At 34.9% G+C, this 72089-nt stretch overlaps 2 protein-coding genes across 20 annotated transcripts; one reads left to right on the forward strand and one right to left on the reverse strand.

Annotated features, from left to right (window-relative positions):
• Positions 1-32434: 32434 nt before the first annotated feature.
• On the reverse strand, positions 32435-46709 carry LOC110878666. Of its 17 annotated transcripts, none has more exons than XR_004867239.1 (10): positions 37241-38003; positions 36513-36644; positions 36302-36353; positions 35917-36171; positions 35685-35797; positions 35181-35593; positions 34592-35064; positions 34316-34416; positions 33585-33837; positions 32435-33380 (listed from the first exon to the last, which is right to left on the reverse strand). XR_004867239.1 is itself a non-coding variant. In XM_035977590.1 (3 exons), the coding sequence occupies exons 1-3, from the start codon at positions 33588-33590 to the stop codon at positions 32937-32939; spliced, it is 345 nt and encodes a 114-aa protein (XP_035833483.1). In that variant the 5' UTR covers positions 33591-34212; the 3' UTR covers positions 32435-32936. The 17 variants fall into 17 exon arrangements, 1 of the variants encoding a protein (XP_035833483.1); XR_004867238.1 differs by adding an exon at positions 34163-34212 and having other exon boundaries at positions 34316-35064; XR_004867236.1 differs by adding an exon at positions 34163-34212 and having other exon boundaries at positions 34296-35064.
• Positions 46710-67560: 20851 nt separating this feature from the next.
• LOC110878667 (N-acylphosphatidylethanolamine synthase) lies at positions 67561-72059 on the forward strand. 3 transcript variants are annotated; one of them, XM_022127012.2, is made up of 5 exons: positions 67561-67882; positions 67950-68077; positions 69181-69266; positions 69556-69693; positions 69899-70226. In XM_022127012.2, the coding sequence occupies exons 1-5, from the start codon at positions 67674-67676 to the stop codon at positions 69929-69931; spliced, it is 594 nt and encodes a 197-aa protein (XP_021982704.1). In that variant the 5' UTR covers positions 67561-67673; the 3' UTR covers positions 69932-70226. The 3 variants fall into 3 exon arrangements, with proteins under 3 accessions (XP_021982704.1, XP_021982705.1, XP_021982702.1); XM_022127013.2 differs by lacking the exon at positions 69899-70226 and adding an exon at positions 71589-72059 and having other exon boundaries at positions 67563-67882; XM_022127010.2 differs by lacking the exon at positions 69899-70226 and adding an exon at positions 71560-72059 and having other exon boundaries at positions 67564-67882.
• The last annotated feature ends 30 nt before the right edge of the window (positions 72060-72089 follow it).

A 72089-nucleotide genomic window follows, 5' to 3' on the forward strand; every position in this document is an offset into this window, starting at 1 on the left:
GTTTTCTTAGATTTATTAGGTTTACTCCTGAATTTGTGTATAGACATTATTGTCTAGTGGAGATGGATATGATCGGGTGGTTTCTCTAATGACACGATGATACCCAAACAGTCCGTTAGTGATACAAATTTGTCGTTGAAAATATTGTATTGCATTTATGGTTTGTAGATTGGATATTCTTTTTCAATTATCAATTCACTAGCTTACAACCCCGTGTATTACACCGGTTAAATGACGAAAAAATGTAAATTATAAACTTGTATATAATCCTTATTAATGAAATGACTTATTTAGATAAAATAGTAAAACAAAAGAATAGTTATATTTTTGTTATTCAAAATAATTTTCTAACTTTTCACTTTTTTTTTGAGATACTACAATCTATTGGCAAAGGCAAAGCCTTTAAAAACACATAGGTGGGAAGGGGGAGGTCTTGGGTTCAAGTCCCACAGATGACAGGGGATTAAAGAAATTAGCCGTTAAAAAAAATCCATTTTATTATATGTCTTAAAAAGGAGTAACACTAAAAAAATAAAAGAAAAAATAATGATCATAAAATTGTAAGTATTTTTAAAAATAAGAGTAAATTACAAATTTTGTCCTTTATGTTTGTCCCAAATTTCAGGCGCTGTTCTTTACCTTTAAAATTGATGACGTTTGTACTTAATGTTTGAAAGTGTTGCACGTTATGTCCTTTAGGGCAAACCCAGTTATAATTTTCAGTTAAGTTATGTCATGTGCACTGCACATGAGGGTAGAATGGTCATTCACCTGCCCACTTGTCTTTCCCCCTTTTATACCCTATTTTACTTCACCCTCAACCTTCATACCCATCTTGGTAAACAAATTTCAGAATTAACTCATTTGAAAACAATAGATCTTTCAAACAATCATCTTGTTGGTAAAATTCCACTTTTGCCGTTCAAAACCCTCCAAAATCTTGATATTTCAAACAATAATTTAACTGGAGACATACCCTTTTCACTCCTGCAAAAACTCCAATGGATGGAAAGATTCAATTTTTCTTACAACAATTTGAGTTTTTGAGATTCGGAGCTTTCGCTCGAAACGGTTCCGATCTGCATTCATCGGGTCGACAAACAGTTGCCCGATCGCTGCAAACCTGACGTTTTTGAAGAAAAAGATGCATAAACACAGGGGACTCAAGCTTGCTTTGGGTTTAGCTACAACTTTGATCATTTTGCTTGTCGGTTTGCCGTGTTCGGTTCATGGCTCCACCATGACTGATGACGAGGCTCCAACCGAGTTCATGCATCTTGGCCGGATTAAAAATTACTTCTCCAGTTAAATTACTTCATCCCAGATTCAGATCTGAAAACTTGAAGAACAAATACACAAAGTATGACCTGTTTGAAACTTCGATACAAATCTGTTCAAAACCTGATGTTTTTTTTTATTTTTCTTAATGCGCTTGAACCTGATTTCTGTAGATTTTAAACTTAAAACCAATCTGTAATCAATGTAAACAATCTGAAATGTTCAAAATTCGATTCGAAACAAACCGAAAATCAATCGAATCAGTCCACTCTCATCTTCTCTAATTGATCAAACTGAAGATGAAGGGGATGATGGTGAGGATGAAGGGGATGATGGGTATGAAGGTTGAAGATGAAGTAAATTAGGGTATTAAAAGGGGGAAAGACAAGTGGGGAGGTGAAATGACCATTCTATCCTCATGTGCAGTGCACATGACATAATTTAACTGAAAATTATAACTGGGTTTGCCCTAAAGGACATAACGTGCAACATTTTCAAACATTAAGTACAAAAGTCATCAATTTTAAAGGTAAAGGACAGGGCCTGAAATTTAGGACAAACATAAAGGACAAAACTTGTAATTTACTCTAAAAATAATTATAAGTTATGAGGTTATGGTGAATGAATTGTAATTAAATTCTACTATGTATATTAATCTATATATATATATATATATAAATGAGATGGATTTGGGCTAGGTGGCATTTGTATTTGGCCATCTTGGCTGATGTGGCATTTTAGTTTAGGAGGGAAATCACATTTTGGTTTCTACATTCACGATTTCTATAGAAAAGAGGCGGGATCCGTTTTATTTTTGGGTCGGGTCTTTTGTTTCTGCATATATTCGGATCATATAAAACCTATGTGAATTGTCATAACAATCATAGATACCTACCACAACTTTACTTTTTTCTCTCTTCTAGAATCGTCATCTTCTCACCGGATTTTCAACATTGAATCAAGATCAAAGGTAAATACACCAAATCGAACTTAAATCTTTGTTAATATATGTTCTGAATGAAGATCGGATGTTGATTCTAGGTTATTCCGTACACCAAATCGAACTTAAATCTTTGTTATTATATGTTCCGAATGAAGATCTGATGTTGAATTTATGTTATTCCTTTGTATTTAAAGGTCTGTTGAATCTTTGTTCTTTCTACTTCTATTAACTTTTTTTTCTGATTTTTGTAGATCTGCCAATATATCTTGAAGGTATATTGTTTTACTTTGTTGTTTATGTAGTATTCATCTTTAATCTAAGCGATTGAACATGTTTAATTTTTTTTAACTCTATTAACTTCTTTTTTTTCTGATTTTGTAGATCCGACCATAAATTTTGAAGGTATGTTGTTTTACTCTGTTGTTTATGTAGTATACATCTTTAATCTAACAGATTGAACATGTTTATTTTTTTCTTAAACCAAAATCTACATCAGATGTTTTTTGTTGATTTTTGTTATGTATAAAATCAAGTTTCTGGGTTTTTCTTAATCATCTATTCCACATTTATGGCAGTTAATGATTTTGGTTGTTGTATTTTTCATGTGGTTCCTTACATCCGTTATAACAATCTGAATCTCATCATTCGTCAAGCAACAGAGGTTAGTTTATCATATATTTTTTTTTTATATATAGTGTGTTTTATTCTTATTAAATTATCAATGTTTTGAAGTTCATATTCTTTGATTTTTCAGTTATCATTTGTTCAATTTTGCTTTAAAGAAACATTTAATTTCTTTTTAAAATTTATTTTTTTCCTATAAAGAGACTACTATTTTTAAGGTTAATTTTTGAAATTTGAATTATAAGTCTGTTTCTTTAATTAGACATTGTTTCTATAAATAGGTTACGGTTATATTTTTTTTAAAAATTGCTTACTTCCTTTGCAGTTATAGAGATTTATTTCTGAACCGAGTCTGTCCTCCATTGTTTTTTCTGATGTGAGTATTTCTGATTCGATATTTTGTTCGAATTATGACAGTTACTTATGTATTTTTTTCAATACGAATGTTAGTTTTATATATTTTTATTAAAAAAATACAACAATTGAATATATCTTACACACGATAAAACATAACCGTCAAATTACCAAATAAGTTGATGTTTGAATTTGTATGTTGACTTATTTCTAGATGTATATCTTATATTTTTATTAACTTATTATTAATTTTAGGAAACTTATAAATATTTATAATAATTAACAAAACATTGATAATTTATTTATGTTAAATTATTTGGTCGATTTTGTCTATTCGTAATTTCCAAAGTTTTGTAAAGTAATATTTCCATTTATAATGCAATAACATATCAAAGTTATTTTAGATAAATTTGTTTCTTTATTAATTGACAATCATATTTAAGTAAAATGGAAACTACAATAGAATGACAAATAATTTTGATGTAGTTAATTTATTTTTTTATCAAAATATATGTAATATTTGTTTTGTTATATGGTATTACACTTTTAATTAATTATTTAATGACCCTTTGTTGTTTATGTAGTATTTATCTTTAATCTAAGCGATCGAACATGTTTAATTTTTTTTAACTCTATTAACTTCTTTTTTTTTCTGATTTTGTAGATCCGACCATAAATCTTGAAGGTATGTTGTTTTACTCTGTTGTTTATGTAGTATACATCTTTAATCTAACAGATTGAACATGTTTATTTTTTCTTAAACCAAAATCTACATCAGATGTTTTTTGTTGATTTTGTTATGTATAAAATCAAGTTTCCGGGTTTTTCTTAATCATCTATTCCACATTTATCGCAGTTAATGATTTTGGTTGTTGTATTTTTCATGTGGTTCCTTACATCCGTTATAACAATCTGAATCTCACCATTTGTCAAGCAACAGAGGTTAGTTTATCATATATATTTTTTTTTGATATATATATAGTGTGTTTTATTCTTATTAAATTATCAATGTTTTAAAGTTCATATTATTTGATTTTTCAGGTATCATTTGTTCAATTTTGCTTTAAAGAAACATTTAATTTCTTTTTAAAATTTATTTCTTTCCTATAAATAGACTACTATTTTTAAGGTTAATTTTTGAAATTTGAATTATAAGTCTGTTTCTTTAATTAGACATTGTTTCTATAAATAGGTTACGGTTATATTTTTTTTAAAAATTGCTTACTTCCTTTGCAGTTATAGAGATTTATTTCTGAACCGAGTCTGTCCTCCATAGTTTTTTCTGATGTGAGTATTTCTGATTCGATATTTTGTTCGAATTATGATAGTTACTTATGTATTTTTTTCAATACGAATGTTAGTTTTATATATTTTTATTAAAAAATACAACAATTGAATATATCTTACACACGATAAAACATAACTGTCAAATTACCAAATAAGTTGATGTTTGAATTTGTATGTTGACTTATTTCTAGATGTATATCTTATATTTTTATTAACTTATTATTAATTTTAGGAAACTTATAAATATTTATAATAATTAACAAAACATTGCTAATTTATTTATGTTAAATTATTTGGTCGATTTTGTCTATTCGTAATTTCCAAAGATTTGTAAAGTAATATTTACATTTATAATGCAATAACATATCAAAGTTATTTTAGATAAATTTGTTTCTTTATTAATTGACAATCATATTTAAGTAAAATGGAAACTACAATAGAATGACAAATAATTTTATGTAGTTAATTTATTTTTTTATCAAAATATATATAATATTTGTTTTGTTATATGGTATTACACTTTTAATTAATTATTTAATGACCCTTTGTTGTTTATGTAGTATTTATCTTTAATCTAAGCGATTGAACATGTTTAATTTTTTTAACTCTATTAACTTCTTTTTTTTTTCTGATTTTGTAGATCCGACCATAAATCTTGAAGGTATGTTGTTTTACTCTGTTGCTTATGTAGTATACATCTTTAATCTAACAGATTGAACATGTTTATTTTTTTCTTAAACCAAAATCTACATCAGATGTTTTTTGTTGATTTTTGTTATGTATAAAATCAAGTTTCCAGGTTTTTCTTAATCATCTATTCCACATTTATCGCAGTTAATGATTTTGGTTGTTGTATTTTTCATGTGGTTCCTTACATCCGTTATAACAATCTGAATCTCACCATTCGTCAAGCAACAGAGATTAGTTTATCATATATATTTTTTTTGATATATATATAGTGTGTTTTATTCTTATTAAATTATCAATGTTTTAAAGTTCATATTCTTTGATTTTTCAGTTATCATTTGTTCAAATTTGCTTTAAAGAAACATTTAATTTCTTTTTAAAATTTATTTTTTTCCTATAAATAGACTACAGTTTTTAAGGTTAATTTTTGAAATTTGAATTATAAGTCCGTTTCTTTAATTAGACATTGTTTCTATAAATAGGTTACGGATATATTTTTTAAAAATTGCTTACTTCCTTTGCAGTTATAGAGATTTATTTCTGAACCGAGTCTGTCCTCCATAGTTTTTTCTGATGTGAGTATTTCTGCTTCGATATTTTGTTCGAATTATGATAGTTACTTATGTGACAACCCGAAACCTCAAGGGTCCTTTCTACGCATCAGTGTCTGGCATTTGTCTAGCGGTCCTGTACCAGCATATTGTTTTACATTGTTTTATGTGCACCATTACTTTGTGAGTTGTTTAATGAACTTGGTCCGCTAAGAGGGTTCTCGGCCCAAACCTCACTCGAATCCAAACCAAGCCCAACCCACCTCATGTATTGATTAACTCCTTTGGCCCAGAACACTTGAAGTCTAACCGAGCCCATCACATACCTCGGCTCCAATACATATCCATGGTTATGTGCGTGACTCCCTTACACTCCCAACATGCACGCACACCCCAAGTCATCTGAACCCTAATTCTCATCCCTTCACGGCGATTCCTCTGATCTCTCGAAGAACTACACCACTCTCGTTCCAGCGTTTCCTATCGCACACGATCTCCCGGTTAGTATGCTTTATGATTTCTTTGATCTTGCTGATTAATACTTGATTTTGTGTGAACTTACAAACTGGTGGTGATAACATGATTTCATTAGGTAATATATGACTTTTTTTGGTGTGGTAACAAGAATAGTTATGAAACGGATATGAGGTTAAGGGGGTACCACGAATTCAGAAATCATTCAATCGATGATTAATATCCATGTAGGGTTGATCGAACTTGATGAAATCAATACGTGGTTCATAATCAATGTTGATATAACAGTAGTTGTTTTGGTCCGATAAGATGGAAGGCATATGGCCTAATAAAGCCGATGATCTTGCATAAAACTAGTGGCGGCAATGTGTTGATTTAATCAAACAGTATATATATTTTAATAATGATTGTCAGTAAGAATATGATGTGTATTAGATGATATGATGATGACTTATTTGATTTGAATATAATGGTGTTGTTTTAGGGGTCATGTTGGTCAACGTAGTAATGTGATCATGTGGTTGATTTAATTATTGAATGATGTATTGAATTTAATTAAATATGATTTGATAGGAACTGAAATCAAGGTCGAGTTATGAATCTGTGTTGCATGACTATAGTACTCGATAATGGCTCTGATGATTGTTAGTTGATTAAATGGTTAAATTAGAAGGTTGCGATCTTGATCAGAATTATTAAACTGGTAAATCAAGTCACAAGTTGGCTATTTAATTCTAGGAATATATATACATCCATATATCACTGTTTTGATTTGAATTAAACATAGGATGCATATGATGGTTATTTTGATACTATCCATAACTAATTGAATTAAATTAGACACTGATCAAATGAGGAATGTGGATTCCAAAACACATGAAATTAATTGGGGCCTGATCATTCGCAAAACATAAAGGAAGGCAAGGGATTAGGGCTTTGCTTTGGGCCATGTGACTACACAGGTAACCGAGTGGGCTGGAGTGGATTATAACCGGGTAATGGGGGATAGAAAATAGGGGCTGCTGATCCATAAGTATGTGGACGGTTGCGTGACCTTGGGTCATCAGCCAAGTCCATTTCGTTGTTTGTTATTGGGCTGATACATTGTGGGCCGAACATTAGTGGAGTAGATTATAAACTGGGTAGAGGGTTTGGGCTTAACACATGTTAGGTTAGACTAGCAAATCTTTGGGCCGCGCTTATATAATAGTTGGGCTGGAAAGGCTTGCGGGTAAACTATCTGTGTATGCATGAAGTGAAATTAAGCTACCATATGTTGTGCTATTATCCGACGACACTTGATGAATGGACCAACGGTCACGACTTGAGCTATATGTGTGCATGCATGAACAATGTGTTTTATGTGTACGATGAATACGTGAATTAATTGTATAGGTGATATGCAAACCTTGTATGCATAACACTGACTATTACTGGAACTGATATTAGGGTTTGATTGATCCGTTGTGAATACATAACTAATCTTACCGAGCAAACCAAAGGTGAGTTCACTGCACTTTTCTAAGCATGCGTCCCGGTGGCTTGGGACATCTGGTAAACATTTCTAAAGGGAATACTGGGTAAACTGTTTATTTGGGATGTTGGTTATTGAACACAGTATAAATCATGTAAGACCCCATACATTTACCGTGTTGCTGAAGAAGCAACGAGGTATTTAGTTGATAGCGCTATTAGGTTTGGCACCCTCACACCGGGCCGAAAGGACGGGCGTGAACTAATTACCTGGACTTCATGACCAATGCCTAGTTAGAGGCATTGGGGTTGGGCATTCACATCGTGTACATATAAGACCCCTTACATCTATTCAAGGTTGTTTGATACCTTGACATCATGACCAATGCCTAAATGGAGGCATTGGGGTTGGGCATTCATATCTAGTCGCCACATACGGTAATCGAGTAATAACAACATCAAAACAAACGTTGAACTGTTTTAAACACACATCTGGTAACTAATCCCGTTAACAAAACTTTGAGCTCACCAGCGTTGTCTGACACACTTGTTTGCATGCTTGTAGGTCGTTAGATGTTTTGCATTGGAACTTGCTGTCTGGAGTAGCTGGAGTGGTCATGGGTCGACTGGATGGATTATGTTATTGATTTCTTGATACAATACTTTGGTTTTGAAACTGTTTAATTTTGCTTCCGCTGAATAACTTGGTTTTCACTTAAACTTGTTGATGGTATTTTATTAATAATTAAGGATTTTACTTTGAAACTTGTACGCATTCAATGTAATTAGTGGCTCGTTATTGGTATGTCGCACGCCTGACAGGGACATTTCCTAGGTGGTATTTGGGGGTGTGACAGTTTGGTATCAGAGCCACCGGTTATAGTGAACTTGGTTTTAAAAACGTTTTTATAAAACCAGACTATAACCGAACAGTTCTGAAAATGTGAATACGACCATGACACTCGGCTCCAGATTGCAAGGTTTGTCTTTTTCACCTGTTGCATACATTACATGGCTAGTACACATTTGTTCATGATGTAGCATACGGACACACACTTGTCACTATAGCATGATTACATGAATTGCTTGCTTGCATTATGATGCGTTGGTAGTATGTCATAGTCCTTGTGAATTCTGTGATCTTATCATTTTGACAACCCCCCCCCCCCCGTTTGACATCTGAGTCTGAGGAACCATTTAACATGAGTTAGGAGGAACTGAGATGAGCATGCAAATCGCAATATTATTGTGGGTGCACACATAATAATAATGTGGGGTGCATGCGAGTCCCAGTGAGACTTAACAAGTGAAAAAGGGGTTCCGTTCCATTATTTGATCGGTGTGAAACACAACAGTCTATGGAGTCATAGCAGTAGTTGTCTCTCACTCGGCCGTGATCTTTTCACTCCTCACTGAATCCTTACGAATCTCGATGATATCGAATATTACCTGAACCCCCATCTGAACGCCTAGCGAACTGTGTAGAATGTTAGGTGCCTGTATGAACGTCCCTGTGTTGGATGTTGCAACATCAACGATTGGTCTATACCTCCCACACTCTTCATTGTTTGCCGGAACCCAACGAATTGACGACTTGGAATCCGAAGTGCGACCACTCCTGCAACACTCTCGCAACATACCGTGTAATACTCAATCAACTTGCCAGACCGATGGACAAGAGGATGAGCATAATACTTTACCGACTTCAGTATTTGGACGACCTTGATTACCGGCAACGAACATCAGCAAATCGACTACAATCGAATTCTTAACCCTAGTCAGTGACTCATGGGAGTCAACTCTTGCAATGACAACCGATTATAGTGTGGAATGTGTAACTACCCACGCAGTGAGTAGTGCCTCAGTACGTGACACGGAATGTGAAAGATGTACCTTGTCGGTGAAAGAATCGTAGGGTTCCGTTTCAAGCAACGACATTAGAAGTAGCAGTCATGGAAACATCAAGGTACTCGTAATCGTAGCATGGAAACGAAGGTGACATTGGCAAGGAATGACTGCTATTAAGTCAAAACGTCAACAACCCAGGGAACAATGACGCGTTTTGAAAACCGTGAGGGGCGGACGCCGGGGGCGTGCTGGCCGCCAAAGCGGACAATATCATGGTGCAGTTACGCTGGGATGTGGTATTCGTGAAGGGCATTTAGGATTGGCGTGGGCGACGCCAGGATTATAACAACATGGTGGCCTACACGGTCTTAGTAACAAATCGCTTCGTCACTGTTTTGCTCAACCCTGATACTTCTTGAAACCGAACCTGCTGTGGAATCGGCAGAAGGCAAGCCCACAGAAACCTCATATGATTGTTGGAATGCAAACTCGACCTTGTGGGACAAGTGTTCGACGTCGACCATCCTTCTACTACCCTTGATAGTTTTGATGCAGTAGTCCGTATGGATTGGTTATCCAGATATTGCGCAGATATACCCAGTGAGGAGAAAATTTTGTGTGGAGAATCGTTATTTGTTCTAAAGCATCAGAGTAGTGCAAAAGTTAGCGCCATTTCAGCTGTGAAGGCCAGAAGGGTCTACGGAGGGATTACTCCGCTGTGTTAGCAACCGTTACTGATGATAGGGCTGAGGGAAAAGAGGATCGAGGATCCACCAATTATTTGTGATCCCTCTCGGTTTGTTACCCGAGGAACTTTCGGGCTTACCTCCACAACTGTTAGACAGAATCTCAGTTTAATCTCATGCCAGAAGCAGCCTTGATCACTCGTACTTCATACCGTCTTGCACCAGGAGGGTTGCAAGAACGGTCTAGTCCACTTCAGAAACTACCGGGTGGGAGTTTTAGCGATCTAGCTCCTTATTCTGGGGAGCCCGAGCTCTATTGTGGAAAATGAAGGACAAGTCCTTTCGTACACGTGCAGACTACCCCGAGGTGGCAATCATAGACCATCACCCTCTATCTCGCATCGACAACCTGCTTGACCCGCTGCAATGATCAAGCTTCTATTCAGAAACCGACATAGGATTAGACTGTCACTTGATGGAAGACCCAGGGGAGGATGACTTCTAACACGGCATTACAGGCACAGTACGGCCACAACAATTTTCTGTTTTCACTGTTTAAAGTTACCCAACACACCAGCAGCCTTAGGGATCACATGAGTAGTATGTACAAACCCCATCTTGCCAGATTAGCCAACTGTGATTATCTATGACGTTTTAAATCACTTCCAGGAGAAAGGAGCACCATGAACGGCACTTGTATTTCATCATAGAGCTTCTAGGGGAGGGGCACCTACATGCGAAGTCTACCTTAGTGTGACTTTTGGATTCGGAAAGTACACTTTTTGGACAAATAATCAACAAAGTGGGAATACACGTGGATCTCGCTAAGATCCATTTTGGTTAAAACCGATCGACACCAAAGATTCCTTAGGGGATACAGCAATTTATTGGTTACGCTGGATATTACCACATATTCATTGAGGAATTTTTAAAAATTGAGCCGTTGTAAGCTCTTCAGCACAGCAGGGTGCTGTGTTCGGGAAAGACAAAACAGGAGGACTTCTTTTCAGCTTTCGAATTCCAACTCTGCAATGCACTGAACATCGTCTTTACCCGAGGGTGCGGGTGATTTAGTGGTGTACCATGATTGTTCGAATCAGAGTCCCAGATACACGCCGATACAACATGAGAGAGTGATGACTTACGTATTGGAGTTACAAAGAGGAACTGCACGACATACAACCTGCGATGGAAACCGTGGTTTTTGGATTTATGTTGGAGGCATTACTTGGACGGTACCGAATGCACTACTTAGACCGATCACAAGGGCCTCTCGTATACCTTTGTTTCGAAAGAGCTAAACATGTAATGGCATCGCTGGATGAAACTTTTGAAGGGTTACGACTGTGAAACCTGAATGTACACGAGCTTTACGGCTCACTATCGACTCTAGTCTACCCAATCAGATTCGCTTTGTTCAAACTGAAAAACTGAAGGAAGAGGATTTTTCAAGTTCAAACCAGCGGGGCATGGAGAAGCAACCTTTGGCAGGTCGGACGACATTCGCTACTTCATAGAACGAATGTGGATCCCACTATGCGGCAACTGTACGGATCTTGTATGGGGCAAGCACACCAGCATCGTTATTCTAGTCGTCTAGATTCTTGATAAGGGATATTAGGATCCATGAGTTTTGCACTGGTGATCGGGCATGAAGGCCCACCTAGCTACGTATGTGGATGATGTTGGACTTGTGGGGAAAGTCAAGGGGAAGTATCAGCAACTAGAAACACCCATTTGGAGAATTGGGACAGACTGCCACGGACTCTGTCACTGGTCTACCTAAAACTCAGAACGGGAATAGTATCACCTGGGTGATCGTTGATTATCTTGCATAACCAGCGTATTTATTGCAATCAAGGACACTAACGAGTCGCCATAGCTTGTGAATATTCCTCTGGGAGAGGTGACTTTTAGGCACGAGCTGCCAACTCATGTTACCTCTACTTCTGATCCACACCTGATTTATGGCAGGCATTACACAACACCCTTGGCTCACATCTAGAGATGGGCATTACTTATCACTGTAGGACAACCGGACATAGTAGCGAACCAGCCTGGCACACGAAGACATGCTTCGAGCGTAAGCGTGATTGACTTTAGGAAACTTTTGGGAAGGACACCTAACTTTGGGTGAGCTCTATTGCAGCCATTACAGTATTAGTATCCATACAGCTCTGTTTGAGGCATTGCAAGGATGTTAATGCCAATCTTCTCGTGGACTGAGGTGGATGGCAACCTAATCACGGGTCTAGAATTTGTACTCGAACCTCTTGGGAAGATTGTTCTGATCGGAAATCGTTTGGCGGCAACGGGTGACCGTCAGGGAAGCAGATAAGCTTAGGAAACACTGTGAGTCCACTGCAGGAGAACGCGTCATGATCGAAGGTCTCACCTTGGGAGGGTGCGGAACATTATGGAGAACGTGGCAAACTTAGTTTACGATACGTTGGGACAGTTGGATTTCTGGAATGAATCGGTGGCGTGACTTATGAACTCGGGTTACCCGACGAATTGGATAATGATAAGTAGCAGCTGTTGAAGAATCTACTGAAATAACGGACCAGGACGTCAGGATTCGTTAGTAGAGTTTAATTCCAATCGTGAGAGTTCGTTGGAACTCAAGACGTGGATGGGAGTTCACGTGGGAACGCAATGATCGGAGTAAGCTCTAGTATCCTCAGTTGTTCAAGCGGTTGTATCAAATTATGATATCATTGGCGAATTTCGGGACGAAATTCCCTTTCAAGTTAGGGATGATGTGGCACCTGGGGAAAATCCACAGTCATCTTGATTTAACATCGTACTGCTTTGGGTTGCTTATCAAATTTCGGGACGAAATTTCTTTCAAGTTGGGGATGATGTGACAACCCGAAACCTCAAGGGTCCTTTCTACGCATCAGTGTCTGGCATTTGTCTAGCGGTCCTGTACCAGCATATTGTTTTACATTGTTTTATGTGCACCATTACTTTGTGAGTTGTTTAATGAACTTGGTCCGCTAAGAGGGTTCTCGGCCCAAACCTCACTCGAATCCAAACCAAGCCCAACCCACCTCATGTATTGATTAACTCCTTTGGCCCAGAACACTTGAAGTCTAACCGAGCCCATCACATACCTCGGCTCCAATACATATCCATGGTTATGTGCGTGACTCCCTTACACTCCCAACATGCACGCACACCCCAAGTCATCTGAACCCTAATTCTCATCCCTTCACGGCGATTCCTCTGATCTCTCGAAGAACTACACCACTCTCGTTCCAGCGTTTCCTATCGCACACGATCTCCCGGTTAGTATGCTTTATGATTTCTTTGATCTTGCTGATTAATACTTGATTTTGTGTGAACTTACAAACTGGTGGTGATAACATGATTTCATTAGGTAATATATGACTTTTTTTGGTGTGGTAACAAGAATAGTTATGAAACGGATATGAGGTTAAGGGGGTACCACGAATTCAGAAATCATTCAATCGATGATTAATATCCATGTAGGGTTGATCGAACTTGATGAAATCAATACGTGGTTCATAATCAATGTTGATATAACAGTAGTTGTTTTGGTCCAACAAGATGGAAAGCATATGGCCTAATAAAGCCGATGATCTTGCATAAAAATAGTGGCGACAATGTGTTGATTTAATCAAACAGTATATATATTTTAATAATGATTGTCAGTAAGAATATGATGTGTATTAGATGATATGATGATGACTTATTTGATTTGAATATAATGGTGTTGTTTTAGGGGTCATGTTGGTCAACGTAGTAATGTGATCATGTGGTTGATTTAATTATTGAATGATGTATTGAATTTAATTAAATATGATTTGATAGGAACTGAAATCAAGGTCGAGTTATGAATCTGTGTTGCATGACTATAGTACTCGATAATGGCTCTGATGATTGTTAGTTGATTAAATGGTTAAATTAGAAGGTTGCGATCTTGATCAGAATTATTAAACTGGTAAATCAAGTCACAAGTTGGCTATTTAATTCTAGGAATATATATACATCCATATATCACTGTTTTGATTTGAATTAAACATAGGATGCATATGATGGTTATTTTGATACTATCCATAACTAATTGAATTAAATTAGACACTGATCAAATGAGGAATGTGGATTGCAAAACACATGAAATTAATTGGGGCCTGATCATTCGCAAAACATAAAGGAAGGCAAGGGATTAAGGCTTTGCTTTGGGCCATGTGACTACACAGGTAACCGAGTGGGATGGAGTGGATTATAACCGGGTAATGGGGGATAGAAAATAGGGGCTGCTGATCCATAAGTATGTGGACGGTTGCGTGACCTTGGGTCACCAGCCAAGTCCTTTTCGTTATTTGTTATTGGGCTGATACATTGTGGGCCGAACATTAGTGGAGTAGATTATAAACTGGGTAGAGGGTTTGGGCTTAACACATGTTAGGTTAGACTAGCAAATCTTTGGGCCGCGCTTATATAATAGTTGGGCTGGAAAGGCTTGCGGGTAAACTATCTGTGTATGCATGAAGTGAAATTAAGCTACCATATGTTGTGCTATTATCCGACGACACTTGATGAATGGACCAACGGTCACGACTTGAGCTATATGTGTGCATGCATGAACAATGTGTTTTATGTGTACGATGAATACGTGAATTAATTGTATAGGTGATATGCAAACCTTGTATGCATAACACTGACTATTACTGGAACTGATATTAGGGTTTGATTGATCCGTTGTGAATACATAACTAATCTTACCGAGCAAACCAAAGGTGAGTTCACTGCACTTTTCTAAGCATGCGTCCCGGTGGCTTGGGACATCTGGTAAACATTTCTAAAGGGAATACTGGGTAAACTGTTTATTTGGGATGTTGGTTATTGAACACAGTATAAATCATGTAAGACCCCATACATCTACCGTGTTGCTGAAGAAGCAACGAGGTATTTAGTTGATAGCGCTATTAGGTTTGGCACCCTCACACCGGGCCGAAAGGACGGGCGTGAACTAATTACCTGGACTTCATGACCAATGCCTAGTTAGAGGCATTGGGGTTGGGCATTCACATCGTGTACATATAAGACCCCTTACATCTATTCAAGGTTGTTTGATACCTTGACATCATGACCAATGCCTAAATGGAGGCATTGGGGTTGGGCATTCATATCTAGTCGCCACATACGGTAATCGAGTAATAACAACATCAAAACAAACGTTGAACTGTTTTAAACACACATCTGGTAACTAATCCCGTTAACAAAACTTTGAGCTCACCAGCGTTGTCTGACACACTTGTTTGCATGCTTGTAGGTCGTTAGATGTTTTGCATTGGAACTTGCTGTCTGGAGTAGCTGGAGTGGTCATGGGTCGACTGGATGGATTATGTTATTGATTTCTTGATACAATACTTTGGTTTTGAAACTGTTTAATTTTGCTTCCGCTGAATAACTTGGTTTTCACTTAAACTTGTTGATGGTATTTTATTAATAATTAAGGATTTTACTTTGAAACTTGTACGCATTCAATGTAATTAGTGGCTCGTTATTGGTATGTCGCACGCCTGACAGGGACATTTCCTAGGTGGTATTTGGGGGTGTGACAGTTTGGTATCAGAGCCACTGGTTATAGTGAACTTGGTTTTAAAAACGTTTTTATAAAACCAGACTATAACCGAACAGTTCTGAAAATGTGAATACGACCATGACACTCGGCTCCAGATTGCAAGGTTTGTCTTTTTCACCTGTTGCATACATTACATGGCTAGTACACATTTGTTCATGATGTAGCATACGGACACACACTTGTCACTATAGCATGATTACATGAATTGCTTGCTTGCATTATGATGCGTTGGTAGTATGTCATAGTCCTTGTGAATTCTGTGATCTTATCATTTTGACAACCCCCCCCCCCCCCCCGTTTGACATCTGAGTCTGAGGAACCATTTAACATGAGTTAGGAGGAACTGAGATGAGCATGCAAATCGCAATATTATTGTGGGTGCACACATAATAATAATGTGGGGTGCATGCGAGTCCCAGTGAGACTTAACAAGTGAAAAAGGGGTTCCGTTCCATTATTTGATCGGTGTGAAACACAACAGTCTATGGAGTCATAGCAGTAGTTGTCTCTCACTCGGCCGTGATCTTTTCACTCCTCACTGAATCCTTACGAATCTCGATGATATCGAATATTACCTGAACCCCCATCTGAACGCCTAGCGAACTGTGTAGAATGTTAGGTGCCTGTATGAACGTCCCTGTGTTGGATGTTGCAACATCAACGATTGGTCTATACCTCCCACACTCTTCATTGTTTGCCGGAACCCAACGAATTGACGACTTGGAATCCGAAGTGCGACCACTCCTGCAACACTCTCGCAACATACCGTGTAATACTCAATCAACTTGCCAGACCGATGGACAAGAGGATGAGCATAATACTTTACCGACTTCAGTATTTGGACGACCTTGATTACCGGCAACGAACATCAGCAAATCGACTACAATCGAATTCTTAACCCTAGTTAGTGACTCATGGGAGTCAACTCTTGCAATGACAACCGATTATAGTGTGGAATGTGTAACTACCCACGCAGTGAGTAGTGCCTCAGTACGTGACACGGAATGTGAAAGATGTACCTTGTCGGTGAAAGAATCGTAGGGTTCCGTTTCAAGCAACGACATTAGAAGTAGCAGTCATGGCAACATCAAGGTACTCGTAATCGTAGCATGGAAACGAAGGTGACATTGGCAAGGAATGACTGCTATTAAGTCAAAACGTCAACAACCCATAAATCTTTAATCTAAGCGATTGAACATGTTTAATTTTTTTTTAACTCTATTAACTTCTTTTTTTTCTGATTTTGTAGATCCGACCATAAATCTTGAAGGTATGTTGTTTTACTCTGTTGTTTATGTAGTATACATCTTTAATCTAACAGATTGAACATGTTTATTTTTTTCTTAAACCAAAATCTACATCAGATGTTTTTTGTTGATTTTTGTTATGTATAAAATCAAGTTTCCGGGTTTTTCTTAATCATCTATTCCACATTTATCGCAGTTAATGATTTTGGTTGTTGTATTTTTCATGTGGTTCCTTACATCCGTTATAACAATCTGAATCTCACCATTCGTCAAGCAACAGAGGTTAGTTTATCATATATATTTTTTTGATATATATATATAGTGTGTTTTATTCTTATTAAATTATCAATGTTTTGAAGTTCATATTCTTTGATTTTTCAGTTATCATTTGTTCAATTTTGCTTTAAAGAAACATTTAATTTCTTTTTAAAATTTATTTTTTTCCTATAAATAGACTACAGTTTTTAAGGTTAATTTTTGAAATTTGAATTATAAGTCTGTTTCTTTAATTAGACATTGTTTCTATAAATAGGTTACGGTTATATTTTTTTTTTAAATTGCTTACTTCCTTTGCAGTTATAGAGATTATTTCTGAACCGAGTCTGTCCTCCATAGTTTTTTCTGATGTGAGTATTTCTGATTCGATATTTTGTTCGAATTATGATAGTTACTTATGTATTTTTTTCAATACTAATGTTAGTTTTATATATTTTTACTAGTGCTAATACCCGCGAATTTCGCGGTGTTGAGAAATGATATGTTTTTTTTTAGAAAAAAATACGATTATACTGATCATAAAGAAACTGTATGCATGAACTTACTATTGCAATTTGAAGTTGATACGATTTGATTTTCTGGTTATAATGGCAATCTGAATTTAAAGTAGATAAAATAACAAACGCATTGTACCGGAAACATAAAAAAAGGGTGATCAAAAAGTTGATGTAAGGTAATTGTTTTTTCGGATATAAAAAAAATGAAAGCCTATTACTATAGCACTTATGCTTGCTGGAGTTTCGTAACCAATAACTTGGAATTCGTTTTCGACCAGTTGAAGAAACAATCGTCACCTACGGAAATATGTTCAGCTTCAATTATACCATGCCATCCAACAACACCGTACCTATGTTAGATAAAATATGAAAAAAAAATGTTAGTAATTCATATACAAATACAGTGAAAGTTAAATAATAAATAAGATAATAAATTGATTGAGAAACCTTATTTGACCATCAATAATGTGTGTACGAAGATTCTTAACCCAAGTATTTCCTTTAACAACTTTGATGTTTACTTCAGAAAATTCATTTAAACCACTTATGTCAGTAATCAATTTGGGAAGGATCTACATTTTGTAAGCACATTAAAAATATGTTAATGTTATTAAATGAAAAAAACTAAAAATAAAAAAAAAACAAACATAAAAAAGCATAGTAGAATACCAATTCATTAGATACTGTCATTGCAAAAAAAGGATAGTTAGGATCGTCACTAACTTGTCGATAACCTTCAACATTGGTAATATGTTCATATTCTTGCTCAATCAAAGGAGTGTTGTTTAACAAAACTTGACGACCGTGCTTATTGAATATGGTAATATTAAAATCTTTCACGTCGTTTATTTTAAAACACAAAATATCGCCAGGATTTAACCTGAGATCTTCAATAAATTTAAACCAACCATCAGCAAAACAATAATTTGGACCAATCTTTCTAATACGGACTTCCCATTTATGATTCTCGGATACGTTAAGTATAACCTTGTTATCCGGTAAATGATAATCAAAATGTTCTGAAAGAAAAGTATCTGGTATAACCTGTAAAGAAATTAATTATTATAAAATTTAAGCGTATTATGTTTTACATAAATCGAGAAAAAAAAATATAAATCTATAATAAAAGTACGTACCATTGGAGTTTGTAAAGGATTTTGAATAATTTTACAAAACGGTTTCCCCCACTCTTGATTTGGATCATGACAGAAAAGCTTGAACTTAAAAGTACGATCACCAAGATAGTTGAAAATAATAAAGAAATATTTTGTTCGAATTATGATAGTTACTTATGTATTTTTTTCAATACTAATGTTAGTTTTATATATTTTTATTAAAAAAATACAACAATTGAATATATCTTACACACGATAAAACATAACAGTCAAATTACCAAATAAGTTGATGTTTGAATTTGTATGTTGACTTATTTCTAGATGTATATCTTATATTTTTATTAACTTATTATTAATTTTAGGAAACTTATAAATATTTATAATAATTAACAAAACATTGATTATTTATTTATGTTAAATTATTTGGTCGATTTTGTCTATTCGTAATTTCCAAAGTTTTGTAAAGTAATATTTCCATTTATAATGCAATAACATATCAAAGTTATTTTAGATAAATTTGTTTCTTTATTAATTGACAATCATATTTAAGTAAAATGGAAAGTACAATAGAATGACAAATAATTTTGATGTAGTTAATTTATTTTTTTATCAAAATATATATAATATTTGTTTTGTTATATGGTATTACACTTTTAGTTAATTATTTAATGACCCTTTGTTGTTTATGTAGTATTTATCTTTAATCTAAGCGATTGAACATGTTTAATTTTTTTTAACTCTATTAACTTCTTTTTTTTCTGATTTTGTAGATCCGACCATAAATCTTGAAGGTATGTTGTTTTGCTCTGTTGTTTATGTAGTATACATCTTTAATCTAACAGATTGAACATGTTTATTTTTTTCTTAAACCAAAATCTACATCAGATGTTTTTTGTTGATTTTTGTTATGTATAAAATCAAGTTTCCGGGTTTTTCTTAATCATTTATTCCACATTTATCGCAGTTAATGATTTTGGTTGTTGTATTTTTCATGTGGTTCCTTACATCTGTTATAACAATCTGAATCTCACCATTCGTCAAGCAACAGAGGTTAGTTTATCATATATTTTTTTTATATATATAGTGTGTTTTATTCTTATTAAATTATCAATGTTTTGAAGTTCATATTCTTTGATTTTTCAGTTATCATTTATTCAATTTAGCTTTAAAGAAACATTTAATTTCTTTTTAAAATTTATTTTTTTCCTATAAATAGACTACAGTTTTTAAGGTTAATTTTTGAAATTTGAATTATAAGTCTATTTCTTTAATTAGACATTGTTTCTATAAATAGGTTACGATTATATTTTTTTTTAAAATTGCTTACTTCCTTTGCAGTTATAGATATTTATTTCTGAACCGACTCTGTCCTCCATATTTTTTTCTGATGTGAGTATTTCTGATTCGATATTTTGTTCGAATTATGATAGTTACTTATGTATTTTTTTAATATGAATGTTAGTTTTATATATTTTTAATAAAAAAATACAACAATTGAATATATCTTACACACGATAAAACATAACAGTCAAATTACCAAATAAGTTGATGTTTGAATTTGTATGTTGACTTATTTCTAGATGTATATCTTATATTTTTATTAACTTATTATTAATTTTAGGAAATTTATAAATATTTATAATAATTAACAAAACAATGATAATTTATTTATGTTAAATTTTTTGTTCGATTTTGTCTATTCATAATTTACAAAGTTTTGTAAAGTAATATTTCCATTTATAATGCAATAACATATCAAAGTTATTTTAGATAAATTTGTTTCTTTATTAATTGACAATCATATTTAAGTAAAATGGAAACTACAATAGAATGACAAATAATTTTGATGTAGATAATTTATTTTTTTATCAAAATATATATAATATTTGTTTTGTTATATGGTATTACACTTTTAATTAATTATTTAACGATCATTTGTTGAGTACCAATAAAAAAATCCTTATTTTTATTGTCACAGATTTCTATTTGAAATTGAGATTTTGTTTTGATCAAAGTTGGGTTATGCAGGTAAGTGTTCAATCTCATGTTAATTTGAAAACGCATCAATCTTAAGCTTCAACATCTCGAGTAAATGTGATGTTTATTTATGTTACTTAATAACAGGTAAATGGGGGATATCTACAAATTTTGATGGTACACGGCTTTTCATTTACGGCAATTTTGATCAGATGCTGACATTCAAGGAAAATGAGCAAAATTTATTATTTTAATTTTTCTAATTGTATCAACTAAATTTTTATTTATATTTTGTTCTTCATTTTAGATTATGGTTTCATTTATATTTTAACTACTATCAGAATCTTAATACCATGTTGGGTCGAAGATGCTGGAGAATGAACTTAAGCGTAATTTGGATGCCGTTTATGATGTGGATTTATGTTCTTCTCAGTCTTCCACTAAACCGCCTAAGGGTGATTGTGAGAACAATGAAGATTTGAATGTGAAGGTGGGTCTTTTGAATCCAAAGCTGGAAAAGTAGTCTCAGAATCTAATAGTCATCTCAGTTTCTTCAAACAGTTTTCAATGTTTTTTTTAATCAGTCGTATTCAGAACATTTATGTCAGTACTTGATGTTGCTTTTTACTCAATGTTTGTTGCGGTTTATCTTGATTTTCGTTTATTATTGTTATATAAATAAGAGATGATATTATTAATTAGCATTTGTATTTTTTTTGTACGTAGAGTTATATTTATTATACGCCGGTTCTTTTATTACATTAGCATCCAAAATTTTATTTTTACTACATTGAAATTCAATACTTTAATGCGTTGACGTGATCTTAGTTTGTTACCCAACATCGATGTTGTTATATCAATAGCATGAAATTATTGTTAATCACTTTATTGTGGTTCTTGATGTTGAATATAAATAAAGAGTTATTATTAATTATTCTTTGTATATTGTAAATTTTATGTACAAATGTTTTTAATTGTGTTATTTATTCATTCATAGTATATATACATATTATTGTAGATAACTATTAACAATGTACAATCCAAATATAACAATGCAAACCTAACATTATAATAACATTCTTGGTATATAAAATTTTTTTAGTCAATTTTTTTTGGTTTTTTTAAATAAATAATTAAATCACCAGTGAATGTATACGTAGAAATAGTATTATATGTATTAATTTTTAACAATTCTTTACATTTATAAAAGAATTTGCTTATCGTATGTGAATCCCAACCAGTTTACTAAAATTAATTTAAGTTTCCCTTCATAAAAGAACATTCCATTTATAATATCATTTTATATAAATTACAACGTACATCTCCATTACATATCAACTTTCAACCTATTCTTTGGTTTCTTCAACCAGGTACTTTGCAAAATTCTTAAGTAATACACAATCTCTTTTTCATGTATCAATACAAACTATATCATTTATGTTTTATTATACGTTTCCATTTTACTAGGTGTTTCGTATAATGGATAAAATTCCGTTTGATGTTATGATCATGGAAATTTTTGTTAGGCTCCCTCACAAATCACTGTGTCAGTTTAGAAGTGTATGTAAAAAATGGTATGAAGATCTTTCAAGTTTTGAATTTTTACAGAGGCATACGAATCGCGTTAGTAATAGAGTGGTAACATGTTAATGTCGTTTGATAATTTTAATGATTACAAAATTAATATTTCTTTAACAACGTTCATATTAATTGTCAAATTCTTTCTCATATCTTTTACAGGATCAGCTATTGGAACAAGGCATGTTTCTAGATCCATTTGACCTTTAAGAACCTGCATGGGCATTCATTTTCTTCATCTGTTTGAATTTTGCTATGATTGACCGTTTTTTAAGTTTACGAATAATAAATCAATTATTAATCTTCTTATTTGTTTCCTTTAATCAAACACACTGTTGATCGTTTTTTATTCATTGTTCTTTATTATTTATTATTTATATTTATTATTATCAATATTCTCAATTACCAATCATATCAAATTGAAATAGATTTATGTTCAATTTATCTAATTATGGATTGAATATTGTCATTCAAATTTATATAATCGGTTACATCTGATTCTTAAAATAAAATATTCTCATTAATTACAAATATTTCAAAATTCAAATTTCGAGTCACTATTTTCATAAAAAATTTATATAATCTTTTACATCTAATGCTTAAAATAGAGTATCCTAATTACTTATAGATTATTATAATATGAAATAGATGTATGGCCATTTTATCTAATTATGGAGTCAACATTTTAATTAAATTTTATATAGTCCTTGACATCTCATGCTTAAAATAAAATATCTTCATTAATTATAAATATTTACCTTCATATGGGATTATAAATAAAGCATTTGTTAGTGGGTCAGATTAGATGTGTTTACACAAGAGGTTATTATCTCCAATTCGGAATTTCGGTTTGATTTTGTATCTATTATTGTGGTATTTTTGTTTAACTTGTCATTCATCTTTATACGATTCATTATTTCTCTGTTATATGTTTGTAGATCATTAATGTTTCTTGGTTGCTTGCTTCACAAATTCATATACATAAATCTTATCATTTGTTTCATATGAATTTTTTTTAGGATGGAACCTCTTGAGTTTGAAATGTTTGCTCACGAAATTCTATCAAGGCTACCAAGTAAATGTGTTGGACGATTTAAATCAGTTTGCAAGCAATGGCGTTATGAATTGTCTTCACCTTTGTTTTCTATTATTCACTCTCGCTGTATGTCTAACTGTGAACATCGTAAGCTAATCACGTTGAGTATGTCCTCGATTTATATTGACAACTTGATTGGAGGAAAGGTAGACATTTCTGAAAGGAAGTTTATTTCCTTTCCCGTTGATACCCCTCTTTCAAATCTAACGATTCTTGCTTCTCAATATGGTCTTTTACTGATGTGCATCCAAGGTCCTTCAGACCAATTGATTCTGTAGAATCCAACCACCAATAAATTTTTGAATTTGTGTCATAATAAACCTAAAAGTTTTTTCAATATCAAGGCAGATGCAGTTGGGATTTATCTAGACTCATTTAACGATGTTAAAATATTACACCTCCAACGTCGTATTGATGATGTTGTACCTCGTGTGTATTCTCGGAACACACATCAATGGAAAACTTTAACTTTTTTCAAAGGACCAGATTACTCTTCAAGGTTATATTTGTGGTCTCCCGGCACTTTATGCAACAATGTTTTATATTTTGCATCTCCACACTATTGGGCGCCTGCTAAAAGTTATATGATTGCATTTGATGTGGTTTCTGAAACTTTCTCAAAGCTTTCAATACCACAATGTACTCATGTTGTTGCTCGCCAAAGTAGGTTTTTCAAAATCCGCAACACACTTCATATGTTTGTTGTCGTAAAGACCCATGCTATAAATGTGAAGCTATTTAAATTTCAAGATCAAGGATGGTCAGAAGTGTCTTCTTTTACAAAGCTAAAATCAATTTCATATGAGTCATGGCTTAAGAAGTTAGTTGAGAAAGGAGGAGAAACTTGGTCTTTTATGTCCGACTGGGGTAGTATGATTGAAATAAAAATTTGCACGAAAGATTTTCAATACTTACAAGACGCTGAGACCTTTCAAGGACTATATAACGTAGCATCTTTTGAGGAGACCGTTGTGTCACCTACAGTTTGGCATTAATATGTTTTTCGTATCAAATTTATTGTGTTTTAATATTTAACATTTTTATTTACTACTCATCATCTTATGTATGACAATGAATACATTGAGTGTATTATTTATAGTAAATTGTTAGTGAAAGTGATTTTGTAAACTTTTATAACTATTAGAGATCTATAAGGGGTGAATTTGTAATTAGATTTTATTTACTTCAAAATTGGTGCAACTCAAAACAAAACCATCATATCACCTGCAACATCATTACCCATCAAGAAGAAGTCTTTCACCTCCTCTCTCGGTTATCGCTTCCTCACCGCCATTGTTGGCTAGGGTTTCAATCTTCAATACTCTTTAGCAAAATACACTACAATCAACTGAAATTAGGTATGTTGTTGATCTTTAATCCGGTTATTGAGAGGTTTTCGTCCTATTGTTTTGCAATATTCCGATTTTCATGTTATATTTACAAGATTTAACAATGTTCTTATGTTCAATCAACTGTTATACATAATTTTCTTTAATAACAATCCGATTCCGATTTTGATGTTATCTTTACAAGAATTTCCCACTTTTTTATGTTTCTTAATTTCTTTTTTCATGGTAAACCGTAATTATTTGATAACAATGTGATTAAAATTTACGTTCACAGATAATAGGTTAGTGAAATTTGGTTATTGTTTGTACTATTGATTTATATGTATACTTTCTTTATTTATCAGTAATAATTTTCCATCTTTAGTCATTGTTAATTTGAAGAATAAAATATTTTCTTTGTTTTGAATGTGTTTATTTTTTGATGTTATCATTTTATTTCTTGCTCTAAAAAAATGTTGATAATAATTTTACAGATATGGATCCAAAAAGAAGTAGTTGTTCTTTCTTGAAGTTAGTCGATGTTCATAATCCTACAAAAGTGATATGTATTTTTTGTTATTATGTTTACAAAAAAATATGTTGATACTTATATGTCTTTTGTTTCAAATTATAGGAAATACCGAATGATTTTGCTACATTATTGTGGGGAGAACAATTCCCATATGGTGATCGTATTAAAATTTTTGCTGCTGACAACTTATGGATTGTTCAAATTGAAAAATATGGGTTGGGTCCTGTTTTAGGTGATGGGTTTAGTAAAGTCGTTACGGACAGTGGTTTACAAAAAAATGATTATTTGTTGTTCAACAGTCTTGGACCATGTACATGGTATCTCGATGTCTTTAAGTCATGTGTTTTGCACAACTCTTTTATCACTTCCATTAAAGTTGATGATGATTTCATTGTAAGTACTGTATATAAAATAATTACTTTTTTTATGTCAATTTTGTTTTGTGCATATTTTGTTTAACATAATTGTTAACAAATTTACAGCTCATGGGGGACAAATTCTGGGGATAGTTTTATGGCAGCAGTTATAAAGGTGGATCAACAACTCTTTATCTCGGTGATAGGTTTTGGAATGTGAAGATGGAGGCGTTGTCCGACAAATGTGCTTTCACTGATGGATGGTCTAATTTGATTAGGGATCTTGAATTAGATTCCCGGACTACTTTTATTTTTACAATGGCTGGATATGAGACTTTTGAGTTGTCTGTTTTTAATCATGAAACTGGTACTCAAATGTATTTCAAGAAGGTTGACGTTGTTGTGTTGGATGATCCTATTTACGGAGATGATGGTTTTGATTTACTGCTTGCGGTTAGTGTTATTATGCTTACAATATATTTTTTTTTCATAATATGAGGTAATTAGTTAATCTTGAAGTTAACATTGTTGGTGTTTTTGAATATTATTTTTTTGTAGTCGGAACACAAAGAGAAGGTTATTACCAACGAAAGTGATGTTGATGAAGATCTTGGTGGTGATATAGTTGGTGAATCTAACCGCCTTTCATCTTCCTTTGATGCCTATCGGTCTCATGTAAGTGTTTCACAATGTGCCTTATATATATTATATAATATAATGCTTCTAATTACTTTCTTCTGTACTTATATGTTTATCATTTATTATTATGTAGAATGACCCAAAAGGAAAGTCAAAGATTGTATTTGGTCACCAGACTGTATCTGCAAAGGTTGTTTGTTATATACTAATTTAATTTAATACTTTATTTCAATACATATAATAAACTTTTTATTCTATTCGGTGTATTTGTTTTCCATTATTTAATCCTTTTAATGAATATTTTTTTTAAATGTAATATGTTAAATCTTTTATGGTTTTGTAGGTTCATCCTAAGGTCAAATCAACACATTACATATATAAAGGGCTTTCGACAAAGGTTGTTAATGATTAGATAATATAGTTTGATGTTTTTTTTCTATAAAAATAAATAATATTTTCAAGTTTCGTTTTTGTTAATGTGAAAACCCAGTTTGATGTTGTTTTGAAATCTTTTTTCATACCAAACAACACATTACATGTGTAAAAACATGGTTAATTGGTATATAATTCATTTAATTATTTCCTTCTATATTAATATGTTAATTGTTTTATTTTCTTTAGGTTGAACGAAAAGGAAAATCAGCTGATTTTGTTTCTAAGCAAAATCTGTCTTCTCACGTTGTCTCTCAAGTAAGATACCGTAACCATGAATGGTTACTTTTATTATTTAAAGGACCGTGTATCTTATTGTTGTATAATTTTATGTATATGATTTTTACACTTATTGTGTCTTATTCAATTATGTAGGCTAAAGTAAAGTCTAAGTCATTTAGATCCACAACATCAACCGCCCTTCAAGTTGGCTGTAAATGCTCTACATCAAAAAAGTTAAAACAAACTGATGTAATTAATTCACCAAGAAAGCCGAAAGCAGATTGGTATACTTTATAATTTTTTGTTTCCTTATAATAGCACATAATACAGTTCGGCTCTACTCTTTTTTTTAATCAATAAGGTAATTAATCCTTTTATATTTTTTTCAGCGTTTACCGACTGATGTTTCAAGCCATCTGTGTCTTTCTCTTCACAACTTGCACCATGTTACAGTTCAGAATGAAAAATGTGAACTACTTAAGTTAGGCACAAGAGGTGAGAAGTCTGGGAAGGGTTTTAGGTATGGTTTTAAAAAGTGGCCAGCTTCTTTCTTTAAATTGAATTAGATCGACTTCGGTTCTACTCTTTTCTTTACGTACGTCAAGCCTTCTAAGCGTTTGATGTTGACCAAAGTCGTACCCAAGATCACAAAGAAAAGAGGCCGTTCGTGAATGTTGGTTATTATGTTATGTTAGATGGTTAAGTATGAATATTAGATGTGGTTTTATCGTTGGTTTGTTTTGATACTTTGGGATAGTACTTATGGTTTGTTAGACATGTCTTTTGGTAATATGTATATGCTGTTAATATGCTTATGATGTGGTTATGTGAAATTCAGGTTATGTTAGCATATAACTTAAATAATAAAAAAATAATAAATTAAACCTAAATATATATCGATGATTATGAAGAAATCTCTTTTTTTTAATTCAATAACATTTGACTTTTATCATGGTTCTTCAAGAATGATTTTATTTTCGTAATGATATTTTATTTTTAGAAACTTCCATCTAATTCTAACAAATTATAATGGAATAATTACAATTGATTTCTATCAATACATATTTGGAAATATGTATCTTCATTTGTTATATAAAATTTCAAAAGATATGTAATAACATTGAATTTTTATATGTTACTATATGTCTCCTATATATATATATATATATATATATTCTGAAATTCGTTTTTGTGTATAATAACAAAAGAGTTTGTTTATATATCTAAGTTGTCCGAATCAAAATCAACTCAGCTGGTCTTGATGGTGGATTAAATCTACAAGGTAAGATAATTAAATTGTGTATGTTTATTAAACCTATTAATGTATAAGAAACTTTTATTTTTACATCTTTATGACATTGTTGTTTATGTAACTAATCACCATGGATTATGTAATATGTTTTGAAACTAATAAGCCATGTTATCACATGCTTGATAACGTTTGGGTATGTGTTTTAATTTATGTTTTTTAAGTAATAATATATTATCACATGGTTGATAAGAATATATTATCACAATTCATTTTATTTCATATATCATATATGTTTTTGAAGTAATCAGAATATACTATGACTGAAATTAAAAAATAATTTAATTATTTTCTTAATTTATAATATACATATTGTTAATTGTTTTTTCTACGTTACATGTGTTTGTAGCTTTTAAATATGGCTAAAAGTTCTTCCAAGTATTTTTTTTTAATGTTAGACTTTGTTGTGCATTATACCCATTAACAAGTTATATTTTATTAATATCTTATGTTTTTCAATCAGTATTAGAGAACCTTTCTTTTGTAGGCACATGAATCGAGCGGACGAAGTTTTACTGGTATTTTCTAAATTCAGACATTTATTATGTTTTTTTATTTGTTATCATGAAATACAATTTAAAATTATCTTATGGTTTATAATTTACAATTATAATTATAATTATAAGTTATTTTGGATTCCTTGCTTTATTAGGCGATTCCTTTATACGCTGGATCCAAATTGTGAGGTAACGATAAAGCACCCAAAAATGTTATGATACAAACTCAAGATGGTCGAAAATTTAATGTTTCTTTAAGCGAAGCCAAAGGAAAACATTTCTTTTTCCATGGTTGGTCAAATGTTGTGAAACATTTAAAACTCAAAAAAGGATGTTTGGTGCTCTTCAATTCTGTCGATTTATCTATATTCAAACTAACACATTTCATTGATGGTGTGTTTGAAAGCTCTTTCTGGACATCTCTGTTACCTACAACATCTAACTTTATTGTAAGATTAGTTTTTCTTTCATTTTATTTATGTTAATATATTTAGGTTTTATGAACTGATTACAAAAGTAACATTTTTTTTAATTATTTATACAGGTAATTCCTGAGTGTATACTGCCTAATTTCTATGATTATACTTCAGATGATATAATTTCCATTATAGATGTAGGCAACAAAATCCTTCACGTCAAGATTGAAACGCTTTTTGGTAAAGTTGGTTTCTCCATTGGTTTTGATGTTATTGTTAATTTGTTTCAATTGGAGGCCGGTTGTTATCTGATATTTACAAGAGGTTTTGCAAATTATTTCCCATTAAGAATTCTTGGAAAAAATGGTGTTGAAATTAATTATGCTGATGTACAACTTGATGAGGTAAGTATACATTTGCTTGGTTCTTTATATATTTAATTACTATATTGTTATTATAATCATTGTTGTATGTTATTTTCAGACTGTAGTTGCACCTATTGATGTAGTTGACGAGGCAGCTATTGATGAACACGAAAATGTTCGTGTTTATAAGTTTAGGCGTATGGCTTCTAAAGATTTTGTAAGTTTTAATATTATTTTAGCAAATACTATATAATAAAAATTATATATTTTTTTAGTCACATAGAAATACATTATTATTTTTATATTCTTCTTCTTATTAATTTTGATTTTATGAACAATACAGCGACTGCCTAATAAGGTTTCAAGTATGGCTAAACTTGGTGCTGATTTAAAACCTATGACCGTTAGACTTTTGCATATGCCTGAGCAAGACGACTTTACTAACCGTACTAGACGTGAAAAGAGAGGAGAAAGTTGGCGTTATGCGTTATGCGTTATGCAAATGCTCCAGATTCATGAAACGTGCTCTCATAGAATTTTTGTATGATATACATTCACTTTGTTATGTTTAATAGTTTTTAAATGTTTATTCATACACCTTATTCATCATAGAATTTTTCGTTTATTAATATATATGTATATATTTATTTGATTACAAAGATAGATTGTCAACCCGTGAGTATTCACGGGTTATAACCTAGTGATATAATAAATGCTTTGATATAAATACTATTTTTGGATATATGGATCATGAGACAAAATACGAATATCATCATTGTATAGAAAATATTACATATTAAAAAAATCATACTAAAAATAAAGTATACATTTAAAAAAATAGGATTAAAGTTTTTTAAACTATAAATTTGAGCGTCTACACTAACCTTTTTAATTAGTAGTCAACATTTAAATATTCAAATTAAAATATTATAATATTATATAATGTCTTTATTTCGCATGATGATAAGTTGCGTAATATGATTGAAATTAAGTTTAATATTTAGAACTCAATGTTATTAGGAAGTTTGACCATTTTTTAAGATGAAAACAAATTGATATTAACATAAATTTAAAATTGAGAGAAAATATTGAACACATGTATTACACGGCTTAAGTAAATATAATGTTATATACTCAATAGCAAAAAAATGTCTTTTAAAAACCATTTAGTGTTCTCTTTAAAGAAAATTTGGTACTTTATTTAGATGGGGTTGGTTTTGGTACAAACCATATTTATTCTACAAACCATAAGAACAGATCATAGCACTTAAAAAAAGTTAAATTAGTACATACCAAAACAATACATACATAAAAGTAGTACTTTTGAATTATATTAGCACATAAAAATTAATCAGGATAATTGATTTTAGCACATATTAGGATAATTGATTTTAGCACATATTTGAATGATATCAGCACATTGAAAACAAAAGGAAGATCCAAATAAAGAATTAATTGCTTGTTAGCATATTTATAAGGAATTCAATATAATTGATATTATTTAGGATATTATTTTATCATTTCTCTATAATTGGTTGGATACCACGTGACACTTTTTAAATGGTTCTTACAGTTTGTATGCGAAATGTGGTTTGTATTTGATCCTACTCCTTATTTAGATAATTCGCTTGTAATTTTTGTCTTCGAAGTTATATACTATAAGTACTTATACATGTGATTTGATATTTTATTAGTAATTATTGTTTATATCCAAAGGGTAGGGTTCCGCTACAAAGTCCATTTTTCCTACAAAGTGTACAAAGTCTTAAACCACCACAATTTCAGCCATAGAACACACTCAAAACCTACAAATAATATAGTGAAGATCACTAAAACACAATATCCAAACCCTAACATTCCTTAAAAACTTCAAACACACCATCGTACAACTATGAATATAAAACACAATATAATAATCAACATAAAACACACTAATGTTAGTCATTCGATAATCAAAGCCATATCATTCAAAACACAATACAAAACCCAAAAATATGGTGTTTTAGTAACCTCCACTATGTTATTTGTGGGTTTTGAGTGTGTTTTATGGTTGACATTATGGTGTTTTATGACTTTTTACCCTTTGTAGGAAAAATGGACTTTGAAGGCAACTCCCACCCTATATCCAAATAATATATTTTATCTTAACAAATATATATAGTTAGGGTAAAATGAAAACTTCTACGAGTTGTGAGAACTTAGAGAACTCGACCTTACAAAAGGTTTTTTGAATTTTTTTCAGAGGGTGTGAATGAGTGGTTAGAGACTCAGGGCGTTAAACTTTTCGATTTTGGATTTAAATGGTTAAAACCAATAAAACATAGAGATTCAAAAAGTAATTTACTATTAATTAAATTTGAAATTATACGTTTGATCTCTAACTGTATTAAATAATATTATACTTTATAGATAATTATTAATTACTTTTGAGTTTATACATTTATCTCTAACTATATTAATTAATATTATATTATATTTTGTGAATAAAAAGTAATATGTAATACTATTATTAAAAGGGAGGATGCATAAGAGAGTGACACGTGTACAAAAAGATTTTCATTTATTAGTATAGGAAGATTATATATTTTTTTTAATTATAACTATTAATATACATATGACAAAAATATTGTTTTTTATTAATATCATTATTAGCAGTGTTACTTGTATTATTATGTTCTAATTACAATTGCTACCATTAGTATCTTTTTATTTTAATTATTATTTGAATAGATATAAATAATAATTATCTATAATTAGGTAGAATCCCTAAACAGTAAACACAATAAACCTTTTTATCAAATACTTTAGATAACGTATTGTAGATGTAATGGATAATTTATAATTTAAAACGGTGGTTTGAAACCACTGTTGGTCGAAGTTTATCCGAAGAAGATTATAGTGTTGGAGAATCTGCTAAAGAGTTATCATTAAAACGGTGTTTTTGTGGAGAAATAGTGGTTGAAACCACTGTTGGGTTGAAATGTTGGTTTGAAACCACTGTTTTAACTCAACAGTGGTTTCAAACCACCGTTTAACCCAATTGTTTTAACTCAACAGTGGTTTGAAACCACCGTTTTAACCCAACAGTGGTTTGAAACCACCGTTTTAATCCAACAGTGGTTTCAACCACTTTTTCTCCACAAAACACTATTTTTAACGATGACTCTGTAGCAGAATCCCCAACACTATAATCTTCTTCGGGTGGCAGTCTCTTGCTCGATATTCGACCCGAGTCTCACAAGAATCCATTACCGATGCTAGCTCTAACTTTCTTCTTCAAATCAGAAACGGAGAAACACTTAAATGACGTCGTTTCACAATCGTCCGACGGGTTAGCCAAAAGCTTAACGCGTTCTCTACTCAACTGTTGTGAGTTTCCGTCAGACGAAACCGACGATTCTTCATATCTGGCAACTCCTCCATCATACTGTCTTTGCTCCTCTTCAACTCCTCCACAGGATCCTCCATCAAAATCAAATCAATTCAACAAATTAAATCAATCACAAACAGTCAATCAACAACTAAAACAAACAAAAATCAACTGTATTGAAGGTTTTAGGGTTTTACCGATATAATCAACTGTACTGATGTGGCTGAAGAGATGACAGATGTCTTCGGACTCTGTTCTCGGAGGCGTTTGTGGCTGGTTGCCGTCGATGAAGGTGTCGTTTGACTTTTTCTGAAGTTTTGAAAATAATTGTGAATAATTGTTTCAGTAATCTACTAATCGACAAGCTAACTCGGTCAGAAACCGCTGAGTCATGACTCGATTTACTTTTTAAAGTGAAGAACTGTAAATGATTGTTTAGAGTAATATATAAGCTAATCAGTGAATGATCATCGATATTAATGAAATTGAAAAATTAGTTAATGAAATTTTTACCTCCATTGACCTTCTTTATCGGAGTGTTTACCGATGCTAGGTCTAACTTTCTTCTTCAGAATAGGAAACGGAAACGGAGAAACACTTAAACGACGCCGTTTCACAATCGCCCGGCGAGTTAGCCAAAAGCTTAACGCGTTCTCTACTCAACTGTTGTGAGTTTCCATCAGACGAAACCGACGGTTCTTCACATCTGGCAACTCCGCCATCGTACTGTCTTTGCTCCTCTTTGTCGGACATATCTTGTGAATGCCTGAAAATTTCAAACCATAAAGTTAAAAGACTAAATATAGTTCGAATGTAGACGTGCAGATATAGTTGATGAAAGGCAAGCACATTCCCGTTATGGATCCATTATTTATTAAAGCTAGGTAATACTAACCAAGACAGCTGGTAATGCAACTATAGATTAGATTATTAACCCTAAAAGCCTACACACAAAACGTTTCTTCAAAACAACAACCTAATCCAACAGCAGTAAATCGATACTGCACACAGTGTTTTACTTGTTTTTTTCTTTATACTATAAACTGAAAATTAACTCGAAACTGCAGTCACTATTTTTATTTCAGCCATACACAATCATCACTCGAGTCGTTGCTTAGACTCCCAGCCAAATGCCAACCTTCTACACAACAAAAATTGTCAACCTCTAACAAACAGATTCAGATTCAAATCTGAAAATATCAAAACACACTCCGAATCACGTACTGAAATCACCGAACAATAACCTGTCAAGACTGATCGAAACAAATAGATTTCAAGCTGGAATTCGCAGCAAATTAACTCAAATCACTTTGCAACCGCCACGGTTTGCAGGTCTTCTTTCTCGCTACAACACCGTTAAAGCTAACGCCGTTAGTGTCAATGCGTTTCATATTATTATAAAATTCATTAAAAAATGGCGTAAAATTAGGGATTATGGCCTGCAGGATGATGTCAGCCAGCTGTAATACAGTTAGAGGTGAGCGACTTTTAACAAATACTATTACCGAACTGATACTGACCGAACAAATACCGTGGTATCGGTACTGGTTATCATTTTTAGAGATTTCGGTTTCGGTATTTTAACACTGCTGGTAAAGAACCAGTACAGTACTGCTATAATCGGTACTGTGTTCAGCCTTTTTATGATACATCAATGGTAGTTCCTTAACTTTCAAGTAACCCGGACCGATTTTGTCCATAACCGAATCTATGACTTTCGAATCCACCGGGTTTCCAATCGCGTCTGTTACATAGAAAATGTTCAGAGCCATGCCCATATTTGTAGATATCTCTGCTTGTGTGACATTCATAACGTTTTCCCTAAACGTTCGTGTCACTTCGGCTAATAGCCCGGGTTGGCGGGTTTACAAAGTTCAAGCCGCACACCCTCGGATGCTCTTCTTTCAATGGCAGATTTTAAACACATGATCACTCGTTGTTTTTCGGCTTCTGAACTAATTGGGGTTCCATCTATATGTCTGATAAAGAATTTCTGAAATCAAAAAAAGATTAAAACTTTAGCAAAATTAACATAAACCCAATTTAAATTCAGCTATAAAATGCAAACGACATCATTAAGGAACTTAATAAGTACCAGATGTGCCCCACCTCGTTTATCTCGATCCCTCCTTTGAGATCTTCGGTTTCTGATGCCACCACTTTAATTTCAGACCTAATTTCAGATTCAGTAACTCGATTTTGCGGTTTTTCTTCTTCTAATTCAAGTTTTACTTCGGAAACAACTACAGGAGATGATACAGATGAAACTGAAAGAGAAGCTAGAACCGGAACCAGCGAATTATCAATATCAATGGTGGAATCGGAATCGAGTGATTGAACAACAGAAGTTCTGCCATAACCGAAGCGTAATCCAGCTCCCTTCTTTAACGCTAAATTAGAGGGTTTGGACCAGCGCTGGAAACGGAACTTTCGCTCTCTTGTAATAACTTGCCGGCTACAGCTGCCTATAACTCAAAGGGGCAAAGTTCGCTACCAGCTGATGATTTCTTGTCTGAATTCCTCTAAAAGAATGAAGAACAATGTCGATTAGAAGTTCTCACAAATCAGGAAACGTTTTGAATTTCGGATTAAGGATACTAATCGTTTACTCACCCTTAAGGATCTTGGAGCTTTAGGTACCACAGGGGCATGGAAACCGTCAAGTCCTCCGTAATATAGTCTCTTCTTTGACACCATCTCTTATGCATACATGCCAAAGTCTGTAACTGGATAACAAAAGAATCAGAAGCTTCATATAGAAGAGCATTTCGATTTTTTATGTGTAACTTAATATAGCAAACCATGTGTTGAAACAAAGTAGTAGACTTCAAGTCAATGCGATTACCTCAACTTGAAGAACATCGTTTTCATAAGCAAGTTCTCGTTCCTTGCGATTTGAACATTCAATCTCCTCAAGCACCATAGCATCCTGAACTCAGGTTCCACATTATCATTCTCAAACTAATAAATTTCCCAAAAAGTTTATAGATAAATCAAAAACTTCTTTTCTTTGATTAAAACTAAGCCATCAGTCAGCTGTTTCTCTAGTTGATGCAGTTGTTGAATGCTTGAACCACCAAGGTTGTTACCCATAAGCCGCCTACACCATAAACACAAAAACTATAATAAAAATTACACATATCCAATGACTGCACTTCATACAGTAACAAAATAATGTAATAAAAAGTTCTGAATTCACATATGAATTTGAAAATGAAATCAGTACTTACGAGAGGATGTTCCGACGCATGTGGACTGAGCTGACCCGCAAACAATTTTATTCTTTATAAAGAACAAAAATCATTAATATGATAATTATGATTACAAAACAATATTATTAGATTAACAAATCCATAATTATGAATAAAACAATTCAAAAGATGTTATGCTTTAATAATAAGTCTTCCGATTATCCAAAGGGGGGCTTGCGAGTATACTCACATAATTGCTAAGTCTTCCGATTATCCAAGTGTTGACGAGTGTATGAGATTAGGAGGATGGAACACCGATTCACCTAAATTCTACCAAAGCCTTGAACACCTACTTAACGGAGGAAGGAACACCGATGTCACCCTATATGGGCAAACGGTGGTGCATGAGTAAACACAATTTTAACGGAGGATTTGAAGTGGAATATAAAGTATATCAAGTCGATGGACAAGTATAAATATATATATATACATATATATATATATATATATTTTATATAGTTCAAGCAATAATTCTAAATCAAGTTTACCGAAAATATTATAGAAGTATTGTCGAAATAAATATACATTTACATTTATTGTTATAAGAAGTATTTGAATCCGATACGTTTTCATTAGTGGCTCGACTATAAAAATATTAACTAATACGAAACAATAAAATTTATATTTTCTTTATAAAAATATTAGAACTTCGATAGGTTTCGTTTTATAGCATTAACGCGTTTCGTTTTACGGAATTTTACGAAAAACGGGAAGAGTTTCCTCTGTTTTTGAACGATCCCGACAACCAAAGTACCGTTTATAATTTCAAAATTCAACAATAAACGACAACATATATAAAATTCACGTCAATGCTAAAATATAATTAAACGTCAAGTGTATCGGTTCGAGCTTGATTAGTAACAAAAAAAATATATAAACCAAATTACTACAAAAATAATCGCGTCGTAAACGTCATACCAAGTCTTGTGAATGATCCGCTAATCCGACAGTTGACCAGATTTGACTTCTGTTGACCCAACCAAAAGGACCCGAAAATAAAACCCGAATCTAGTCGAACCAAAGCTCTCGGATCCAAAGCTGACCCGTGTCTAATCTGAGACCCGAATCTTAAACCCAAACACTCGAATCCTGTAACACATCTTAATCAATAATAACCTTCCACCACCACCACCACAGCCGTTAGCGGCCGTCGGCAGTGGTGTTCGGCCACCAGCACCATCATCATCAATCATCATAGCAGCAACAAAAACATCATCAGTTCTTCCAAAAAGATAAAAAGGAAAAGAAGAGACGTGACGAGTGAGGGTTTACCGGAGTTGTCGGACCACTTCATGTCATCGGTGTGCGGCGGAACTCGTCGGAACCAACACGCCACCGCTGCCGCCGCCACGTATGGCGGGCTGCCGCCGTCGTCCTTCGTCTTCGATATCTCTCTCTCTATTTCTTCGTTCTGTCTCTCATCTCATTCTTCAGTTGTGAGGGTGTGGTGTTGATATAAGGGATTTGTGATGTTGAGGGAGGAGGAGGATGGAGGTCCGACTGTGGATTCATGAGTGCAAACAGGGAGGATGGATAGGTTGATATGGTTGTAGAGATGAAAGTGTATTTGGGAGGGAAAGGTTGAGAACGGTTGATCACACAAATGGGGGCATTAGGGTTTGTTTGAAAGATACATGGAGGAGATGAACTCTGTGTATGTGCGGCTGAAGATAAAAGGAAAAGGAAATAGGGTTGTGAATATTTTGAAGGGGTATTTATCCTAGGTTTTGGTTTAGTGGGTTTGGACCCAGGGCCCACAAGCCCAATCCCCGCATATTAAGTGGCCCATAAATCCTACGAATATACATAAAAAAAAAATAGGATGCGGGAATACGAGGCGTTACAACTCAAGCTTGAAACAAAAAATAAAAATAAAAATCATAATCCCAAGTATACAGACATTTCAAAACTAAAAATTAATCATGAAATATACAGACATACAAAAAAAATCGTTACTACACATAACCCTGAATAACTCCATTCATTTATTCATACACCAAAACTCGATTCAATAACTCGAACGCATCAAGATTTGATGAACTGTGAATGAAACGGATGAATGATCTCACCTGTTGTTTGATATCTGATGATTATAAGACTGGATGGTAGATGATTTAATCAGAGAAGAAGGATTTCATCACAACACTTTGAAATCGACAAGAAGAGTTATATCAAAAACCCAGAACATTTTTATAGTATATTAAAACACAAATTCACCTAAATTCTACCAAAGCCTTGAACACCTACTTAACGGAGGAAGGAACACCGATGTCACCCTATATGGGCAAACGGTGGTGCATGAGTAAACACAATTTTAACGGAGGATTTGAAGTGGAATATAAAGTATATCGAGTGGATGGACAAGTATATATATATATATATACATATATATATACATATATATATTGTATATAGTTCAATCAATAATTCTAAATCATGTTTATCGAAAATATTATAGAAGTATTGTCAAAATAAATATACATTTACATTTATTGTTATAAGAATTATTTGAATCCGATACGTTTTCATTAGTGGCTCGACTATAAAAATATTAACTAATACGAAACAATAAAATTTATATTTTCTTTATAAAAATATTAGAACTTCGATAGGTTTCGTTTTATAGCATTAACGCGTTTCGTTTTACGGAATTTTACGAAAAACGGGCAGAGTTTCCTCTGTTTTTTGGACGATCCCGACAACCAAAGTACCGTTTATAATTTCAAAATTCAACAATAAACAACAATATATATAAAATTCACGTCAATGCTAAAATATAAATAAACGTCAAGTGTATCGGTTCGAGCTTGATTGGTAACAAAAAAAATATATATAAACCAAATTACTACAAAAATAATAAACGTCATACCAAGTCTTGTGAATGATCCGCTAATCCGACAGTTGACAAGATTTGACTTCTGTTGACCCAACCGAAAGGACCCGAAAATAAAACCCGAATCTAGTCGAACCAAAGCTCTCGGATCCAAAGCTGACCCGTGTCTAATCTGAGACCCGAATCTCGAACCCAAACACTCGAATCTTGTAACACATCTTAATCAATAATAACCTTCCACCACCACCACCACCACAGCCGTTAGCGGCCGTCGGCAGTGGTGTTCGGCCACCAGCACCATCATCACCAATCATCATAGCAGCAACAAAAACATCATCAGTTCTTCCAAAAAGATAAAAAGGAAAAGAAGAGACGTGACGAGTGAGGGTTTTCCGGAGTTGTGGGACCACTTCATGTCGTCAGTGTGCGGCGGAACTCGTCGGAACCAACACGCCACCGCTGTCGCCGCCGCGTATGGTGGTGCTGCCGTCGTCGTCCTTCGTCTTCGATATCCCTCTCTCTATTTCTTCGTTCTGTCTCTCATATCGTTCTTCAGTTGTGAGGGTGTGGTGTTGATATAAGGGATTTGTGGTGTTGAGGGAGGAGGAGGATGGAGGTCTGACTGTGGATTCATGAGTGCAAACAGGGAGGATGGATAGGTTGGTATGGTTGTAGAGAAGAAAGTGTATTTGGGAGGGAAAGGTTGAGAATGGCTGATCACATAAATGGGGGCATTAGGGTTTGTTTGAAAGATACATGGAGGAGATAAACTCTGTGTATGTGCGGCTGAAGATAAAAGGAAAAGGAGTTAGGGTTGTGAATATTTTGAAGGGGTATTTATCCTAGGTTTTGGTTTAGTGGGCTTGGGCCCAGGGCCCACAAGCCCAATCCCCGCATTTTAAGTGGCCCGTAAATCCTACGAATATACATAAAAAAGAAATAGGATGCGGGAATACGAGGCGTTACAGTCTCCTCTCCTTTAGGAAATTTCGTCCCGAATTTTATTCAGAAGGAAAACTTGAAAAGGTTTTGGCAACCGAAAAGGATTGTTTTAAAAAAAATTGAGGCTTGCTGTTTGAGACAACGGAGAATAATTGAGATATAAGGGTGAACGTTTGATCTAATAAACAATTATGATTATGAGTATAATAATAGCATACGTATCGGATAGACAAAAATAGTGTTAAGAATGAGGTCTTGTCGTGGATAATCGAATATAATGCGTTTGTGAGTTGTTTAAAGCTTGTATTAGGTCCAAAAAGGTTTGCAAAACACTGAATTTCTCATGGCATGTTTTACGAAAGTTTGGCAACATGGTGAAAACACTTATATATAGGAAGTACCAGCGGCGTATCCACCATGTTTTGACCACATTATGCCCGTTTCGTATTCGGTGTCATGTTACGTTCCGTGTCTTACCATACACAGTAGTACACTCTATGGTTTCTCATACGCCAATCACTATAATCCCGTGTGCACCCGTGATTATACCAATCGTCGTATGATCCGCATAGCTTGTACTAGTTGGGTATGAATCAAGGAGTACATAAATTTTGAAAAACAAGATTGCGTGCGTATAGAAATGTAACATATAAGCATGTTTGCGTTTCAAATAGTATAAGACCAACGGAAGCGAATCCCTCGGGTTTCGCTCGCGTATAGGTGCGAACGTATAAATTTTGAGTATGAATAAAGTATAAGTTTAAATATGAATATGCGCGTGAGCATAAACACAAAACGCATGACAAGAGTATATAGATGAGTACGAGTACAACATAAATCGTATAGATGCGAGTATGAATACGAGTACAAGTATGAGTATAAACATAAGATGCATGAGTATGGATGTAAATGTGAGAATTAAGTGTAAAACATGAATGTTTAAGTACGAATGGTATGTATGAGTATGTATATGAGTGTAAACATGATTGTATGAGTACAAGTACGTTGTTGCTAGTATGAGTATAAATATGAGTACAAGTGTAAGCATACGAACGTATTGTGGGGAGTACGTGTGTAAATATGAGTCAAAGTATAGACACAAAACGTGTCGTGGTAATCATGAGTATATAAATACGAGGATCATAAAAGACGTGAGAATGTGTCAGAATATAAATATGAGTATAAACATAGCGGTATAAGCGTATACGCAAATTACATACGTATGAATGTGTATATGATTATAAGTAAAACGTTGGTGTATGAATATGAATGTAAGTATCACGTAAATTGCGTGAGTATAAAGATGAATGTGAATGTATACGGGTAAATATATGTGTGTGAGTATAGATATAAATGTAAGTGTAGGCTGTACAAGCATAAACATGAATTCACATGGGTATAAGAGTACACAAGTGTATGAGCATGATTGAAATATGTGAGCATAAATTTAAGTGTAAAAAAAGAACATATTTGTATAAGTATAAAGAAGATGTAGGCGTATGAATATAAGTGTATACGTATAATTGTATGAAAAAGAATAATAATTTGAACATAAGTGTAACATAATGTATAGGTGTGAGTGAAACGTGGAGTTTATTGAATCAAAATAGGTTGAGTTGTTATGAAACGTAGAATCTAGTTGATGAATGTAAAGAGAGCATAAATCATCCATTGTTTATGCAGATAGTACTTTGTAAAAGTATGGAAATGCTACTATGGTTTTAAAAGAATTTACATAGTTGAAAATTTGTCGGTGTGAAGTTTCCTTGCCCACGTGTTTTGAATTTAATTGACGTATCGCGCGAGGTTTTGAAAAGTTCAAGGGATTAATAAGTTTACATCGTTTTAAGTAACTTTGTATTAGAAAATTTTGAAGTTTACAGATTCTTGTGAAAAAGTTGATCCTTAGGAAAGGAATTTGGTATACGAACTTAGTGATTGTTGAAAAATGTTTTATTGGTTTTGAAAAGGAGTTTTAGTAAATGCTTGAATAATATTGGTAATATTTTATATGTGTGTGCGAAAAAGTTGATTTGATTCTCAATTAAAAATAGAAAATCTCTAGTTTAATGATATGTGATGAGCTTGTTTCAATAGTTATGTTGAATACGAAATTTTGTGGGCAATGGATTTATTAAACCGACTAAGTTAATGAGTAGCATTTCGTGAAATTTTGAAAATCGAGGAATAAGCGTTTAGGGCATAAGTTAAGAATTTTGTGTGTGAGCTATATGAAAATAGATTGTATGGTAGGAAATTCGTTTATATAAACAATGCATTTTGAAATAATTAGAGGTTTGACTAATGATAAGCGATTTAGATATAAACATGATCGTGTTCACATAATATAGTCTATTAAAAGGAAAGTATAGGTAACGATCACCTAGGTAAGGGAATCACCCCTAACCCGTTGGTGATGCCGTTGTAAGATGAGGAAAAGAAGCGGAGTTACTCATCAAGGTGAGGAATTCACTCCTATCTTGATGATATGTCTCCACTTGTTACAAGGAAAATAAATAAAATTTATATGAAATCATGCATGTAAGATAATATATATATGTATGAAAAGTTTTAGTATGATGAGTGTGTAAAAAGTATAAACTCAAGGATAATTCGAATGTGAAAAAAAGAGGATCGCATCAAATATAATAAATCGTAAGTTCGATTAAAACTTGGATAGTACCAAAATGGAACACCGATTAAACCAAAGTGGTCGAAAATTCTTTTGAATTTGAGAAACATGCTTTGGCCTAATAGGTGGAATACTCTCTCCGATATCTCGGTTTACAATATTCACCCTTCCAGTTACTACATGTTTCAAATCAAACGAAAATTCAAGACTTGGCGGGATTTTTTTTGAAAAACTAGGAGCGGGATTAGTCGACAAGGTGCAGGTTTCACCCCTAACTTGACGATTCCGTACCCTAAGTGTGGTTGGTGCTCATCGAGTCAAATTAAATGTCGACACATTGACGAGGGTCCACTAGAATTTAAATTTGAAATTTCCATTAAGATGTGGATTTCACTCCTAACTAAATGGCGAATTCCGTGCAAAAAATAGAATCAAGCGGATGAGAGTCGTCTACCAAATTGTGGGTTTCACGCCTATTTTGGTAAACTCGTCTCGTTTGTACAATACGAGTGTTTTCGAGTTTAAGAAAAAAAATAAAGTAAAAATGCCTTAGAAAAGGGCGTATGTTAAAGGAATACACAAACATAAAGAATGGGACAATAAAACAAGTACTAACACATGGAGAAATATGTCAAGAATACACATAAAGAATTGAACAATGGAACAAGTATTAACACATAATAAAACAAGTATAGCATGACAAGTGTTAACACATAAGTGACATGTATGTTTAAAAGGTCAAAAGAGAATAAATAAAAGCAAATAAAGTATCATGCAAGTAGTTTCAAGCAAAACATAAGAATAAAGCTCTAAAACTATAGACTAGGTTAAAGCATTCCTACTTTTCCTAATTCCCTATAGTTATGGCTTTGATACCAATCTGTCACACCCCAACCAATGGCGGAATCATCGGAGTGGGACTTGTTCGAGATTGTAAGAGAATTCATAACACTATTTGTGACAATTTTTAGTTCAACCATTTTCATTCATAACCAAATTGTCAAATATTACAAGGAAAATTCAAATAACAACATCGTTCATAACATAATCATAACAAAATTTGATACAACACTTTAAACCTAAACGTCTAAGTGAGTATCTAGGCATCATTGTTGGAAAAATAGGTGAAAATAGCATTTTTCACAAATATAGGAAAATGATTTTTTTCCTATTTTGGACTAGAAATAAATATAATAAAATGAGCGGGTTTTATATATTTATTTGTTTGTTTGTGTTCTATGTTGGAAGAGCTTCGCAACGAACTAAACCACGTCCAAAACAGAGCTAAGATGAATGAGATATCGATGCTCAAAGTTGGGTGTTTGAAATATTGAATGCTGAAACAAAAGGGAAAGTGGCATCTTGTCCCACATAGGAGGAGACATGAAACTTAAATGGGTATTTAAGTGGGAACTCTCCATCCTTATTGTTTCATGGAAGCACACACTAAGTGTACTCGCGAAGGGTGCGGAGCACCCTAACTCGCACTCGCGCACGCTCACGCGCGCGTGGCGTGGGCGATGAGGCGCAATGTGGCGCTTTGACCGCGTGCGCGCGGTGGATCACAGAGGCTGCAAGGACCAAGTGGTGAAGTTCGTGCGGGTTCAGGCGCGTGACGTGGCAATCCGCGCGCGAGTACATGTGGCACGAAGGCGCGCAGTTGCGCATGGTGCATGGGCCCTGTTGTGGCGCACGCGCGCATGGTCCTAAGTCAGTGTGGCACACGCGCGCATGGCAGTGAGCCAAGAGGACGCAGCGCGCACGAGCGTGCAGACCTGCGCGCGCACCAGTTTGTCTTGCGCGCGCGCGCAGAAGCTTCTAGCATTCAATAGCAATGCAGTTACACTTCAGCAACGAAACTGCCAAGTCAAACGGTTTTGACTGAGAATTAAATGTCGTATTAAATTGCATTGAAGACGTTTAATGCAATTTAAACCTCTCATTTAATTCGTTTTTTGGCTGTTTCAAATCGGGAGCTGTATAAATATAGCTCCATACCTTGCTGCAGAGAACACCGCAAACAAAAACAGCAAAAGCAACTTTCTCTCTACTTCTACTGATCTTTTCTTTGCAGATTTCAAGGTAGACGTCGGGTTTTGTGCCAACTCCGGCAGTACCACTGCTTCGGCTGTTGTACCCTGGGAAATAAAACGAGTACTCCTGGGGGACTCGGAATTTGTTTTTAGGGAAGCGTGTGAACACGTGCCTCAGCCACTCTGTTTCATCTCTTTTCTTGTATTGTCTTTTATTTCAGTTGTAATTGTTATAGTTGTTAGCTATCTAATTTCTGTATTGTAATCGTCGAATAAAATTTGTTTATTTTATTTAAATTACGCGAACGGTTCCTACAATCATTGCTAATCCATTTCATAGCATCATCAATCCTCAACCTGTAACATGTTTAAAATACAATTCAATGCAAAAGCAAAGGCGAGTATACAAATTTAAGTATAAGTATAAAAGTTTAAAACGAATCCACATGGCAACTTAGTTTATACAAGATCAACATAACATGGCATGCAATATTTCTAGTCAACCCTCTGTTTACGCAAAATGATATAATTCAACATGACCACTAGTCTACGGGCGGTGCGTTACTCCTATAGCGCTATACATGTCAAATGGAGGCTCGTATAAAGCTAATGACTATAGTACATCACATAAGTATGGTCCACGTATAAGCATCAAGTATCACAACATAGTATTTATGTAAAAGGATTGTTTTCGTGCGTTGCATAAAGAATAAGTTTAAGTGTGATTTGATAAATTAACATGTTACACCCCAAAAGTGGTAAACATAAAAAGGGGGGTTGCGAGTATACTCGCATAATTGCTAAGTCTTCCGATTATCCAAGTGTTGACGAGTGTATGAGATTAGGAGGATGGAACACCGATGTCACCCTATATGGGCAAACGGTGGTGCATGAGTAAACACAATTTTAACGGAGGTTTTGAAGTGGAATATAAAGTATATCAAGTCGATGGACAAGTATAAATATATATATATATATATATACATATATATATATTTTATATAGTTCAAGCAATAATTCTAAATCAAGTTTATCGAAAATATTATAGAAGTATTGTCAAAATAAATATACATTTACATTTATTGTTATAAGAAGTATTTGAATCCGATACGTTTTCATTAGTGGCTCGACTATAAAAATATTAACTAATACGAAACAATAAAATTTATATTTTCTTTATAAAAATATAGAACTTCGATAGGTTTCGTTTTATAGCATTAACGCGTTTCGTTTTACGGAATTTTACGAAAAACTGGCAGAGTTTCCTCTGTTTTTTAACGATCCCGACAACCAAAGTACCGTTTATAATTTCAAAATTCAACAATAAACGACAATATATATAAAATTCACGTCAATGCCAAAATATAATTAAACGTCAAGTGTATCGGTTTAAGCTTGATTAGTAACAAAAAAATATATAAACCAAATTACTACAAAAATAATCGTGTCGTAAACGTCATACCAAGTCTTGTGAATGATCCGCTAATCCGACAGTTGACCAGATTTGACTTCTGTTGACCCAACCAAAAGGACCCGAAAATAAAACCCGAATCTAGTCGAACCAAAGCTCTCGGATCCAAAGCTGACCCATGTCTAATCTGAGACCGAATCTCAAACCCAAACACTCGAATCTTGTAACACATCTTAATCAATAATAACCTTCCACCACCACCACAGCCGTTAGCGGCCGTCGGCAGTGGTGTTCGGCCACCAGCACCATCATCATCAATCATCATAGCAGCAACAAAAACATCATCAGTTCTTCCAAAAAGATAAAAAGGAAAAGAAGAGACGTGACGAGTGAGGGTTTACCGGAGTTGTCGGACCACTTCATGTCATCGGTGTGCGGCGGAACTCGTCGGAACCAACACGCCATCGCTGTCGCCGCCGCGTATAGCTGTGCTGCCGCCGTCGTCCTTCGTCTTTGATATCTCTCTCTCTATTTCTTCGTTCTCTCTCTCTCATCTCGTTCTTCAGTTGTGAGGGTGTGGTGTTGATATAAGGGATTTGTGATATTGAGGGAGGAGGAGGATGGAGGTCTGACTGTGGATTCATGAGTGCAAACAGGGAGGATGGATAGGTTGGTATGGTTGTAGAGATTGAAAGTGTATTTGGGAGGGAAAGGTTGAGAACGGTTGATAACACAAATGGGGGCATTAGGGTTTGTTTGAAAGATACATGGAGGAGATGAACTCTGTGTATGTGCGGCTGAAGATAAAAGGAAAAGGAAATAGGGTTGTGAATATTTTGAAGGGGTATTTATCCTAGGTTTTGGTTTGTGGGCTTGAGTGTAACAACTCTCATTAAAATCAATAATTAGGATGATAATTAATCAATAAGAAAACCCTAATTGAGACACCCAAGTAATTCTGCACCAACCCTAAAATTTTCAGAACAATCGGAATCAGGATCAGGGCCCCTAAAACTCGGGGGGGGGGGATAAACCCTAGTGATAATTATCAATAATTTCCGTTGTTGAATTATGATTTGACCAAATTTTTGAATCAGCTAAGCTAGTCCCAAGCCTAGGCAGCCTATAATTAGACTGCTTAGCTTACGGACCGTAAGGGATCAGGCATACGGTCCGTAAGGGAGTCTCAAAAATTGCTATAAATAGCCGACCTTGGGACTTGAAATAGGATACGAAAACGACGTCTCAACTCTGTCTGTACGTCGAATTAAGGCTGTTACAGTACAATTAAACACACACTAATCTCGAAATGCTGCCGCAAAACAGGGTAATCACTCGATCGCTATTATGATTCATTTTCCGACTAATCAATATATCCAATGGATGTTTAAGTGCCGCCCACATAGGGTTATACTTTGTCGTTCGTCGTTAAATCGATGGATGTTTAAGTATTGCACTTTGTCGTTCGTTGTGAGAATTTGATCTCGTGAGTTATCGTAAATGCTGTATTGATCACTAACCCGGTTTTGTGTGCATTATTATTTAAATTAGGTTAACAAGGCTAAATCATATTCTGTCCGTGTTAAATCTGCAATGTGAGTCATTCTATTTTTATCAACTGTTTTACAATACTCCAAATTATTTTCAGAATTATAATTACAGTGATTAAGTTTATGTAATCACCAAATTACAGTCGGTATGTGGGGTATTGTGCACATTACTACTGTTGTTATCACTTTAGGTGGGCGAACCTAAAATTAAGTGATATTCGTCATTCATTGGGGCAGCCAATGGTGATATGACCACAGTCACCGAAATGAGTCGAGTGAAAAATACTGTGGGTAGTTGGTAGATATCAGAAACATATGTAAAAACTCTTAATACTGTAAATTATAATAAACGAGTCATTTTAATAAATAGAATGATTCACTCAGTATTTCCCGCTGACAAAACCTTTTTCAAACATGTTTCAGGTGATCTATTGTAATTCAGGAAAAGTGCTGGGGAGCATTTCAAGCTTAAGACAGTGGCTCATTATAAAATAAAGAAATATGTTTTGTAAAAATAAAGATTTCTTAGTAAAATCTTGTTATTGTAAATTATCGGGGTTTTATCCCGAGTTGTGAAATAAAATAATCGGGAAAAGTTTTTAGCTTTTAAAAAGATCCTGATGTTAAAATTCCGCTGCTAAAATCAGATAAATAAATATCACGGGATTTCTGTCCCGCGGCTCCTGAAACGGGTCAAACCGGGTCGGGGGCCGTGACAGAAATAAGGTGGTATCAGAGCCACTGAGTTAAGATAATTAAGTATTTAGAAATACTTAATTTTTCCTGATTACTATTATGTGATTATGTGTTTTATTAAACTGACTATGTGTTAGTTACAGTATGGGTAAACAAAAGCTGCAAAATATCTATCTTAAATTAGATAGGTCAGTCTACGAAGAGGGAAGTTCATCCCAAACCAAATCTTCAAAACTCCCTACAATTCCTGAAGAAGGAATATTTGTGCGAAAAGCACAATATGAGAAACCGCTTTCTCCTAGAAAAAGGAGTATGATTATTAAGAAAAGTAAAGAGCAAATCCGAGAAAAGAAGATTAAAAAGGAAACTCAGGAATTAATCAATAAATCACCTTGGGAAGACAAGCTAGATGAGAAATGGGCAAATTTGTATATGCTAGCCACTGTAGCAGAACATGCAGATCTTTAAATACCCTAGGTCTAGTAATAGCACTTCCCAGTAAATAAATAAATAAATCCGAGTGTGTTCTTTCCTGTTATTTTGTACAAATAGTGTGCAATAAAACTTCAATGTTTATTTGTTAAACTTTGTTCCAAAGTTTTAACTTAGCCTTTTTGTGTATTTTGCATATATGCTACACAACATGAATGAGATATCTGAAGCCTTTCAGAACCTCAATCTTTACCCGGTGAATGTAGAAACTTCCAAAGATTTTACTGGATACTTTGCTGATGTGGAACAACCTGTAGAATTCAATGCTCCACCTTTGACAAAACCAAAACGAAAGAAAAGAAAGAAAAGAAAGAATTATGTATGGGGGAGTCGTATACGTAGGAAAAGGCCAGCTACGAAACTTCCTAAAATAAACAACCCTTTAGAAAAAGGAAAAAAAATTGTAATCAAGGAAAGTTCTAAACAGCAAGAGATGGAAACTGAAGTCAAGGAAGATTCTAGGCAAATGGAAATACAGTTTGAGGAATATTCTAAGGAAATAGAAATATAAGTTGGACAAGGTTCTAGACCAACTCAGATAGAAATTGGAGAAAGCTCCAACCAAAACCAGGGAATAACTTTTCAGGAGGAAATAAATTTTCTATTGGCAAGCTGTGAGACTATTCAGCCTATCAATACTAATGTTTTTACCTATCCTATTGAAAATCCACTCCCTATGAATCTTGAACCAGCAATCCCAGAACCAATAGTCCACTCCCAACCTGTAGGAATGGACGAATGGTGGACGAATGATTGGCAATTTCAAAATATTGTCAACGACCCTTATTCCTTTCTTCCACAATTCGATCCAGAACCCCTACCTAATCCACCAATGAGTAACGAAAATATGGCTGAACTTCGCCATTACGGTGAAGAATTGATGGATGCAGGAAATAGAATCAGGGAGATAGGGGGACAAATTGCCTGGAAGTATGATGAAAGGGAACTCCGTTTTTAGGACGACAAGTGACGAGAGATAGGAGGATGGTAAAACTATAGTTGTGTAATAGTAAAAGAAATAGTGAAATCAGTCTGCAACATAACTACGAATAAAACTTTGTAAAATATTGGTGTGTATTGATGCATACTATAACCGATATAAAATGAAATCGAGAAATCGATAGTTTTGACTATACGTGTATTGTAAATTGTCTGATTGTTTGTGTATAATTGCTATTTATCAGATACTAATAAAAAAAATTATATATATTATCAGATGGCAAATATTGGTAATGAACCGGTAAATGAGGTTAATCAGTCGGAGCAACATCCAGGGGATCAATATATGACTAGACAAGATATTGAAAATATTGTTGCTCAAGGGATAGCCAATGCTATTCCAGCATTCGTTGCTGCTGTAAAAAGTCCAATCGAACCGAGACATATCGTTCCTAGTAAACGTACTTCTGAAGATAACTTCAGTAACAGTATAAACGGGGGCAATAATCATGTTAATCATGATAATGAATCCCAGCACACGCCGCTCCCTAAGAAACTGAAAGCTGCAACACCTGGTTGCACTTTCAAAGAATTCCTTACTTGTAAACCCACTGAATTTGCAGGCAATGAAGGGGCAACTGCATCACTGCATTGGTTAGAGAAAACCGAAGCAGTAATTGCAATAAGTAAGTGTGCCAAAGATGATCAGGTCATGTACGCATCAAATCTGTTTAAAGAAGGAGCACTTGAATGGTGGAACACTGTGTTAGAAGCTAAAGGAAGGAATAGGGCTTATGCTATGACTTGGGAAGAATTTAAGAATCTTATAGAAAGAAAATTATGTCCTGAGTATGAAAAGGAACAAATGGCAAATAAGTTCCTAAATCATCGGATGATAGGTGTGGATTGTCGTGGTTATACTTCGACATTCTTTGAATATGCTAGAGTGGTACCAACACTGGCTTCGCCAGAGCCGGTACTCATTTCTCACTATATTTGGGGATTAATTGGCGAAATTCGCAATATCGTTAAGGCTGCGAGACCTCGCACTATTGACGATGCAGTAGAATTAGCTAACACCCTAACTGATGAACTAATACGCACAAGAGATGAAGACAGGAAGAAGGAACTAGCTCAGAAAATTACCCAAGGATTTAGGGTGGGTAATAGTAGTAATTTCAAGAAAAGAGGAGCAGGGCAATCTTCAACTTTGCCATTCTGCAAAACTTGCAAAAAGAAACATTTTGGAAAATGTAATAAAATTTGCAATTTTTGCAAAACTATAGGACATAATGAAGAAAACTGCAGAAAGAAATCCATAATTTGTTACAATTGTGGAGAAGCCGGACATTTCAAAACAGAATGTCCTAAGTTAGTCAAACCAGTAGACAACAAACCTAAGGCGACCGAAGGAGCTACTAAGAAGAATGCCAGAGCCTTTCAATTAACTACTCAGGAAGCCGAACTGATTCCTGACGTCATAGCCGGTATGTTTTTAGTTCACGACGTTTATGCAAAAGTATTGTTTGACTCTAGTGCAAACCAAAGTTTTATAAATACTTCATTCTGCCAAGCTCTTAAGTTACCCTTAACTACCATTAGGCAGATTTTTACAGTCGAAACCGCAGATGGGAATTCAGTAAAAATCAATCAGGTTTTGCAAAAAGTAGAAATAGAACTTTCAGGTCATAAATTTGCTGCAAACTTATTACCTATGAAATTAGCTGGATTTGATGTTGTGTTAGGAATGGATTGGTTAATAACCAACCATGCTCAAATCATTTGTGCTACAAACTCTATAGAAGTTCAAGCACCTACTGGAGAAGTAATCATGATTACAGGAGATAAACCTCGAAAGCCACTGAAGTTCATATCAGTAATGAAAGTTGCTAATTATGAACGAAAACAAGGAATAGTATATATGATTTCAGTAATCATTAGTACTGAAGGTAAAGAACTTAAGGAAATTCCTGTAGTCTCAGAATACCCAGATATATTCCCGGAAGATTTACCTGGGTTACCACCAGATAGGGAGGTAGAATTTAGGATTCATCTAATTCCAGGAACTACACCGATAGCCAAGGCACCCTATCGATTAGCTCCTACCGAAATGCTAGAATTGAAGAAGCAACTAGATGAATTACTAAGCAAAGGATTTATACAACCTAGTTCATCCCCTTGGGGTGCACCAGTGTTGTTTGTGAAAAAGAAAGATGGATCGATGAGAATGTGTATCGATTATAGAGAGTTGAATAAGGTTACAATTAAGAATCGATACCCATTACCTAGGATTGATGATCTTTTTGATCAATTACAAGGCGCTAAATACTTTTCTAAGATAGACTTGCGCTCCGGATATCATCAATTAAAGGTTCAAGAAGAAGACATACCTAAAACTGATTTTAGAACTAGGTATGGACATTATGAGTTTACAGTCATGCCCTTCGGGTTAACTAATGCACCTGCAGCATTTATGGACATGATGAACAGGATCTGTAAACCATATTTGGATAAATTTGTAATTGTTTTCATAGACGATATACTTATTTATTCAAAAAGTCAGGACGAACATTGTCAGCACTTGCATGCACTCTTAACTTTGTTAAGAAAAGAAAAGTTATACACCAAATTTTCGAAGTGTGAATTTTGGCTACAAGAAGTGCAATTCTTAGGACACATGGTAAATCATGAAGGTATTTACGTAGATCCTGCTAAGATAGAAGCAATTACCAATTGGAAGGTTCCGCAAACCGCAATGGAAATTAGAAGTTTTATAGGTTTAGCCGGGTATTATAGACGGTTTATTAAGGATTTTTCCAAGATAGCAATACCATTAACTAAGCTAACCTGTAAAGCCATTAAGTTTGAATGGGGACCTAAACAAGAAGAAGCCTTCAGAATCTTAAAGCAGAAATTAACCAATGCTCCAATCTTAGCCTTACCAGAAGGAACAGAAGATTTTGAAGTATATTGTGATGCTTCAAAATTAGGATTCGGATGTGTGTTAATGCAACGCAAGAAGGTAATTGCGTATGCTTCCAGACAATTGAAAAGGCACGAGGAATACTATACGACTCATGACTTAGAATTAGGAGCTATAGTTTTTGACTTTAAGATATGGAGACATTATCTGTATGGAAGTAAGTTTACTGTTTATACAGATCATAAAAGTTTAAGGTATATATTTGGGCAAAAAGAGTTAAATATGAGGCAAAGAAGATGGATGGAAATCCTGAGTGATTACGACTGTGATATTCAATATCACGAAGGAAAGGCAAACGTAGTCGCAGATGCCTTAATTCGTAAGTATCATGAGAAGCAAAGGCGAGTCCGTGCTCTTAGAATAAATCTACAAGTAGATTTAATGGAACAATTGAAGGAAATTCAGGAAACAACAATCAAGGATGATAGTGAAGGAATGAAAGGTTACCTCAAAGAATTGAAACAAGGAAATGATGGAATTTGGAAATTCCACAAAAGAAGAATTTGGGTACCTAAGCAGGGAAATTTAAGATCAAAGATTTTAGAGGAAGCTCATAAATCTAGGTATACTATACACCCAGGAAACAATAAGATGTACCAAGATTTAAGAAAGAATTTCTGGTGGATAGGAATGAAAAAGGATATAGCCGAATACGTATCTAAGTGTCTAACCTGTTCACAAGTTAAAGCCGAACATCAGAAACCTTCAGGTCTACTACAACAGTTAGAAATGCCTGTATGGAAATGGGAACTCATAACAATGGACTTTGTTACTAAGTTACCCAAAACCAGAAAAGGTAATGATGCTATTTGGGTAATTGTGGATCGGTTAACCAAATCCGCTCATTTTCTACCAATAAAGGAAACCTTTAGCATGGAAAGGTTAGCCAAGTTGTACGTAGATGAAATAGTATCCTTACATGGAGTTCCACTCTCCATTGTATCGGATAGAGATAGTCGTTTCACTTCCCGTTTCTGGACAAGCTTCCAAGAAGCAATGGGAACCCGACTCAATCTAAGTACTGCATATCATCCACAAACAGACGGACAAAGTGAAAGGACGATCCAAACTCTAGAAGACATGCTCCGAGCATGTGTAATTGACTTTGGTGGTAATTGGGATAACCACTTACCCTTAATCGAATTCTCCTATAATAATAGTTATCACTCAAGCATCGAAGCTGCTCCATTCGAAGCACTGTATGGACGCAAGTGCAGAACTCTCGTATGTTGGGCAGAAATAGGAGAAAGTCAATTATCAGGTCCAGAAATCGTACAAGAAACCACAGACAAGATAACTCAAATCAAGGAAAGATTGAAAACAGCCAGAGATCGTCAGAAAAGCTATGCGGACAATCGCCGCAAGCCACTAGAATTCCAGATAGGAGACAAGGTACTTTTGAAAGTATCTCCTTGGAAAGGAGTAGTACGATTCGGTAAGAAAGGAAAACTGGGTCCAAGATATGTTGGACCATTCCCAGTGATCCAACGAATAGGACCAGTAGCTTATCAGTTACAACTACCAGAAGAATTAGCTGGAGTACATGATGTATTTCATGTATCCAATCTTAAGAAATGTCTATCAGACGAATCCCTGGTAGTACCTCTTCAAGATGTGGAGGTAAATGAAAAGTTAAAATTCATAGAAAAACCACTGCAAATAGAAGACAAGAAGGTCAAGTTTCTCAAACACAAGCGACTAGTGCTAGTCAAATTCAAATGGGATTCAAAGAGGGGACCAGAATATACTTGGGAACTGGAGTCAGAAATGAAGCGAAAATACCCTCATCTATTTCAATGAATCTCGAGGACGAGATTTTTCTTAAGGTGGGGAGGATGTAACAACTCTCATTAAAATCAATAATTAGGATGATAATTAATCAATAAGAAAACCCTAATTGAGACACCCAAGTAATTCTGCACCAACCCAAAAATTTTCAGAACAATCGGAATCAGGATCAGGGCCCCTAAAACTCAGGGGAGGGGGGATAAACCCTAGTGATAATTATCAATAATTTTCGTTGTTGAATTATGATTTGACCAAATTTTTGAATCAGCTAAGCTAGTCCCAAGCCTAGGCAGCCTATAATTAGACTGCTTAGCTTACGGACCGTAAGGGATCAGGCATACGGTCCGTAAGGGAGTCTCAAAAATTGCTATAAATAGCCGACTTTGGGACTTGAAATAGGATACGAAAACGACGTCTCAATTCTGTCTGTACGTCGAATTAAGGCTGTTACAGTACAATTAAACACACACTAATCTCGAAGTGCTGCCGCAAAACAGGGTAATCACTCGATCGCTATTACGATTCATTTTCCGACTGATCAATATATCCAAAGGATGTTTAAGTGCCGCCCACATAGGGTTATACTTTGTCATTCGTCGTTAAATCGATGGATGTTTAAGTATTGCACTTTGTCGTTCGTTGTGAGAATTTGATCTCGTGAGTTATCGTAAATGCTGTATTGACCACTAACCCGGTTTTGTGTGCATTATTATTTAAATTAGGTTAACAAGGCTAAATCATATTCTGTCCGTGTTAAATCTGCAATGTGAGTCATTCTCTTTTTATCAACTGTTTTACAATACTCCAAATTATTTTCAGAATTATAATTACAGTGATTAAGTTTATGTAATCACCAAATTACAGCCGGTATGTGGGGTATTGTGCACATTACTACTGTTGTTATCACTTTAGGTGGGCGAACCTAAAATTAAGTGATATTCGTCATTCATTGGGGCAGCCAATGGTGATATGACCACAGTCACCGAAATGAGTCGAGTGAAAAATACTGTGGGTAGTTGGTAGATATCAGAAACATATGTAAAAACTCTTAATACTGTAAATTATAATAAACGAGTCATTTTAATAAATAGAATGATTCACTCAGTATTTCCCGCTGACAAAACCTTTTTCAAACATGTTTCAGGTGATCTATTGTAATTCAGGAAAAGTGCTGGGGAGCATTTCAAGCTTAAGACAGTGGCTCATTATAAAATAAAGAAATATGTTTTGTAAAAATAAAGATTTCTTAGTAAAATCTTGTTATTGTAAATTATCGGGGTTTTATCCCGAGTTGTGAAATAAAATAACCGGGAAAAGTTTTTAGCTTTTAAAAAGATCCTGATGTTAAAATTCCGCTGCTAAAATCAAATAAATAAATATCACGGGATTTCTGTCCCGCGGCTCCTGAAACGGGTCAAACCGGGTCGGGGGCCGTGACATTGAGCCCAGGGCCCACAAGCCCAATCCCCTCATATTAAGTGGCCCATAAATCCTACGAATATACATAAAAAAAGAAATAGGTTGCGGGAATACGAGGCGTTACAACTCAAGCTTGAAATAAAAAATAAAAATAAAAATCATAATCCCAAGTATACAGACATTTCAAAACTGAAAATTTATCATGAAATATATAGACATACAAAAAAATCGTTACTACACATAACCCTGAATAACTCTATTCAATTATTCATACACCAAAACTCGATTCAATAACTCGAACGCATCAATATTTGATGAACTGTGAATGAAATGGATGAATGATCTCACCTGTTGTTTGATATCTGATGATTATAAGACTGGATGGTAGATGATTTAATCAGAGAAGAAGGATTTCATCACAACACTTTGAAATCGACAAGAAGAGTTATATCAAAAACCCAGAACATTTTTATAGTATATTAAAACACAAATTCACCTAAATTCTACCAAAGCCTTGAACACCTACTTAACAAAACACAAATCAAGACTGGCGATCATAAATTAGGGTTAAGTTATAGTGAAGTACTGGATTGCTTAGGACGGCTGGTGTATAGGATGGTTCCGCCATTGGATTTTCCAACAGCCGACGAGATGAACGGCGATTCCATGGGCGATTTTGAATTTGAGAGAGAGAGAAAGTGAGTTTTAGAGAGAGAGAGAGTTGAGAGTTGAATTGCTCAGAGAAATTAAAAATAACTTTTTATACGTAGGTTTAAATTTTGAATCTGGAGCCAAGATTTTGAATTTTGAGTACGGGCAGAGGTTTTGATGGCAGATGTTTGAAGTGTGGATGAACATCAGTGCTTTAAATTATGAATGAGGGCAGCGGTTTGCCCATTTGTATGTGGGCAGACCTTTGAAAAGGTGAATGTGGGCCACCTTTGAATTTTAAAGTCTTTTAATATTAGGCTTTATGATGTAATAATGATATTAGAAAAGCCTTGTTGGACAGTCTTTCCAGCTGACACATCAGCTTTTCTTATGTCACTCGGATTTCTCCTTTTATAGAAAGTATAGATAGATTATATTTATAAGTACTTCTTCTCCATATTAATGGTATGTTCAGATTTTTATGATCCTTCTAGTTATCCAATATTCAGATATATAACTGACTTTAATATGTTTTGATACTTTGCAACAGTTTTATTCTTGACACTAATGGTCATTGGGTGTTGCTAAATGCACCCTTTTTGTTTCAAATTTTACTCGTTGCACTCCCTCCTTAAAGTTTGTAAATAAATAAAATCAACCCTTCTATTGTCTATTTTTTTGAAAAATTGCATTAGCATATATACCTACTTTTATAGGGGTTTATCTACATGCCATAATTTGAATATTGAGATATATGTGCCAATACATATGAACGATTCTATGGGGGGGAAATTTTGCACTGATTGAAAGGAGCTTAAGAGAGAGCTTGGAAAAACAATTTTATTCACGTTGCGGGCATCCGATGTTGGTGTTTCAGGGTTAACAGAGGATGACGTTTTCGACCGTTTAGCTTTACGTCTACTACTAGACGTCATGGTCGGTACGCCAGCCCACTTTGGACTTTTTCTTAGTAGGTCCCAACATTTATAATACGTGAAAACGCCTTTCGTTTTCTCAAACTCTTCCATAGCATTCGTTAAAACACCGACGTCACCTTCTCCGCTTGGCCGATTATAGTAGTTTCGTTGATAAACTTCTTGGAAGGTGTGACACTTGTTGTTGATATTGGTCCATTTACTAGAGATGGAATCCTTGTCACGATGTTTACCCTTTCCCCACGTGCTATAAAAAAGCTCACGAATCCTATTCCAAAATTCTGGACCGGTTTGAAAGTTTGCTACAAAAAGTTAAAAAAAAAAGTTGTACGGTAAAAAAAATAAAATCGATGAGTAGAAAAAAAATAAGTAAAAAAATAACACTTACCCACATCGGGGTCCTCCGAAACATTGACCCACGACCGAACCAACGTGTATTCCTCGTCCTTTGTCCAAATAAGTATGCTTATGACGAGGTTGGTTCGGTTCCTTCTTTTTATGCGACCTTTTACCGCGTTTCGATGTCTCTCGCTCCGGTTCGGGTTACGTCTCTGGCACGATATCCACCTCGGGTTCGGGTTGTTGTTGGGATGGTTGAGAGGCGCCGGGTTGGGTAAAGCCGTAAGTGTGTGGCATGTAAGGAGTAGAGCCGCTCAAGTAAGCCGCGTACGATAACATGTTCGGGTCCATGTCTTAAAGGTTAAAGTTTTGTTGCGGTTGGGTGGTATTCGGGTTCCCGGGTCTTGACGGAACACCAAAAGGGGGTCGGAATGGATTCATGGTTAATAAGTTTATAAAATGTGAAAGAAGTAAAGAGAAAGTTTGATTGAGAGTGGGTTTTCTTTATATAAAGTTGGATGTCAAGTGGGGTTTTTATACAATTAAATGGGAATACAAAATAAATAAATAAAACATTAAAGAATGTTACCGTTTGTAACGGTAAACTCTCGACCCAATGCACAAAATTGGCGTGTTTTAAACCACGCTGCTCAACTTTTAATATGAAAAAAACGCCAAATAACGCCGAGGGGGGTGGGAGCCGGGGCGAGATTGGGCGTGTTTGGTGAAGGATTTTGAAAAATACATGCCTATTACGGGTGGTCTTAGGATAGAAGCTCCATACATTATGTCGACAAAGAAAAGAAATAAGATTGTTTATAGTATCAAATGATTCAGATTGTATCGACTTAATAAGGGTCAGATTTCAACAAGTGTTGCAGCAAGTGACGAAAATCATTGATGGGATCAATTATATGAAAATATTTTTAAAGGGTTGGAATTTGAAAAATTTTAAAAATAATATTTTTGGAAAGGGAGGTATAAAAAGTAAAAATGGGGTGCATTTAGCCACACCCATGGCCATTATGTGTATCAAATTATCGGTTTATCATTTTCATAAGAAATTATAAATAAGAATACAACATATTATACCAAATTACCAATTTGCGGTGTGCAAACCATGGTTCGGTTCCCTTTAACTATAATCGTAACCACTAACTTCGATTATGGGATTTTTATAACCATAATCATAACTGAACTTTGGTTTTGGTTATAAAGCTCGGTTATGGTTAGGTTTCGATTATTAACCCAGCCGGGTTTGAACAAAAGTTTAAACTTTTTTTTCAAGCTTTTTTTATTGCGAGATGATTCTCGGTGGGTATGCAGCCTACATGGGCAAGTCTGTTCATTGTACAAGAGATATGGGTTGTTAAAAAATAATGTAGCATCTCAATTTGGCCACTTGATACAAATGCAGATATGAATTTGGATCTTGTCTCACATTACACGAGCTTGGTGAATCACATACACGATACATTATTATTTTTATGTACAACGGGGTAGTTGCAAATACATAGAAGGTTAAGTTTTAACAAAATTTTAGGCATTGTTCTTTAACTGACGAAATTACAACGAATGTCCTTTATTTTTATAATCTTTTTAGGGACAAAGAACACTGTCTGTAACAAATTAGAACATAAAGGACATCCGTTGTAATTTGGTTAGTTAATGGAAAACGCCTGAAATTTTGCTAAAACTTAAAGGACGTAAAATGAAATTTTCCCTATGTAGAAACAATTCCCCGGAATGATGGCAATGGCTTACTAGTGTTTGTTCTAATTGTTTTAGTCAAAATCAGTTTAAAGATAATGTAACCAAATTTGTATTGTGAGGTAGAGTGCTTATATGAACAATAATTGCATGGTTAGGAATTTAAGTTGAACACGAAGATTTATACGAGGAAAAACCCTTGATCACTAGTAGATCGCCGACATAAAAACCTCAGGTGGTGAAAACTATCTACCACCGATTTTTATTAAGAAATAATGTGTAATACAACTTCGGAAATCGATCAAGCTTGATACAACGTATTAGCCGAGCTCAACAGTGAGTAATGTGTGTTGTGTATATTATGTATTATAATTTGATCGATCCCATTTTGAAGAAAGATAACAAAAAATGTGATAATCATGCTAAACCCACATCTTCATTCCATGACCGTTGTGGAATGAGCATGTGCAGCTTCTCAACCATTTCCAGCGAAATTTCAGCTTAGACCCAATCCACCACTCAGTTTACCTGCATATAAACACAATAAAATACCGAGAACAACTATTAGAAACCATAGCAAACATTAAGGATCCTTGATCCTCTAAGATCCCGCAATACCCATCAAGGATACTTTATCCAGAATATGCATCAGGATATCGTATCCATAACAATTAAAATCTAGGTCCTAATAATTGCCCCCAATATGGCGGATGTGATGGTGATCACAGCTGTCATATTGATCTTAAATTCAAACTAGCCGTTATAAGCTTTTCGATGGGACTTGACAGGCTATAACTATCATTGTGATTTTTAGGGGACTAGATAACTCCCTGCTCTTTAAAGATCAACACAATCAGAATATATCTTCACAATCGGTGCTTGCTATTCAAGTATTTTCCTCTCCTCTCTTCTTTATTTTCTTTTCTTTCTCGAATCCATGGCCAAGATGGGCACTCGATCCTCACCCATATACACCAAATCTAAGTACCAAAGTTCTTTACTTTTCAATATAAATCTATAAACACATTAACATACGATTTTACAACCTAAGTAGCTTAAAGTGTTTAGCCAAGAAACATACTAGCAAAAACAATAAAACAAGTTATAAACGAAGAATTCATTGTAATAAAAGAAAGAACTAAGAAAAAAGACAATTTGGGAAGGTAAAACCCGTCAAATCTTCAATCTTTAGGCTTCTAGCTTCTATCCAATGATTTCAAAACTCAATTCCTTGCCCAAGCAGCTATTGAATTCGTCCAAGAAGGTCCCAAGTCGTATAGGGTTGAGATTATAATCATAGCATGATTTATATACTTGTCCAAAACCCTAAAAATCCTTAATTGTCCCGAATTCGCTGGACTATGATACTTTGGCGAGCCGCGATACCCAAAGCCTCATCCATCGCGCCCCGCGGCGTCCCTAGATCAGTCAACAAGTCAAAACGGGACTTTGGCTACCCGCGAGACCTTCAAACAATGCTGTCGTGCCCCATGAAACCCTAAGAAACCTTATTTTCTTTGTCGTTTCATCTTTCGAGCTTCCATTCGCGATCCAGTACTTGGTATTCTCAGCTTTTAGCTCATTTTCCATCCTTTTCAGCTGCTTATATCAACCAAGACCTACAAAACACAAATAAGTCAAAAGTATGTACATTCTAACTAGAAATGAAACTAATTCTAACTAAAAACGACAAACTATACAAGATAAATAGATGCATTTTACAATAAGTAGGTTGTTTTCAAGAACAGATTTTACATGAATCTCTAGAAGGGCTTTCTTATCCCCACACTTAACCTGTTTTCGTCCCTGAAAAAGAATTGTGCAAACAGAATCAGAATCAGATAAAATATTCGGGTTCAAAAGTCTAGATTACTTATTAAAATAAAAACTCATGTTAACCGCGATTGCAAGTATATGTGCCATGTTACGGCCCCCGACTCGTTTTGCCTGGTTCGGAAACCGCGAGACAGAAACCCGTGGTATCGGTATTTAAGTAGCAGCGGAAACTTCAACAGGGCCGTTTATCAGAGTTTTAAAAACACCGATTTATTTTATTATTAATTTTGGGACAAACCCCGTATTTACAAGAATCACTGGGAAATCCTTTAATTACAGAAAAACATGTTTATTTCTATTTACTGAACCACTTTATTTAAGCAGAAGTGCTACGTGGCACTTTTTCCTTTTCCTTCACAGTAAATCAACTGAAACATGTTTTTAAAATATTTGATCAGCGAAAAATACTGGCGAGTGCATTCAATTTATACAAAAGACATGTTATAACATACAGTATTAAGAATTTTCACATTTGCTTATATCTTATAATTATCTGACCAAGTTGTCACTCGGCAAGACCTGTGACTGTGGTCATATCACTATTTAGGTTCGTTCAACTAAAAGTGATGTTTGTCAAGTAGTGTATACAAAACCCCACGTACTGGTAGTAATTTAAGATTACAAAGACTTAATCACTGTAAGTATAACTAGAAAACATTTAGGGTTTTGTAAAGAAATTTGATAAAAACAGAATGACTCACATTGCAGATTTAAACAGTCAAAGCTTGCCTACTGGTTAAGATGGTAAACCTAGTTAAATATACAATGCAAACGAAACTAGGTTAGTAACTTAATACAACGTTTACGATAATCACGAGATCGAAACCCTCACGACGAATGACAAAGTATAGCCAAATATAGTCAGCAGTTAAACATTCATCGGATCGGTTTTAATCGATCGGATATAGTACCGTAGTAGTGATCGAGTTATTACCCCGTTATCGTAGCAGAGTGTTGGTACTTCGGGTGTATTATTTGGACAGAAATACAGAGAACAGAAGAAAATTTTCGAGCAAAATGAAACGTCCGTGCATCGCTCAATTTATAGCTGTTTCACAGCTTTCTCGCGGCCCGCGACTCACTCAGCAAAGGCTTTCGCGGCCCGCGAGCGCCCCCCTAGCTACTGCTATGGCTACCGTGTCACCCCTAGCCTCGTTACGTGGACGACACATGTCCAATATCGTTATCCGGAAACCCTAGGGCTGTCGCGCCCCGCGAAGGACCCATCTAACTCTGTCGCGGCCCGCGACAGATGGAAATTTTTGTTTTTCTTTGATTTTTATAAGAAGTAAAGTTATACGGGTTCGGGGTTTTACTTACGGAGTGTTTTAGGACGTTTGTGTGAGTTGTTACATCCTCCCCACCTTGTTTAAAATCCTGTGCTCGAGATTTACTGGAACAAGTAAGTATATTTTCTTTTCATTTCAGATTCTAGCTCCAACGTACATTCAGGTCCTCTCTTTGAATCCCATTTTACTTTGACCAGAATCAATCTCTTGTGTTTGAGGTTCTTGACCTTTTTGTCCTTTATTTGAAGAGGTTTCTCAACAAACTTTAACTCCTCATTTACCTCTATCTCTCGGAGAGGTACTACCAGTGATTTATCAGATAAGCATTTCTTAAGATTACATACATGAAACACATCATGTATATCGGCTAATTCCTCTGGTAGTTGTAACTGATAAGGCAACGGGTCCTATTTGTTGGATAACTTTAAAAGGTCCGACATATCTTGGACTTTACTTTCCTTTCTTGCCAAATCGGACTACTCCTTTCCAAGGAGTAACTTTTAATAATACTTTATCTCCAACTTGAAATTCTAATGGCTTACGTCGATGGTCGGCATAACTCTTTTCGCGATCTCGAGCCGTTTTTAGCCATTCCTTTATTTGAGTTATCTTATCGGTGGTTTCAAGTACAATTTCGGGACCTGATAATTGACTTTCTCCTTTTTCTGCCCAACACACTGAAGTTCGGCACTTTCGTCTATAAAGAGCTTTAAATGGGGCAGCATTGATGCTTGTGTGATAACTATTGTTATAGAAGAATTCTATTAATGGCAAGTGGTCGTCCCAATTTCCACTGAAATTTATAACACATGGCCTTAGCATGTCTTCTAAGGTTTAGATCGTCCGTTCACTTTGTCCATCAGTCTGGGGATGATATGCTGTACTTAAGTTTAATCGTGTCCCCATTGCTTGTTGAAGCTTTTCCAAAAAATGTGAAGTGAAACGACTATCCCTATCAGATACAATGGAGAGTGGAACTCCATGTAGTGATACTACCTCATCCACATATAATTTAGCTAGTCGCTCCATGCTAAAGGTTTCCTTCATTGGTAAGAAATGAGCTGATTTGGTTAATTGATCTACAATCACCCAGATTGCATCGTTACCTTTTCTTGTTTTGGGTAACTTAATAACAAAATCCATTGTTATTAATTCCCATTTCCATACAGGCATTTCTAACTGCTGAAGTAAACCTGAAGGTTTCTGATGTTCTGCTTTAACTTGTGAACAAGTTAAACATTTAGAAACGTAACTGGCTATGTCCTTTTTCATTCCTATCCACCAAAAATTATTCCTCAAGTCTTGATACATCTTGTTGTTACCAGGATGCATCGTATACCTAGATTTATGGGCTTCCTCTAATATTCTATCTTGTAGATTTCCTTGTCAAGGTACCCAAATTCTTTTCTTATGGAATCTCCAAATTCCATCAGTTCCTTATTCTAATTCCGTTATCCTTCCTTTCATTCCTTCAGTATCATCCTTGATTGTTGTTTCTTGAATATTTTTCAGTTGTTCCATTAAATCTAGTTGCAGATTTAACCTAAGAGCATGTACTCGTCTTTGTTTCTCATGGTACTTACGACTTAAGGTATCTGCTACTACATTTGCTTTTCCTTCGTGATATTGAATATCACAGTCGTAGTCACTTAAGATTTCCATCCACATCCTTTGTCTCATGTTCAATTCTTTTTGCCCAAAAATGTATCTTAAGCTCTTATGATCTGTAAAAACGGTAAACTTACTACCATACATATAGTGTCTCCAAATCTTAAGGGCAAAAATTATTGCTCCTAATTCTAAGTCATGAGTTGTGTAATTTTCCTCGTGCTTTTTCAATTGCCTTGATGCGTAAGCGATCACTTTCTTACGTTGCATTAACACACACCCTAATCCTAGCTTGGAAGCAAAACAGTAAACTACAAAATCTCTTGTTCCTTCAGGTAATGCAAGAATTGGGGCATTTGTTAATCTTTGCTTCAGAATTCTAAAGGCTTCTTCCTGCTTAGGTCCCCATTCAAACTTAACAGTTTTACAGGTTAACTTAGTTAATGGGACAACTATCTTAGAAAAGTCTTGGATAAAACGTCTATAGTATCCAGCTAACCTAGAAAACTTCTGACTTCTGTAGCTGACTTCGGAACTTTCCAATTCGTGATAGCTTCTATCTTTGAAGGATCTACGTGAATGCCTTCGTGATTCACCATGTGACCTAAGAATTGCACTTCTTATAACCAAAATTCACACTTAGAAAATTTAGTGTAAAGCTTTTTTTTTCTTAACGGGGTTAAGAGCGCATGCAAGTGTTTACAGTGTTCGTCCTTGCTTTTGGAATAAATAAGTATATCGTCAATGGAGACAATTACAAATTTATCCAAATACGGCTTACAGATCCTATTCATCATATCCATAAATGCTGTAGGAGCATTTGTTAATCCAAATGGCATGACTGTAAACTCGTAGTGACCGTACCTAGTTCTGAAAGCAGTTTTAGGAATGTCCTCTTCATGTACTTTTAGTTGATGGTATCCGGAGCGCAAATCTATCTTAGAAAAATACCTAGCTCCCTGAAGTTGATTAAAAAGATCATCAATTCTAGGTAATGGGTATCGATTCTTAATGGTAACCTTATTTAGTTCTATATAATCGATACACATTCGCATTGACCCATCTTTCTTTTTCACAAACATCACAGGGGCTCCCCAAGGGGATGAACTGGGTTTCTCTTGGGCTTGATACCCGGTCTAGTTCTCAGTGGTTTCCATGTCAGTGGAATGTATCGAGAAGTTTTGTAGAGCCTCCGATAACTCATTCATACTGTTAGTCACACATAAGGAAACACAAAATTCCAAATTAAATATTACAAATAAATTTCACAGAAGCACCAAATCACTGACTATTTTAATTTAAGTATTTTTCAAATACTTAATTTGCTTAAACCAGTGGCTCTGATACCACATTTTCTGTCACGGCCCCCGACCCGTTTTGCTTGGTTCGGAAGCCGCGAGACAGAAACCCGTGGTATCGGTATTTAATTGGCAGCGGAAATTTCAACAGGACCGTTTATCAGAGTTTTAAAAACACCGATTTATTTTATTATTAATTTTGGGACAAACCCCGTATTTACAAGAAAGGAATTTCACTGGGAAATCCTTTGATTACAGAAAACATGTTTATTTCTATTTATTGAGCCACTTTATTTAAGCAGGAGTGCTACGCGACACTTTTTCCTTTTCCTTCACAGTAAATCACCTGAAACATGTTTTTAAAATATTTGATCAGCGAAAAATACTGGCGAGTGCATTCAATTTATACAAAAGAAACATTGTTATAACATACATTATTAAGAGTTTTCACATTTGCTTATATCTTATAATTATCTGACCAAGTTGTCACTCGGCAAGACGTGTGACTGTGGTCATATCACTATTTAGGTCCGTTCAACTAAAAGTGATGCTTGTCAAGTAGTGTATACAAAACCCCACGTACTGGTAGTAATTTAAGATTACAAAGACTTAATCACTGTAAGTATAACTGGAAAGCATTTAGGGTTTTGTAAATAACTTTGATAAAAACAGAATGACTCACATTGCAGATTTAAACGGTCAAAGCTTGCATACTGGTTAAGCTGGTGAACCCAGTTAAATATACAATGCAAACGAAACTAGGTTAGTAACTTAATACAACGTTTACGATAATCGGGAGATCGAAACCCTCACGACGAATAACAAAGTATAGCCAAATATAGGCAACACCTAAACATTCATAGGATCGGTTTTAATCGATTGGATATAGTATCGTAGCAGTGATCGAGTTATTACCCCGTTATCGTAACAGAGTGTTGGTACTTCGGGTGTATTATTTGGACATAAATATAGAGAACAGAAGAAAATTTTCGAGCAAAATGAAACGTCCCTGCATCGCTCAATTTATAGCTGTTTCACAGCTTTCCCGCAAGCGCCCACCTAGCTACTGCTAGGGCTGCCGTGTCACTCCCTAGCCTCGACACGTGGATGACACGTGTCCATCATCGTTATCCGGAAACCCTAGGGCTGTCGCGCCCCGCGAAGGACCATCTAATTCTGTCGCGACCCGCGACAGATGGAAAGTTTTGTTTTTTTATTTGATTTTTATAAGAAGTAAAGTTATACGAGTTCGGGTTTTTACTTACGGAGTGTTTTAGGACGTTTGTGTGAGTTGTTACAGTCCACTTAAACCTAAATCCGGTTTCAAGCCTTATCATGACTTTATGTTCAAGTTTAGTTAATCTACCTAGGGTCTCACACTACACTCTCTTGTGATATAAAGTCCATCTCTTATGCGTTTCGCCACTTGTCGCATAACGCTCCCTAAGGGGCTTTATGACTACACTTGGTCTAAGGGGTATATAATTTTGCTAATTAGACTCGCACCTTTGGTTGGGCTAGGGGAAACATGCTTGTGTGAACCTCACGGGGGTTTCCTCTCTGGTTGGTTTAAGGGAAAACATGTTTGTAGCTGGACAAGCAGCAAGAAAGGTAGAATCGAAGAAAGTTGATAAGCACGCTAAAGCTTGTGTAGATAACCAACATGTTTTTGTCCCTTTTGCATTTGACACATTTGACTCTCTAGCATCAGAAGCAATCCAATTTCTAACTAGGGTTCAACGGGTTATCCATAGCAATTGTTCAGCCTAAGGGGTACAATGATGTAACTTGACAAGTATGTTATTAAATGAAATTAAATTTAACCAGAAAAAAAACCTTTTTATTTGTTTATTATCCCTGTTTCCTCTTCCATTTTCGTTTTCCCCCAAATTCATAAAACCTTCAACATTGGTCTGTCGGTGAAGAATAAATAACCGGCCGGAATTCTAACCTAATCGAAAATTCTGATGGGGCGCAAAATGGAGTGGGCGGGCAAAGCAAATCACCTGCTAGGGTTACCACGGAAGACGGTGATAATGGCGGTCGGAACTTTCGCTAAAGCTGTTGCACTTGTTCTCAACTCCACCTCCGTTTCCAACGCCGACACTCTCCTTAACCTCGTCAGATCTCGACCTCCCGGTGTTCCTCTCATCACCGTCAGCAATCACATGTCAACGTCAGTCACTTTCTCCACTTCAGTTTCATCTCTTTTTCTATGATTTCTGATCGCCTTTTTATTATAGGTTGGATGATCCGGTTATGTGGGGATTTAAAGGCTTTCCTACGTGTAATGCTCACTTGCAACGATGGGTGCTGGCTGCTGAAGATATATGCTTCAAAAATACGGTTTATTCATATTTTTTCAGGCTTGGTGTGTGACAGACAAATTGTTTATTTCATGTTATATGGTTGCTTTTCTCATGTTTATAAGTTCAGATGTTATGAATTAATAGTAGTAAACTAAGCCGTACAAGGGTTCCAATTGTTATAAATATTTAGACAACAACTTTGTGCACCAAGGCTAGTTTGAGAAATACTTGAGAGAAGAGAAGGAAGTTTTTGTATACCTTGAAACCGGACAGTATATATATCCGCATTTCTTATTCATTTGCATCGATCTCCGGGGCAAAAGTGAAAGTGCACTAATTTTAACGTTATTTTACTAGTTTCGTGAAAATAACGTTAAAAAAGCGAGGGACGGTTAATCATGCATCATGTGGTGGCGTTGATAGCCGAAAGACAAGGGGGTACATGCGCTAATCGGCTTTTGTCCCAATTGCTGAGTGTTATGTGCCTTATGTCCAAGGCTTGATGCAAAACTGTTATCGAGCCGGGGGTCTCACTGGAAGCAGCCTCTCTATTCCTAACGGGTAGAGGTAAGGCTGTCTACATCTTACCCTCCTCAGACCCTACCTTAGCTTTGCTATTGGTGGGATTTACTGAGTATGATGATGATGATCTATCTCTGGCTGCATTCTCTCACTAGACTTTCTCTGCCTTTTTCCATAGTGGTTTCGTTAGGGTGTTTAATAGATTCGCTAGAATCTTTACATCTTTGACAATCTAGAATGATAATGATCACATGTGCATATTTTAAATGTTAAGTCAATTTAAGTTCTATTTGCTTTTTGGTTAGATGATAACATAGTATGTTGCACAGGCAAATCCATGTTCACTTGGTTACTTCATGATAAGTAAGGTTAATTATTTGCCAATTGCCACTGGACCTGAAAGTTTGTGTTTGTTAATTTGCCTTAGCTAATATCAGTTATGAAGTTATGATTATTATGGAATATGGAAAAATAAAAAGAAAATGTTGTGTAAATTGATTTTTTGGCTGATACTGCTGTTCAGTAGTTTTAGAATGATCATTTATTATTGCTCTGATCTCATGTGCTTTGCAGTTGCATTTCAGTAGATTTGCCTGTAATTTTAATGACATGTAAATCACCTTTAAAACTGTAAAAACTGCAGGGAAATGCATTCCAATTACTAGGGGCGGTGGAATATATCAGGAACACATGTCGGAAGCTCTTGAGCTGTTAAGTAATGGTGAATGGGTATTTTATCTATATTTCTGTATTTTGTTTTCCACCAATACTTGAGGTCATTCCTTGATATATACACATATACACACATATGTATATGTATGTAATTTTTTTAACCTGTTATTCATCTTATTAGTGACAATTTAAGCATGGCTATTATTGATTTTTCAATTGTTAGGTGTTTTTTGTGTTAGCACTATATCCAAGTCCTTGTGTACACTGAGAACCTTAATCTAATGTGGTGTACTTCTAAGGCAATTTTCATCATCGTTTTTACTCTTTAATCTGTTTCATTGGACAGTTACATACGTTTCCTCAAGGAAAAGTCTACCAAGAAGATGAACCAATAAGACGATTGAAGTGGGGAACTGCTAGTCTCATTGCTCGTGCCCCTATAACCCCAATAGTCTTGCCAATTATTCATCAAGGTTTCGAGAAGGTAACTCTCTCTCTCTCTCTTTCCATCTATATATACACACACACACACAATTACTTTGATATGACAATTGTATCTTCCAGGCATGATATGACAACCTAACTGTATTATAGATGGTTTTTTTGTTTAGTTATTACTATGGGTGACAAAATGCTTACTTCAAGTGGGTTGCCTAACCGCTAACCAGGCCAAAATGGTTAATTTTCAGGATGGGTTAAAAACAAGTTGGATGGACCTGTAACCCTTGTTTTGTATCTCTGTATATAGATAAATTTAGAATTTCATAAATAACTAAAATATTAGTTATGAATTTATGATTAGTGTTTACAAAAATCATGGTTTAAAAAACTGGTTGAGGCGTGCACCTCAAGGAGAGGCGGTAAGAAAATGTGTATGTGGCGCGCCTCACAGGGTTATCTTTGTACGTACGCCTCTAACGGACGAGGCGGTAAGAAAATGTGCGCTTCTTGGGGTTAAGTGTGTTTTTAATGTTTTAGACTTTCTGTGGCAATTTTAATTTTTTGTTTTTGATATTTTAGACTTTCTGTGTCAATTTTTTTATAAGATGTATATTTTTTGTATTTATTTTTTAATCCTGCCTTGGGCTTACGCCTCGGTTCGCCTCGAGGCTCGATTCTAAACCTTGACAAAAACAATCACAATTGATCCCGTCTTTTAAGTAAAGCGATTTATAAATATGTGAACACTTTCTTATACGTTGGACTTTTAAACCGTTTTGACCCATTTGATTTGTATTTATATCCATTCTACTGTTTTCAATAAGTTAGAATATAAGTTGACCATTTTTGACATACGTGGATTTGTTATGAATTAGATTTTGTTTTGCTTGATATTGCGTTGTGAGATTAAGCCTTCGTTGTGTAAAGAAAATACCACCTAAATAAGAAATTAAATTCAAGTTACTTTACCCCACTTAGAAAACCCAGTGAATACTTGGTTTATGGAATACTTGTGCTCTCCGAGATGACAATCAACTTCAATGTATCTCTTATCATTCATGAATGGTTTATGGAAAACATTGAAATACCGGATCTGAACTAGAGCTAGAGAGCGACGGTCGTTCTGGGGTTTCTTGAACAGGAAACGGAGTGACCAGGAGAGATGTTAATCGCCAAGGATTCTGGAGGTGAGGAATCAGACGTGAACAGGACAGTTTCTGAAAAAGAACGTGCGGCTGTGGCGGATCTGTAAACACCAACACCATGGCGGTGCCGGATCTGGCGTGAGAAGGTAGAGGTGTGCTGGAACAAGGAGTCCACTGACAGCGGCCAGGCTAGGTTTCTGGTGACTGGAGGCATGGATTTAGGTTTCCGGCTGCATCAGAGATGGGTATGTAGTTGACTAGTTTCAAGTCTTTTCAGACTTGTACTTAGGCTATACAAACTTGTACCACGAGGTAGATTAACCAGTATCTGCGATTCTATATATCTATATAGGGACACATTAATTCAGAACCAATATATATAGGGATCCGTTCATTACATAACCGGTTTTGAGTAAACCGCATAGGTAGGGAGACTCTTGTACATGGTGCTTGGCAGATATAGTGGGAGCGAGAGAAGCATAATCGCCTTATGTATGACAATTAATGCAATAGGTACAAGTGTGTTTCTTTCTCAAAACTGGTTCAGTACCTCAACGCCCCCACTCTCTATATATAGACGCACGCACACACAATGTTTTTGACCCGTTTCTTCAACTGAAATGAGCTGGGAATTATATAACCAAAGTGCTAACTAATCAATATAAGTGACATGTACACATCAGGATGACTCTTTTCTTCCCCAAGATAAAAGAGTCATACCAAAGGTCATCAAATTAATGCTAGTAAATAAATTTCGTTTACAGGTGATGCCTGAAAAATATATGTTTGGCAGGCGACCTCCTGTACCGTTATGGAATAAGGACATAAAGATCATTGTTGGTGAGCCAATAGAATTCGACATTGCCAAGTTAAAACAGACAGCTATATCAACATCGAGAAGTTCATCTTCTTTCTCAAATGAGGGCTGGCCGCCTTTTGGGCCGTTGGATGAGGCAGCACAAAGATGTCTCTACATCGACATTTCAGAACGTATTCGATCTGTCATGGAGAAAATGAGAGTTATTAGCAAGAAGCTAAAGGTATGATTTAAACGAAAAAAAATCTTTGGAGCCCATTTTGTTGTGTTTGATTAGATAGATAGATATTCAATTATACGGAATTTGTTCCTTTTTATATTGAATTTGTTCCTTTTTACTGGAGTAGATATTCAATAAGCCAGCCGAGCCGATGTGCATGGCCCATTTGTTCAAGTGTGAATGCACAATATGAACCATACTGGTGTAATGAGACCTGGGTTAAAATCCGTCACAGGGTTATTTTTCGAGATTGATTT

This window comes from Helianthus annuus, chromosome 9, assembly GCF_002127325.2.
Source record: "Helianthus annuus cultivar XRQ/B chromosome 9, HanXRQr2.0-SUNRISE, whole genome shotgun sequence".
Lineage (NCBI taxonomy): Eukaryota > Viridiplantae > Streptophyta > Magnoliopsida > Asterales > Asteraceae > Helianthus > Helianthus annuus.

What these genes read in the sequence shown, in the direction of transcription:
- LOC110878666 (XM_035977590.1), bottom strand. An exon ending in CAGTACAGTTGATTATATCG is followed by an intron (nt 33,164 to 33,268) that starts GTAAAACCCTAA and finishes ATTTTGATGGAG; the next exon opens with GATCCTGTGGAGGAGTTGAA.
- LOC110878667 (XM_022127010.2), top strand. Translation starts at nt 67,674, where the DNA reads ATGGGGCGCAAAATGGAGTGGGCGGGCAAAGCAAATCACCTGCTAGGG. An exon ending in TTCATATTTTTTCAGGCTTG is followed by an intron (nt 68,078 to 69,180) that starts GTGTGTGACAGA and finishes TAAAAACTGCAG; the next exon opens with GGAAATGCATTCCAATTACT. An exon ending in TGTTAAGTAATGGTGAATGG is followed by an intron (nt 69,267 to 69,555) that starts GTATTTTATCTA and finishes TTCATTGGACAG; the next exon opens with TTACATACGTTTCCTCAAGG.